Raw genomic sequence first — 72,089 nt, 5'->3', positions numbered from 1 at the left:
CAGATCTGAAGTACCAATTCAATTTCTCTGCCATTTCTTTGTTCCCCGTAATATATTCCCCTGTTTCTGTCTTCAAAGGCCCAATTTTAGTCTTTACAGGTTTTTTTTGCTTTTCACATACATAAAAAAGCTTTTACTTTCCTCTTTTATATTTTTGGCCAGTTTACCAATAGAAGAACAAGCAGCTGATGTTAAACTTGTACAAGTCATTTATTCGACCTCAACTGGAATATTGTACAGTGGGAGACCAAATTATCAGAAAAAAACTGTCAACACATTGGACAAAGAGTAGACGTGATTTACAATAATGGTTCCAAGAATGAGGTTCTTCAGTAGTGAGCGGAAATTTCTGACGTTAGGACTGCTTTAAGAAAGAGAATTGATATGGGTTTTTAATGGGGGTTTCAAAATCATGAGCAATGAGGTGCATAAAAATAACGATAGTCACCATTACTAGGGGGAATGGTGAGCTGACGATCTTTTCAGAGAAGCAGTGTGCATGGAAAAGCACCTTTGACAACAAATCCATCTCACAGTGATCAGCATAAAATGTCCTCGAGGTAATTCAGGAAATTATCATTCTGTCAGTTGGTTCCCTGAACAGACTGTCAAAGTTAGTTGGTAGAAAGTCATCACCATAACTACCAATTGGCACCAAGACAGATCTTGGCTCGTGGTGGAAAGTGTACTACACGTGAGATGCTTCATGCATGCCCAGTCTCTGTGAGCCTCCACTTTCGCCTGTCCTTGAAGTGACTTGGGCAGAGTGACTTGGGGGTGAAGAGTCTGTTGCATGCCATCTTCTAGTTTGCACCTTTCTCAATTTGGTCAGGAGAGAAATGCAATGGTTCATGCAAAGGTTTGGCCCGATCAATTCTGTAATAAAGGAGCCTTCATTCTACAAGCAGTTTCCCGAGATGCACATGAAGACAAATATCTCTGCCAGAATGATTTTAGTCTTTTCCTAATAAGTGTTGACTTTAACCGAAAGTTGCAGACCGGAACATTCTGAAATGCAAGGCATGGTCTTCACAATGCAAGAAAAGACAATTGATAAACTGTTACCTATTTCTGGTGGCGATAGTTTTCTGTGAATAGCAGTATTAGACAGGGATAGAATTATTCTGCTTTTCTGAATATTGATCCATTGTTATCTGAATGAAGTCATCCCAGCACGGGAACAACACAGCGCGAAATGTCAAGTAAATCTCCGCACTATCCTCATCTCACTCCGTCACGATGGTGCACTGCAAATTGCATCCAAAATAAATCTCCCTCTGACCTGACCAAATCAGACATTTCAGTTAAGCAGAGATTGATTGCTGTACTGTGTCGATCTCCCTCTTCAAACACTCCCCATAAATCACTCTTGCGCAATTACGTCACTGGATCAGACACTGAGTCAAGACACAATGTGCTCGGAGCAATATTTGTTGTCATTCTATATCATGACGCCACCAACTCTGTATTTGTGTCTTTGTCAGTTTTTTTTTCCCCACTGTGACTTCTTTAATCTCTCTCCCTTGTTGTGAGAATGTGGATGTTCCTAATCGATACACTGTGATAAAAAGAATGGAACATCCTAATGTGTCTGAGCGAAAATCATTAACACCTTGACCCCATTATACTGACAGAGATTATGTCAGAGTGCCAAAGGAGGAAGGTCGTTGAAATTTAATCTTAGTATGGTCTGATAAGTAATTTCGAATATGCATTTTTTAGCGACACGCCGGAGAGTTATTTAACTTTGGGAATCTTTAATTCTCGGTGTACCCCTCCTTAAGAGATGAATTCAGTCATTTAACGTAGTAGCACAAGTAAGCCATTCGTCTGAACGATGAGATTGTGGCTCATATAATAAACCGCATTTCCACTTGCCTGTCTTTTATCATAAACTTTTATTTCCTTCCTGATAAAAAAAAACTGTCGCTCTCACCTTACAACATAACAGACGTGATTGCAGGAGGTGTGATTAGTCAGCTAACAGATAACAGAAACATTCATGGCCTGGTAAGTAGTGAGGAAGAAAGCATTAACCTACAGGACCATAAAGGTAGGGTGCTCAGATGGGCCATATCAGGCCAAATAAAGTGAAGCAGTATTGTTTTGCGTCCCATATAGGCAGCTTGTACCATATAAAGCACATCAGTTTGGAGAACATGGAAGAGAATACCATGTTAACGCTACAGAGAAGTTGCAGAGAGAGCGATCAATATGAACATTTGAGAGGTCTGTGCAAAAGTCTGACAACATAGAGAAATAAAGTATTCTTGAATCTATTTTTATATGCAATCAATTGTAATATATATATTATATGTATGTATGGGAGTGTTTGTAAGATAATTTAACCGGGTTGGAGGAGTCGCTGATTATTTTCGTTACCTTTCCAAGGCTGCAGAAAATATAAATGGAGTCAATAGACTAGAGACTACTTTGCATGATGGACTGAACTCTGTTATTTTTGTTCAATCTGGGTATATAATTTGAATCCTTTTTTTTTAGGGTGTGAGCAGATTCACATTAGAGCAGTAATTCCTGGCAAACACTAATTCCCGGCACAGTTTCAGCAAAGCGTTCTGACCACGGAGTCAATGACTACATTCTCAACAATGTTTTATCACAGTTTTCAGATTATCTGCTGGATTTTGTTACTCAGCAATCACGTGAACAGTCGTAATAAATTCATGTTCCATGCCTTGGTTACAAACGCAGAATTTGATTCCACATGATGTTTGACAAAGGAGCCTGTCAGTGTCGGTGGGAGACGAGTCTTTAACAAGATTTGTGAAGGTTTGTAGCTCAGGTAGAGTTTTAGGGTGAAGGTTTGGTCGCTGAGCTGGAGGTTGATTTCCAGACGTTTCATTACCTGGCTAGATAACATCATCAGTGGTGACCTCCAAGTGAAGCGAAGCTGTTGTCCACTGCTTTCTATTTATATCTTTCTCCTGGATGGGGTTCCTGTGGTTTGTGGTGATGTCATTTCCTGTTCGTTTTTCTGAGGGGTTGATAGATGGCATCTAGATCTATGTGCTTGTTTATGGCGTTGTGGTTGGAGTGCCAGGCCTCGAGGAATTCTCTGGCATGTCTTTGCTTAGCCTGTCAGAGGATAAATGTGTTGTCCCAGTTTTTTTATGCGTGTGTAGGGCTATGAGGGAGAGGGGGTCGTGTCTTTTTGTGGCTAGCTCGTGTCGTGTATCCTGGTGGCAAACTTTCTTCCTGTTTGTCCTACATAGTGTTTGTGGCAGTCCTTGCATAAAATTTTACAGATGACGTTGGTTTTGTCCATCGGTTATTCTTGGTCTTTTAACTTTGTTAGTTTTTGTTTGAGAGTGTTGGTGGGTTTGTTTTCTACTGAGATTCCAAGGGGTCTCAGTAGTCTGTTCTCCACTGTTCTCCACTAGAAACTCTTTTCATCAATGTTGATTCCCTCTATCAATGGTTTGTGGCAGCACGCAGCACCATTTTCTCTTAAATCAGCTGCTGATCCCAACAATTGTAATTCCCGAGTTTCTCCTCTACCCTGGTCCCCTCGCAAAAGATTATTTGCTGCAGCCAAAAGTTTCGCTTAACACCGGAAAGTAGTGCTTCTACAACTTGTACACCTGGCTTCGGAGTATGTTCTCATTCTCACCTCGTTCCCTTCGCAGTGGTCTGTATACCTACGCCAGCAATGTTCAACTAACTACACATAGTGGTCCCACACCTGTGCGTTTCTCTCACACCAGCCTAAAGCCCCACCTCCACTTTGTACTCCGAGCGACAGCTTGTTCCCACAACTCAGACTGCATTCCTACTGCGTTTCTCCCAAAGGTGCCTTGTGTTCCCTCATTTCTCGTAGCAACTGTTACTTGTCCCACACACCTCTGTTCAGCTAGAAATATTCTGTTGCCCGTCAACCACTCTAATTCCCTAGCAGTGGCCTCCATCCCTGACCTGTCTATTCACGAGCCAACGAGCTGTGAACCCGAACCCACGCTTTAATCTTGGCCCGGCCCCTTCCTTTACTATCAGGACTTTAGACTGTGACTGTCTACATTCAGCTCAGACCTCCAAACAAAATACGAACAAAACAAAGTTGGTTCTGCTGTTTGTCACTTTTGAAAAGAACATGTTTTGTTCATTACAAGTTGAAGTTGTACATAGAGTGACTGGAATGGTGGTATTTCACTCTGGTCCCTGAGAAAAGAGAAGCATTGATATATGCCAACATTATACCTGTGATATGATTGATTAACCCAGTACTCAGTCTGTTACCATAGACATGGTATGGAAGTGCAGGCATTGGGCTGGGATGGACAAAATCAGAAATCACAAGACGCCAAATGTTAGTCCAAAAGGTTTATTTGAACTCACAAGCTTTTAGAGAACTGCTTCTTCATCAAGTGAACTGACTTCTCCTGACAAATGCACAACGCTTCAAAAGTTTGTGATTTTAAATAAGCCTGTTGAACAATAACATAGCGTCTTATGACTGCTGACTTTGTTACCTTGGCAACAGGTTGCTTTATTAGTAAAAAATTGAACTGAAATGTGAAACACCTGAATGGACTGTTTAACTTGTGAATTTTATTGATTGGTTAAATTTAGGACAGGGATAATTCAGCAGCTTGTTTAGTTGCTGTCTGAACTTAGATTGGGTGCCGGCATAAATTGCAGTGTTTGTACAGGAACTGAGGAGCTGCATCATGAAGCCCAATTCTTGCACAGAGCGATCGAGATGAAAAGAGAAATACCCAAATATAAACATCCGTCTCCATACAGAAAACACCATCAATGGTGACCAGAGCAGGATGAAATTGGCTGAGATTACAAATAGTAAAGTAATAGATTTTTTTCGATTTTGCATTTCTGTGTCACTCTGAATGTCCCCATTGTTTCGATCTAGTAGTCTCCTGCGGGCTCTGCTGGTCGCGAAAATATGTCTGACGGTGAAAACATTGAACAGCAGAATCAGGAGAAATGGGAGAGTCGGAGTTAGAATGTGATGGAGGAACTCGATTATGACCCAAACACGAGAGTCAAAAACATTGATTGTGGTAAAACAAAACCAGGGCTCGTTCTTCAGCCAATACTTACTTGAGAACATAAAAAACCAGAAAATGTTCTTTAAGCAGCTCAGCACAGTCACTGTTCCCAAAACCACTACAGCTGTTTTCTCACTGCAATATTTACTTTTCAGCTTCTGGCAGCAAATGGCAACAAATCGATCAAAGGTGAAAGTGACCGTAAACCAGACTGAACAATCAATGGCTGCATAAAGCAGGACGGCGTGGATGTTACACACGGGGATGGACTCCAGGAAAAAGAACAGTTCCTCATAAGCAATCGGAATGTGTCTTAATATCAGGTCGAGGATAACGACAAGCAGATCCGCCACTGCCATGGCCACCATATAACGTCTGACACATCGAGACAATCCACAGTCCTTATAAATCAGGATGTAGATCGTCATTACGTTAACTGCGAGGAAGGTAAAGAAACAATTTTACAATAGTCTGGAGGCAAAGTTACCAGTCTGAGAAAAGACCCAGTGAGATGATCAAATGTGTCAATGTATTCAGAGATTTACTGACATAATTAGATCGGAAATAACAAATGGGATCATTTTAATTAAATCAAGAAAATGCGTGGTATATCAGTAAAACTACCACCTGCTCAAGGGCACAGACACATATTCTGAATAACAAATGAAGATGTGCATGCAATCTGTCACGTAATAGCAGAAGCAGGTCAAATCTTTAAAATTTCTGCTCCGGATGGTGAAAGCGTTGCCACTCTAAAATAGACTCTCCCTTTCGTTGAAGACAAATGGAGACCGAAAATTTCCTTTATTTTGATTTTTATTGATCCTTTGTTGTAAAGAAAATCAACCCTTTAGCTGCCTGAGGGAAGTTCGAAACAATGCTTCCTTCTCCCTGGAACAGAATGTCGTTCATCGTGACGTGGTCATTTGTTTAACAATTTGGCGTCTGGCTGTTCAAAAGTAATATTACTGAGAAAATGTTGCAGAAAGTGGCTGTAATAGAATATTCAGGATAATTTCAACTATGAAATGTTGCAGGGAATGTAAGCCGTGGAAGGTTAAACATAATTTTCCCGATAATTCCCAGGATCAGAAAGAGGCCAGTATGCCCCAACTGGTGGCACACGAGGACGAGTAGAGTTGTTGTTTTCTACAAAAACGCAGGGACAAACGATTCAGATGAATCGTGATTCAGCCCTTCAAACCTGCTCTAGCATTCAACATTACCGATATTAACCTGTATGTGTCTGAGTTGTATGTTATTGGAACTTTCAATTATTCAGCCCCCTGGGTTCAATTCATTGCCAAACGATACTACTTCACTTTCTTCACCAGTTTTCAACAATCATGTGCTTTGGTGTTATTTGCATAAGTCAGGACTTTTCAAATTATATATTGCATCTGTTTCATAACTTAACGAAATTGTAAGAGATTCTTGCGCAGAGTTATCAAAAATATGGACTTTTTATGGTTATCAATATCTAGTTACAGTTAGTACTTCTGGCAATTTCGTTTGTCTCACCTTGTTGTACTCAATCAAAGTCAACTTAGATACACAGGTGTAGTTATAACATTCAGTTTTTGCCACAGCATTTGAGACCTCAGCCCATATCTGAAGCATTGTGCGAGTTGTGGCCTCCTCAATCATCTCAAGGTTTCTTTCCTCCTTTCTCTTGACTTTCTCTTTCATCAACTGTTTTATGTTCGCTCACTCAGTTGGCTGGACGGCAGGTTCGTCACGCAGAGTGAGGCCATCAAGGCGTGTTCAATTCCTGTAGTGACAGGTGTTGGCATGAAGGTCCTACTTTCTCAAACTCGCACTTCGCCTGAGTTGTGGTGACCTTTAGGTCAAACTGAAAAGTGAGGGGAACAGGTGCTAGAGATCAGAATCGACAATATCATGGTGGAAAAGGACAGTATGGTAGGGTGCATCCGACGAGCAGGGAAATCGACGTTTGAGGAAAAGCCCTTCATCAGCAAATCCTGATGAAGAATTATCGCCCGAAACATTGATTTTTCCGCTCCTCGGATGTTGCCTGACCTGCTGTGCTTTTCCAGCGAAACACTCTAGACTTTAGGTTAAACCGCCAGGAGTGTTCTCTTTCTCATGTGAAAGCATCCCCTGGGTCCTCTGCGACGATGAAAATTTATTTAATTTCTGTGAGCAGTGTCTGCTTTTTTTCTACATTAACAGTTCATTTTCCATTATACTTCTGCGTTTTCTGGTAATCTGCAGTATTATTTTGTACTGCTCTCAGCGATTCCTCCCACACTCCACGTTCCTGCCGAATCCCAGATGTCCCATTCTGTTGCCACTCATGTCTGTCTGACGTCTGTCTGCCTGATCTTCAAAATATTCAGTGATTCTGTTTCCATCGCCAAATGGGAAAGATAGTTTAAGATTCACAAATCTCTGAGAAATAATGCAAAAAAACCTGCTGTCGTGTATTTAATAAATTGAAGACGATTTTTAAAAGGGAAAAAAGAACAGTACCTTTGGGGTAATTTCAATTTCGGTATTGATTGGAAGAAAGCACCTTTGAAACTAAAAGGTGTTGCTATATCTGTACCCAGTCTTATTGAAACCAGAAGTGGAGACTCCATGTAAAGTTTTTGTCTACTTCCTGAGAAACGTTATAATTGAGATTGGCAACAGATCAGAGTCGATCCATTGTCTGATTGCTAGAATGAAGAGTTTATCCTCTGTGGAGAGGTGGAGCAATTTGGGATCGAAGAAGAGATCACTTAGAACAGATAAATTTGCTGTATATTATAGGCTCCTGCCTGCCTTTTATCCTGCATTAAGATCAAAATAACGACATATCCTTCATTTAATCATCATCCACATGCCTATCGAAGAGCCCCTAATGTACCTGACTCTACTAGCACTGCTGGAAATGCATTAAACATATACACCACTCTCGACATAAAGTCCCCAGTTCTGACCTTTCTCCTAAACATTCCTCCAATCACCTTTAAATTATGTCCTATGGTAATAGCCATTTCTCCCCTTCAACTATTTAATCTAACTATGTCTCTCATAAACTTGCCGGCCTCTATCAAGTCACTTTTTATTCTTCCTCACTCCAAAAGGGAGAGCCCTAGCTCGCTCAACCTTGCTTCATTGGACACACCCTCCTGTCCAAGCAAAGATTGGCAAATCTCATCTGCACCATCTCTAAAGCTTCCACGTCCTTCCTGTAATGAAGCGACCAGAACTGAATTCCAAGTGTGGTCTAAGTAGGTCTTTATTGATCTGCAGTATAATTTCCCAAATCTTAAACTCTATTCCTTTGCTAATGAAAGCAACCAGACGAATTGGACGTGCTCCTATTGAGACAGAACTGAGAAGAATTGACAGGGTTGATGTTGAGGCGAAGCTCCACAGACATGAGAATCAAGATGTATAGGCAACTTTTCCGAAAATGAGCTGTGATAATGACGTAGGAAGAAATGAATTTTCCAGAGAACAGTGAACGCTGACATTGATAGGTATTTGGTGGAAGAGAGTGTCCTGCACTTCTGCCCTCATTCCTTTCCATCCTTTTCAGATGATTGCAACCAAGATTGCGCCGGAGAATGGCGACGTTTCACTGTGCACTTGTTTCCCCTTCGTTGAGCACACGTAATTATACAATCGAAATCTCATCTAAGAAAAATGAGATCACTTTGTCCTCAGTTTCTGTGACACTAGACTCCACATTCGAAAAATCATCTGTTGTCGATCAAGCCAGATCCAGTCAAAATACTTCAACGTCTAAGCCCCGACTCTAACGTTTCTATTCGTTTCAGTCAGATCTACGTTTGCTATCCCAGGAGTGATGCAGCTGGTCAAAGCACTTTTCTTCAGGAGATAGGATTTATAATCATCTAGAAAGTATTAAGCTGATTAGGGAAAGTCAGCACGGTGTTGTGAAGGATAATATGTGCCTCAAAAACTTGACTGAGGTCGTTCAGCTGAGCAAACAAGTGATTGAGGATGAAGCGGTTGATGTGGTATAGATGGATTTCAGTAAGGTGTTTGATTACGTTCCCCACGATGGGTCATTGTACGAAGTATGGAGGCATGGGATTGAAGGTGATTTAGCGGTTTGAATTAGAAATTGGCAAGCTGAAAGAAAACAGAGTGTGGTAGTTGATGGGACATATTAAACCTGGAGTTAAATTACTAGTGGGGTACCGAAACGATCTGATTTGTCTCCACTGTTGTTTATCATTTTTTCTAAATGACGTGAATGAAGGCATAAAAGGATAGGTTAGTGATGTTTGCCGATGATACTAAGATTGGTAGTGTTGTGGAAAGTGACAACGGATATTATAGATTACAGACAGGCACTGATAAGCGACAGAGCGGAGCTTATATGTGGCAATGAAGTTTAATGTGGTAAAGTGTGACGTGATTCACTTTGGCATGAGTAAGAGAAATTCAGAGTGTTACACTAATGGTAAGATTATTGTTAGTGGAGATGAGCAGAGAAATCTCACTGGCCAGTCACTTACATCCTTGGAAGTTGCCAACCAGGTTGATAGGGTTGTAAAAAGGGCATACGGTGTGTTAGCGTTTATCGGTAGAGGTTTCAGAACCATGAGATCATGCTACAGCTGTACAAAACTCTGGTGTGGCCACATTTGGAGTATTGCGTACAGTTCTGGTCACTGCATTATAGGAAGGATGTGGAAGTTTAGAAAGGGTTTGGAGGAGATTTACTAGGATGTTGCCTGGAAGGTTTTACCACGAAAGACTGAGGGGCTTGGGGTTATTTTCATTAGAAAAAAGAAGCAGGAAAATTGGCTTTATTGAGACGTATAAAATAATCAGAGTTTTCGATAGGTTGGACATTGGTCCCTATATAGAAATGGCTGTGTTGTGAAAATCCATTCCAGAATAAAGTTCTGGCAACTGATGGGCCTGCCAATAATTAAGATTAAAACAAAATCGAAAAGCTATGGAAGTAATATTCGCCTTCAAGCGGATGTCTATTGCAAACACGATTCATTTTCACCAATGTCGTTTCAGGATGTAAATCTGCTGCCCTTTCCTGGTCTCACTGAAAGATATCTCCAGGCTCACAAAAATAGAAACATCTCGTAGATGTCCCCGAAAACCGTCGAGTACGATGCTCAATTGTATCAAACTGCTTAAAGATCTTAAATGATACAACTGGGGAGAAATCCGGACATCAATTTTTGTGTCAGAAAAGAAAATGAGAAACTCTGTTCTGTTGATTCTACAGATGCCTCCATTCCAAAATGTGAAAAGCTGCGACATCATTGAAGGAGCTTTGCAACAGATTGCACACAAACAGCGAGAATAGAGCAAGCCATTGAAACATTGAGCCTTCTCCATTCCAGTTCAAGATTTATCCTTTCAATGCCCTTTTGTCACACTATGCACAAGTGAATTGATCCAACTTACTATTGAAGAAGTATGAAGTTGGAACTGTCGTCGTCCAGTCATTGCATTGAATTACTCCCCAATGCAACACAATGATGGTTGAACCTCCAACTCTATATAATACCTCTGATCTCTCACTATCACGTTAGTGCCTAGAAATCATCATTAATATTCATTGGGTTGGCTTCCACAGCCTTGTGTGGCAGACTGTTCTGCAGGTTCACCAATGTATGAGTGAGGCCAATTCTTCCCATGTTAATGCAGAGTAGCCTGCCTATACTTCAAACTCTGACCACTTGTTTTAGATGTCCCAGCCTCTGCATACCGTCTATCCCACCCAACTCGCTGAGATGTCCACGCATTTTCCTATTACTCATGCAAGGAATGCCCAGTCGAAGCAAACTCTAATTGAGATGCCAAGACCATTTCCAGTTTTGGAACTTGACTTCTGAAATGACTGGCCTGCATGCTGCTCGGTGGACTGGGCAGAAGAAAACAAAAGACAACGTCAGAAGTTCCTTTAGAGATCAACATTTTTCGATCAATACCTGCTCAAATTTTAAGCTCACGGTGTATTTTTCTCCAAGAAAAGTGCACAATGCTACATGTGTACACATTACTCTTCATCATTCAGATATGGGGCCGCAAGGTGGATCAGTGACCAGCACTGCTGCCTCGCAGCACCAGGGTTCCAGGTTCGATTCCAGTCTCGAAAACTGTCTGTGTGCAGTTTGTACATTCTCCCCGTGTCTGCGTGGGTTTCTTCCGGCAGTTCCGGTTTCCTCCTAGTGTAAAAAGATGTGCAGGTTAGGTGAATTGGCCGTGCTACGTTGCCCATAGTGCTCGGTGCATAAGTCAGATTGAGATGGGTCTGGGTGGGTTTCACTTTGGAGGGGTGGTGTGGACTGTTTGGGCCGAAGGGCTTGTTTCCAAACTGTAGGGAATCTAATCGTGTCGCCATTTAGTCTTCTTTTCTCAATAAATGTTTAGGTTTTACCCCCTCGTCAATACTCTGTATCCCATATAGCCATAGAGTCACTGTGTCAGAGAGATGTACAGCATGGAAACCGACCCTTCGGTCCAACCCGTCCATGCATAAACACTGTCCCAGTTTAAATTAATAGTTATGGCTTATATTTTAAGTTTAATCAAGAGACATATCTCCAAAACAATATAATCAAGAAAAAAATCAACTCTGCTCACTACTGCAAACACAGTGCACTCATCTGCGTCTGTGCTGTGAACTTCACCCAACAGTTCCTGCAAGATAAATTCACTGCTTGTTCATTTTCCCATACGCATACCGATGTCCAGCGATACATGAATTCAAACAGCAAAGGCAGTCCCAGTTTCTTTCTCTCTCTCTCTCTCTCTTCCTGCACTGACCTCAACATTGGAACATTGCATGCAATTCTGGTCTCCTTTCTATCGAAAAGATGTTGTGAAACTTGAAAGCATTAAAAAAGATTTACAAGGATGTTGTAGTCTTGTAACGTTCACAGAATTGAAATTATTGCATGTGATTCACTGAGCCCAATTTTTGATATGTATTGCAAACAGTTGGATTCCAAGTACAGAGAGCTACCTCACCTTCGATTCCAAAACTAAACCGTTTATTCCTGTCCAGTATTGAATATCAGTTCTTCGATTGTACATACATGTCCCCATATTAGCCTCAACTTCCCAGCATTTGATTTTGCACACTAGATTGCATATTTAACCAAAATTCGTGAAAGTCTAAAGGAATTGTATCCATTAGTTCTCCATAATTTATCTATATTCCTATCCCCAAATATTAATGCCCATTTCAAAAGAAATGCAGCAATGATTCTGTCCCGGTCCATTACTTCCAATTCTATTAATTTCTCCAAAGCCATGTATTTAGTCGTTTCACTCTAAAATCGTTATCTCACCATAACTGTGTCCTTACTATTTGGGAGATGTTTTATTGTTTCGTTTTCGTCTGTAAAAATGGAACTGAAGTATTCATTTAGTAGTTCTGCAATTTCTCTGTTACTCATTCTGCATTCCGTTATAAAAGTATAAGATTGTAACATAACACCTTGTCCCTCACTAACAACTACCCACCCAATTTTAATGTTAAACAGAAAATTACGTCTCGCACTGCCTTACCCCCAGTCCACGTTTACATCTACATCATTTATGAATACCGCAAATAATACGGGACACACTGTTATGACACGAAGTAAACCCTCCTACTTAAGTTAAACGAGCAACACAGAAAAGATTTATCTTGCAATAATCTCTTAAAATTCCAGGTGCCAAGAATTATTTAAAATGTAACAGAGAAAACTTAACTAACGACTATTTTCAACTCCTTCCTCTAACCTGTCTTTTACCTTCCCTTCTATAAGAATAGTCCAATAAAACCCCGGATTAAGATTAAGTGAAAAATTCAAATTTCAAAACCAGCCAGCTACTGAATTCTCTCTTTGCAAATTTGTTCTCCAGGTCGTTGTCGATTTCTTTTTTGTCTGGCCAAATTCTTTCTCTCGACAGGTTCTTCTCAGAGAGTTCTGTCTAGCAGTCTACATCTGTTTTCGCAGTTTTTTCCAAGTGTTCATTTCTTTCCCAGTCTGATAAACCTGAAGGTACGGATTGTGTCATTGGCTTTTAATATTGTCAATATTCTAAATTCAAACATGATTGGAGTTTTTTTAAAATGTAATTCAAACAGATTGGCCTAATTTAAATTTGCTTTAGTATCCTGGAAACCAGCCACACTGGCTGCTGAACAAAATGTTCACAACATATCTTGTTCCGAACACTTGGTGTAGTCAGGTATTTCGGCTAGTTTTTAACATTCATAATCATATGTTACACCCACATCTTCATATCACTTATTTGTGTGACATTCTACCAGACACCGATCTTTGGTCACACAATTAATCTTCTACAAGTAGCTTCCTACTCATGCTGCTGAGGTGATTTTGGATGAAACTTTCAAAGTTCCTTTGATACTATGAATTTCGACATATTTTAAACAATTTTTGAACTGGAACTGTATCAATGGCCTTGCTGAGAAACAAAAAAAAAATAAACCACGTCATCCATAAAAAAATGATCAAACTTGTTCAGCTCGATTTTTCTATCATAAAGTCATGCCGACTACCATTAATCAAAACTTGCAGCTAGAAACAGAGATCTTTTTTATCCTTCCCTATTTTCACCAATTGTTTCCTTAACACCATATGAGACATACTGGTCTGTTGTTCCATGGTAAACCTCGACCAGCCTTACAATAGAGTCTAACCATATTAAATCGTCTCCGCTCCTCTGGCATTTCTCCAGGTGCGGTTTAAAGTTTTGGGTCAGGACTTTCCTCTCTCATTTGCCAAAACAGTATTTAATACAGGTGATCAGGATCTGTGAAATCGTCAAAATCTGAAACCACCAAAAACCTCAAACCTTATTGGCTTCACAGTATATCATTTTGAATTATGTAGTTGCATCCTATTTGACCCAAATAAACCAAGTTTTAAATTCTCATTTAACAATCTAGCAATGTTCTGAGGTTTCATGAAGGGACGACCACTTTGGTTTCTAAATGGCGCTAATTATTTCCTGGTAATTACTTTCTGCCTGACGCACTTGTAGAATGTCTTGGCATTATCCCTAATATTGCCTGCTGGTATTTTTGCATGCCCCCGTGTTAGCCAAACGCTTTAAGAATTTTTCATGTTTCAGTGTGATCACCAGAGATTATTTGAAGCTTTAATGAACAGAGGTCGATCTTCTTCATCCGGAAATTTGCCAACTGAGGAATTAATCTGGTAATGTCAGTTTTGCTTCCTCGATAGTCTATGTGTTCTTCCTTAGATCAGTGACCAAAGCTGCACACAATTCTCGATGTACTGTCTCAGCGAATCTCGGTGGAACTGCTGCAAGGTGTCTTAACTTGTTTTTTTCTGTGCCCTTTGAAATGAAGTTAAAAATCACACAACACCAGGTTAGTGCCCAATTGGTTTAATTTGAAGCACACTAGCTTTCGGAGCGCCGCTCTTTCATCAGATGGTTGTGGAGGACACAAATATAAGGCACAAAATTTATATCAAAAAATTAGAGTGTGATTAACTGAAATTTATCTTGAAAAATATCTTGATCGTTTAGTTTTATCACTGTGTAGTTTTATCAGTGACTATTCGCCATGGGTCCAGAGGAAGAAAATGTCGTCAATGCACCTGGTGTATATTGTTGGTTGGAGATCCTGCGTGGAGAAGAAGTCTTGATCGAAACTGTGCATTCAAATGTTGGCATAGTGGGGTGCCAATTTAGTCCCCATGGCTGTTCCATGTGTCTGGATGAAGAACTGGTTGTCAAAGGTGAAGATGTTGTGATCAAGGATAAAGCGGACGAGTTGTAGGATGGCATTTGGAGATTGGCAGTTGTTGGTGTTGAGTACTGAGATGCTCGGCACTCAGGACAACTCCATACAACCCTGTCACAGAAGGCGCTGCAAGACTTATCAGAGTGTGGACATGGATACCACCATTACACGTGGGGACACCTCCTACCTGATACGTGGCACGTACTCATGTGACAAAGCCAACGTTGTCTATCTCAGACGTTGAAGGCAAGGATGCCCTGAGGCACATTCCATTGGGGAAACCGCGCTTAGGGCTAAGACAACGGATGAATTGGCAACGCACAACAATCAACAGTCAGGTGTATTCCCTCCCAGGTGGGGAACACATCAGTGATCCAGGACATTCGACCTCGGATCTTCGGGGGACCATCCTCCATGGCGGATTTCAGGACTGGCAGCAGCGAAAAGTGGTGGAGCAGAGACTGATAGCTAAGTTCAGTACTCATGGGGAGGGCCTCAACCGGGACCTTGGATTCATGTCGCATTACAGGTGACCACCATTGCACTGTAAATGCACACAGACACTCCTACACGCACACACTCACATACACGCAGATACACACACACAGGCACTCCTATACACACACATACACACGGACACACATATACACAGACACGCTAACAGACACTCACACACACCCTTACAGAAACACACACTCCCACACTCACACAGGCATCCTCTCAGAGATTTGGACAACGACACTCATGCACATACAAAAATACTCTCTCTCACAGACACTCACAACCCCCCCCCCCCCACCCCAGACACGCGCACACACTCACAATCACACATGGACCCCCTCACAGACTTAAGACACTGTATGCTCACTACACATTCATAGACACTCTCTCTTACACTCACAACCCCCAACACAGACAGGCACACACAGACAGACACGAAGATCCACATGAACACATATATTTTGTTGGTTGAAATTTTACTTGCAGAATTACATTTTACTTTGCTCAAAAACTGCATGAATTCATGTAAAATTCTGTTATCTGTCTTTTTAGATTATAATCAATCTGAACACCATGGCATAGACAAAGAACACAGGGAGCCAACACCTTCAACATATTGTCAAGCTGACATCAATTTTTACAGCTAACCTGAGAATTCAACGTTTAAAAACGGTTTTGTGATTTACACATGAAAGAAGTGAAACTTCCATGGTAGTCTCAACAGACAACCAAAGTATTTTTCAATGTATAATTTCAGATACATCACAGTGTAAATGTTTGATGTAAATTCTGTGACTTACACAATCACCTGATGAAGGAGCGGCGCTCCAAAAGCTAGTGTGCTTCCAATTCAACCTGTTGGTTGATGACCTGGTGTTGTGTGACTATTAACTTTGTACAACCCAGTCCAACACCGGCATCTCCAAATCATGACTTTGAAATGAAGGCTATCTTACATTTTACCTTCCTATTTGCACCAGTTCCGCCCCCATAACAAACTACCGTTATGCTTTACTTACTAACTCACTGTGCGAGTTCATAAAAAGAAACATTCTCCTGAATTAGCAAATAACCCAGAAAGACTAGTTCTCCATTACGGTAAAAACAATGTGTGCAGATGCTGGAAACCAGATTCTGGATTAGTGGTGCTGGAAGAGCACAGCAGTTCAGGCAGCATCCAAGTAGCTTCGAAATCGACGTTTCGGGCAAAAGTGTTTCGGGAAAAAAGTTTTGTGATTTACACATGAAAGAAGTGAAACGATCATGAAATTCGAACTGATGAAAGACTCAACAAACAATCAAGTTATTTTTCAAAGTATAATTTCACTTCCAATTAAATCTCTTGGACTACAATGGGCCAACATCTGACCAATGAAATTTCACTTCGATAAGTGTGAGGTTATCAATTTTGGTCTGAGAAATATACCGGCAACTTATTATCTAAATGGAGAGAAACGTTAGAGCGCTTTGGTGCAGAGGGTACTTGCTCAAATCACAAAAATAGCTCGCATGCAGTGACAGCAGGTAATAGGGAAGGCAAATGATATTACGAAGTTTACTTCTAAAAGAATTGAGAACAAAAGTAAGGAAGTTTTGCGGTAAATAAACAAGGCATCATTGAGACTGCAATTGGGGCACTGTGTACAGTGTGGTGCGCTTTCTTTCGCAGGCGTGTAGAAACATCAGAAGCAGTTCAGACGAAGTTCAATAGATTTTTTCAGAGATGTGGAGTTTGCTTTTTGGAGAATGAATGATCGGTTCAGGTTTATGCTCTCTGCAATTTAGCAGAGAAAGAGAAAATTTCATTGAGGAATTTAAGATGGTAGAATGAATTAACGATGTAGGATAGGAGTTGATATGTCATCATGTATGGTAATGTAGAATAATTGATCTTAGTATTACGATAATGCAAAGCAAATTTAAAACATACGATGTGGAGAAGTTACTTCCCTCAAATGTTTCTGAATCAATGCAATTTGCAATCGCACAGTGGCGTGCTGCTGGAACATTAAGTGAATTAATGATATGGATGCCCCCAGGAAACTTGTGCTGTGTCCAAGATGAGACCAGCAATGACGATTGTGGAGCAAGCTGGAGGCTCCTAATTGCCGACTGATGCTTATTGTTCCTATTCAACATTCGGCCATTCAAATGTGGTCCCAAAGAAAGAGAGAAGACCGTTTCTCAAACCTAAAAGAGGCATTTAACATAAGCCTGGCTTATCAGATTTACAGCACGTAACTCGTAGCGTAACATATTAATCAGTGTTGGGTCCTCAACGATTTGCAAACTTCTTCAATGATTTTGAGGAGTGCAAATAAAACGTATTTAACTGACATTTTCATAAGACAAAGAAAATCATATTATCAAGAGAAGGGGACATTCTGCAAATGGATGAAGACAGGTTAAGTCAATGCATAGTAATTCCACAGGTGGAATATAATGTGAGTAATTGCGAATCGGTCATTTTCTTTTCCCGAGAAAAATGGAAGGCAGCATTTTACTGAAATGAAGAGAGATTATAGGACTTCATTGTGCAATGTGATGTGTACTGGATGATTGACTCCGACTGTTTGAAACATTGGAAGTCTGCTCCCTGATGTTTCCGTTGGCTCCATTGTTCTCAGTCGGAGGATATTTTGATTTGATTGTTTGCTGGTCGGAAAGATGAGGGAGAGAATGTTTTCTGCTTTGTATCAAGGGTCGGCCTTTTGTGAAATGTCATTCTTTCTATTGATTTGCTACTTGAAGAGGAAAAAAACTCAATGCTGCTTCTGAATGACGAGCGTATGGTTGCTGCCAGCTCAATAGGTATTCACCAGAATAATGGGCTGTTCACGATCACACTCCAATATTAATGGATTGAGAGTTCCATCAGTTACTCTACCTCTCTCTATTGTTTCGGGGAACCTGCACAAACAATGGATACATTCAGGAATCCCGCTATCCTGCGAAAACAAGGATATAACTCACAGCAACATGATGATTGGAGGAATATTTTATTCACCTCGCCCACCTTAGACGCCCTCCACCAGCGAATGGATTCACCTATGTCAATAAACATGATATATATGTCAACTGTTCCTGCCCGGATTGTTGCAGATAATAGATGATCAATGGAGCTGCGATCTAAACAGCCACTGCCAGCACTCTGCTCACCCTGTTGTCAAGCCACAAGTCATGTTTTATGAGGTGATATCGCACTGTGATTCGTTCCTTATTGAATCACGGTCATCTCACGGTACACTTCTGAATTATGTGTATTTTGTTCGTTGGTACTTTGGAAAAATCCGGACAGATACGGCATAAATCTTTCCCACATGCACTCGCTCCATGTTTCCTCACTCTGCAGGGTTCACTCCATGCGTTGGTCAGGTTGCAGAACCAGAAGCTCTGTAACGACAACCCCATGCTTCATCCATGTTGGGTTATCAAATCCTCATTTCTCCCTGAACATCTGAAGCGGAATTGGACGATTTATGTCCTCTCCTGGACTTCTTATTTCTTAATTGTTTGATCTAACTTTTAAAATAATCTTAATAATATGAACCGAGGTATCTGGTACCTGAGAGGTTGCGGTATGTGATGACTTGTATATCTTTGTGCTCATGAGAGTGCATGCGATACTGAAGGTAATTCAATGCAATCAATTGTCTTTGCGCTCCATAATGCCAACACTTGATACTCGAGGGAGCCGAAAATGTCAATGGCAAATACAGAGGGAGATAAATGCAGTATGAAATAGAAGTGGACAGTGAGTTAAGAAGTGACAAGCTGGAGAAATATGGAGAATAGAGGTGAATGACATTAACTGGAGAAGTGAGACAATGGAGTTACTCACAAGAATACGAACATTAAATAGAGGCATGCTCAGAACAGTTGAAATTCTAAGGTATGTTGGAAGATCTGACTGACACTGTGAATATACATATATGTAGATATATACATATATGTATATATATACCTGCCTGGCATGGGGGAAAAACAACTAATAATGTGAGTGACTGACAGTGGATCTGCCAACATTTTTCATCTCCAAGTCTTCATTAAACAAGTATATGGCATGTTGCAAGTAGCAGGGAATGTGGATGGGACAGTGTTGTAGATGTGAAAATCACTTTTACACGTAGAACAAAGTGGAGGTGGATCAGTTAAATCAAAACTAACCAGACAAAAATATCCTGTGTGCTGGATTGGAAAGTTAACTAGATTTGTTTTGTTATTTTCTGATAGTGTCTTTGGAAATTTAGAATAGTGGGAATGGAGGTTAGGCCAGATGAATATTTCTCTGGAAAAATGTAAGCTTAACCAACAGTGTCTCTGCTGTTCAAAGTCTTGGAGATGATTTGTATCTCGAGTGCTCGTTGTTGTGGTATTGTTTGCGGAGCTGGGAATTTGTGTTGCAGTCGTTTCGTCCCCTGTTTAGGTGACATCCTCAGTGTTTGGGAACCTCCTGTGAAGCGATTCTGTGATGTTTCCTCTGGCATTTATAATGATTTCTATCTGCCGCTTCCAGTTGTCAGTTCCAGCTGTCCGCTGCAGTGGCCGGTATATTGGGTCCAGGTCGATAAGCTTATTGATTGAATCTGTGGATGAATGCCATGTCTGGAGGAATTCCCTGGCTGTTCTCTGTGTGGCTTGTCCTATAACAGTAGTGTTATCCCAGACTAACTCATGTTGCTTATCATCTGCGTGTGTGGCTACTAAGGATAGCTGGTCATGTCGTTTCGTGGCTAGTTGGTGTTCATGGATGAGAATCGTTAGTTGTATTCCTCTTTGTCCTATGTAGTGTGTTGTGCAGTCCTTGCATGGGATTTTGTACACTACATTGGTTTTGCTCATTCTGGGTATCGCGTCCTTCGTACTGGTGTTTTGTTGTCTGAGAGTGGCTGCTGGTCTGTGTGCTGTTATGAGTCCTCGTGGTCGTAGTCGTCTGGCTGTCAGTTCAGAAATGTTTTTGACGTATGGTAGTGTGGCTAGTCCTTTGGGTTATGGCCTGTCCTCATTCTGTTGTCTTTCCCTTAGGGATCTGTCGATGAAATTGCGGGGGTATCCGTTTTTGGCGAATACATTGTATAGGTGTATATATGTCTCTGCTGAATTCATCTGCTGAAAATGCACACAAGCCCACTTCCTCGAAAACTGGGTTAAGGAACTGAAGTGTGAGCTAGATAAACTTCGGAATACTACGGGAACGGAGGGGGTTATTGCGAGGTTTTACCAAGAGGTAGTCACACCTGAGGTACAAGGAAAGAAGGATGGGTTGCAGCCAGGTTCCGGAAAGGGACTGGCAGACAGTGAAGAGTGAGAGATAGTCACAACTTAGGTACCAGGAAAAGGAGGATGGGGTGCAGTCAGGGGGCGGAAAGGGAAGAGGCAGTGTAGAGATCATGCCGTTTTGGATACTGCTATAGGGGTTGGGGTGGTGGAGAGACAACGACTTAACATGGATAAACCAGGGGTAGATATCTTTGTCACTGAGCCTGTCCCTGTGGCTCAGAAGGGAATCGGGGGAAAGAAGCGGAGGTTTCGTCATTGGTGGCTTCATTGTTATGGGCACAGATATGAGCATCTGCGGAAACGAGGAAGACTGACAGTTATGTGTTGCCTCCCAGGTGCCAGGGTCCAGCATGTCTTGGACGGGGTTTTCGGGCTCTTTGAGCGGGAGAGAGAGCAGCCCCAAGTCGTGGTCCATTTAGGTATTAACGGCATAGGGATGAAAGAGGGTGTGTATATAAGGGAGAAATTTAGGGATTTCGGGTGAAAGCTTGGCGCTGGAAGAAATTCAACTGTTTTCTTTGATTTGGTACCCGTGTCCCGTGCTAGCGAGTTGCGGAGTAGGGAGAGAGTCGAGTTGAACATATGGCAGCAGGAATGGTGCAAAAGGGAGCATTTCGGATGTCTGGATAAATGGGACTCATTGTGGGGTAGGTGGTACCTTCTGCAAACAGGATTATATTAACATGAATTAGAGGGGCACTAATAATGTGTGGGGCGAAATTAAATAATGCTTTTTGTGAGAGTGAAACTAATTCAGAAGAGGAGTAGGAAACTAAAATGTAGTTCCAGTGCCCAGAATGTTGAGACCAGTGAGGTCATAAATAAAGTATCAAGGTTGCAAGCGTGCACCGGCAAGGAAGAAAGTGGTTTGGAGTGTGTCTACGTCAATGCAGGTGCATCCAGAATAAGTTGAATCAACTTTCAGCTTGGTTTTTTAGCTGGGACTTCAATGTCGTCGAAGTTTTGGAGACATAAATGAGCAGCGACAGGAATGATTGTTGCAGGTTCCGGGATTTAGATGTTTTACTACGAACAGAGATAATAGAAAAAGAGGGAGAGGAGTACCATTGTTAGTCAAGAACAGTGTCACAGCGGCAGACTGGACCTTTCAGGGCTCAACTCCTGAGGTATGATGGGGTAAGGTTAGAAAGAGGAAGGAAGAGTTCACTCTGTTGGGCGTTTTCCATAAACCTTCGAATAGTTCAACAGATGTAGACGAAAGGAAAGGAAAGATGATTCTGGATAGGAGAGAGATTAACAGGGTAATCGTTGGGAAGACTTGAACTTTGCAAGCATTGACTGGAAATACTTTCACGTACTTTAGATGAGTCAGTTTTTGTCTAATACGTGTAGGAGTGTTTCCTGACACCTTATGAAGACAGGTCAACAAGGGGCGCTGCCACATTGAAATCACTGTTGGTTAATGAACCCTGCCAGTTGTTCGATTTGGACGTAGTTGAGCACTTGGTTGATAGAGACCACAATCCGCTTACGTTTATTTTAGCGATGGAAAGGGAATGGTATGTATCGCATGGCAAGAGTTAGAACTGGGTGAAAGGCAATTATGATACGTCTGGGAAATTTTAGGTTGCATAGGATGGTCAAGGAATCTGCAGGGGACGGACACAATCGAAATGTGGACATTATTCAAAAACAACTACTGTGTGTCCTTGATATGTATTTACCTGCGAGCAAGCCGTGGTTTACCCAGCACGTCGAATCTCTTATCAAGTGGAAGAAGCAGGCTTATGTAAAGGTGAAACGTGACGGTGCAGTTCGGGCACTTGAGAGTTACAGGATGGCCAAGAATGGCCTAAAGAGAAAGGTAAGAAGAGAAAGGAGGGTACATGAGATGTTGTTGGCAGATAGGATCACGGAGGAGCTAAGGCTTTGTATTGGTATGCAGGAAATAAAGGACTGGCAAGTGAAATATTATGGCCAATCAAATATAGTCGTGGAAAGTTGTCCGTGGAGTCTGAGGAAATAGGAAAAGTGAGGAATGAACATCTCTCGCCAGTATTCACACTGGAAAAATACAATGTTGCCGAGAATCGTGAGAATCAGGTCATTATGCCAAACTGATTGAGGTTAACAAACAGGATGCGTTAGCATTTCCGGAAAATATATGAAAAATAAGTCCACTGCGCCGAATGGAGTTTATCCTCAGATTAACTGGGAAGCTGGGGCTTAGATTGCAGAGTCTTTTTCTTTGATCTTTATATCGTCATTGTCTACAGGCATAATGGCGGATGGCTGGAGGATAGCAAATGTCGTCTCCTAGCTCAAGAAGAAGACTAGATGCATCCCTAGTAATTGCACACCAGTGAACCTTAATTCAGTTTTGGGAAACCAGTGGAAAATGTTAAAATAGGTAAGATTTATGATTAGATTCTTTACAGTGTGGAATCAGGGCCTTCGGCCCCTCAAGACCACACCGCCTTTCTGAAGAACAACCCACCCAGACCCATTCCCCTATATTTATCCCTTTGCGTAACACTACGGGAAATTTAGTCTGGCTAATTCACCTAACCTGCACGTTTTTGGACTGTGGGAGGAAATCGGAGCACCCGGTGGAAACCCACGCAGACATGGATAGAATGTGCAACTCCACACAGAAAGTTTCCTGAGGCGGGAATTGAACCCGGGTTTCTGGCGCAGCAGTGAGACAGGAGTGCTAACCACCTTGCCACTGTGCTGCCAATGTGCCCATAATCACCTAGAACGGGATAATTTGTTTTGTTGTAGTCAACACTGTTTTTTGAAGAGTATGTCTTGCCTCAAAAACCTTTTTGAGCTCGTTGAGCAGGTGACCAAACAGCTGGAACGGGGTAAATTTGTTGACATGATGTAAATGGATTTAAGTCAGGATTTCCCTCAGATAGGCTATTGCAAAAAAAAAATTCTAAGAGATGGAATTGATGGTGATTTAGAGGTTTTGATCAGAAATTCGCTTTGTGATAGAAGACAGAGGGTTCTCGATAATGGGAAACGTTCATCGTGGAGTTCAGTTACTTGTGGTGTGCCGAAGGGTGTGCTTTGCAACCTCTGTTGTCTCTCATTTTTTTCACCAATTACCTGGATGAGGGCGTAGAAGCATGGGTTCATAAGTTTGTCGGTGACACTAAGGTCGGTGGAATTGTGGAGAGTGCTGAATGATGTTGTAGGTTACAGAGGGACATAGCTAAAATGTAGAGCTGGGTTGAGAGGTGACAAAATAAGTTTAACGTGGAAATGTTTGAATTGATTCACTCTGTAAGGAGCAAAAGGAATAAAGAGGACTGGGCTAATGCTAGTGCACCATTGCACCATGGTGCCAAGATTCTTGGTAGTGCAGATGTGCGGAGAGATCTCGGTGTGCAAGTACATAAATCCCTGCAAGTTGTCAGCCAGGCTAAAAGGGTTGTTAAGAAGGCTTTTCTTGGTAGACGGGATGAGTTTGGGGACCTTGAGGCCATGCTGCAGCTGTACAAAACTATATTGTGCTGCACTCGCAGAATTGCAAGCAATTTTGAACGCTGTACTACAGGAAGAATGTGGAAGGTTTCGAAGGGTTCAGCGGAGATTGACTGGGATGTTGCAGAGGGAATGTCTTATGACTAAAGGCTGAGGGGCTAGAGATTGTTTTCGTTCGAGATAAGAAGGTTGAGAGGTGACTTAGATGAGTCATATTAGACAATGAGGTGTTGAAATAGGTTGGCAAGCGGTAATCTATTTTCCTCGGATGGTGATGGCTTGCTCGATGGGACCAAGCTTTAAATTGATGAATAGTAGATAGATGAAAGATGACAGAGGATTTTTTTTCTTACTCAGGGCGTAGTTGGGGTGTGGAACACATTGCCTGCAACAGTAGTCGACTCGTCAACGTTATGGACATTTAAATGATCATTGGATAAACATAGGTAAAAATAAAACGGAATAATGTAGGTTAAATGGGATTCAGATTGTTTCCACATTTCGGCGCAATATCGGGGACCGAAGTGCCTGTAATGCGCTGCAATATTTTATAAATTTACAGGTTTTGAGTAAAAGACAGACAGAGATCGAGGGATGACTCTTGGAAGAATATGACCATGCGTTTGAAAACTTGAAGTGAAGGCAATGCCAGAGCCAACAGCAATAGAGATCATTGATCATAGGAGTGACCGGTAGAATGAAGTTTAGTATGAGCTGATAAACTAGGCAGTGAGTTTTGATGGAAATTTTGCTCTGTAGTTTTGACCCTGGGACTATAGCCATTAGATTGCAGAGATTAATGAGTCTGCATTTCTTAGTTCTGCGTTTAAATGTAAGATGGGCTCATCAAATGCATAATATTCTGAAAATTAGTAAAGATCAGAAAAATCATTACATCTGAAGAGAAATCACCTCAGGGTCAAAAGGATCTCCACTGTTATGAGCACACTCTTCCAGCCTCACATGTTGGCCAGGATTGGCATGGATTATGAGGACGGGAATGCAAGTTATGATCAGAACAGGACCGAAATATTATAAATAGGGATTTACTGCAGAAACCAAACCGCTGAATTTTGAGACCGACGTAGGCACTATCAAAGCAAAGACAGTGAGAGAAAATGACAGCTTCACGATTATTAATGATTTATAAAATAGAGAACTGACTGTAGATTCTCAGCGGAACAATAGGATCGGTGGGGTGGTTAGTGGGATACAATAAATATGCAGACATACAATAAATATAAATATATTCAGTAATGGTAAAAGATCTTAGTGATCATGCTTTATAGAAGTAATTCTATAGTAAGACTTACCAGGGACACCAACAATAGCTAGGATGGGATAATAAAAATATTGAATTATACCAAGGGCATATTGTATCCGCACTGATGGTGGCATCCAATCATAATATGTAGAAAGAGTCCAAACAAGCTCAGATAAACCCCTAACCATTGTCGAAACATTCCAGTCTACTGTTCAGAGATTCTGGACCATTGTCGGAATATTTTACTCAATTTATCCCAGATTTTGAACTCTCCACTCTCCTCTTTCTGGTACTCTTGTCTTTTGTTGGTGTTGGAAATAATGCTCCCACTGATACTGTGGGATAACACTGAAAAATGAGACATTTTGTAAAGAGCGAAACCCTCTCTTGAGACAACCTGAATCCGCAGAGACTGACATTAATCACAGGCATTGAACAAACAGGTTCACTTGACCCCTGACAAAATAGCAATTTTCATACCACAATCAATGTGAATAATTACTCTATTTTGATGAGATGTTGGGGGTGGGGTTGGGGGGGGGATTGTTAAGGGAGGAACGGTGGAAATGACTGAGAAACTAACTCTTAATGTTAAATCCACGTTTGATCTGGGGATAGTTCTGGGGGACCATAGGATTGTATATATCCCGGCCCGCATATAGAAAGATGCAAGGATAAAATCATGAAATACATGTCAGTGCAGGACGAAACCTTCAGAAAGTATATATCGGCCAGAATCCAAGACAAAAATGTTTCTTGCTCGTTGGTTTTACATAGTAATTCTGAACGTTTCATTGTCGTTTTTCCAATCCTTTCATAACCATGGAACACCATTCAGCGTATTGAGACATATTCAGGAACAGGAAGACACCATTCTGTCCCCATGTGCTGGAGATCCGAGAGGAGAGATGTTCCAGAGAGACACGGACTGTTACTTCTGCTGTTCGTGGTGTATGTGAATGACTTGAAAGAAAATGCAGATTGGTGGTTAATAGATTTTCAAATGATACAAAGATCGGTAGTCTCGTGGATGGTGTCGAAGGTGATCAAAGGATATGTCAGGATGTAAGTCAGTTAGAGATAGAGCCAGGAAATGGCAGATAGAGTTTAATCAGGCTAAGTATGACATGCTGTCCTTTGTTAGATCAAATGTTAAGGAAATGTACGCATTTAGTGGCAGGATCCTAAACAGCATTAATGTAAAAACGGATCTTGGAGTTCAAGTCCATTCCTCCCTGCAAGTCACCACACACGTAGATTTGTTGGTAAATGAGTTGGCTGGCACGCTAGCCTTTATTGTTCGCGGTATGGAGTAAAAGACTCAGAGGTTCTTTTTTTACACAGTGTGGTAGGGCTATCTAACGCGCTGCCATGTTTGGTGGAAGCTTGGCAGAAACCATTGAGGCGTTTGAGGATCTTTTTGATCTGGACATGAATATGTTTGGAATCCAGAGATATGGACGAAGGACAGGCAGAAGGGATTAGTTTATGTTGTCGCAATGTTCGGCCCAAAATCGTGGGCCAGAGGGCCCGTTTTCTGCTCTACTATTTATGTTCTATGTTCTACTTTTCAAAGGAAAAGTTTTATCTGTGCAGAGAATTATCAGTGTAGTTTTACAGGGTATCACATACAACACGTCTGGTTTCGAATGTGTAACTTTGGTATCTATACTTGAGATGGAATCAGCCATCATTGAATAAAATTCAGTGAAGTCTCTTTTAAAAAATGGATAACAAAGTGTTTATATTATCAGAAAAGGTTGGACAGGATTCACCCAACAGACACAGTGCGCAAAAACTGGGCATGATCTTAATGAAACATACATGAAACCGACTGAAGTTTGACAGGGAGTACCCTTTTGACGATGCTTACAAGTTTGATGGAAAGGGTCATATAATTAGAGAAGTCTGTTCACAAATGAGTTCCTTACGATTTCGGGAAATATTGGGAAAGAATGTTGTCCCTCAGATATTATTCAGGATCTGGTGTTTCAGCTCCGGTTGATTTTATTCAATGACGACTTCAAGGATTCTGAGGAAGCTAGTAGAATGGAGTTGTGATCACACGCAAACCAAACATGACAGTTTTGATTATTAGAACAAGATCAATGGTGTTATTGCCCTATCCTTGCTCCAAATACATGACTGGTACTGTTATTTTGCAACAACCACCTACTCATCTATATAATGGCTTTAGTGAAATGGGAAGAAACCATTCAGTCCTTTGTGACTGTTAAAAAAGACTGTAACAGCTTTGGTTAGGTTCATGCTAAGTAGTCTAATGCTTTGTATTTGATGGCAAAGGTCCCTATTTGGTCTGTCAAAGCAGAATGAGGGAGCTTATCGATTGCTGGGAGCTTTTATAGTGTAAGAAAGGACATTCAGCAGTGAAAGCTATTGCAAACACAACACGGAATGTGGAACTGCCTCTATCAGACTGGGATAGACGATGTCGAAAATCACACAACATTAATTTATAATGCAACAGGTTTATTTGAAAAAAAAATTCCGTTGAAAACCTCGTTCTTCGCGACAGCAAGGCTCCGAAAGAACTTTTGAATAAGCTGTTGGACTATAACTTGGTGCGTTTTCATTTTTGACCTTGTACAACACAGGATGCCATTACACCACTGAAGTCCAACATGGAGAGACACAAGAGGCGCATTCAGCCCTTTAACTATCTTACCGTAATCAGCAGAACCTATTCATTCAGCTCCTTGGTCGTGAACACGGTGACTGTGACTGATGATATCACTGCCTCAGAAAAACTGGAAAAGTCCCTTTGTCCAGGCACGTGGCGGAAGTCTTGGAGCAGTGAAATGTATTTGACTGACGTGTTGGGACATTTTCAGAACGGATACCTGCCTTTGACAAGTTAGCAAGGGGCTGTTCTTCGCTCACATTAGCGGTTCCTCTTGGAGAGCAGTGGTAGTGTCCATAGCTAAGGTCTGGATATAAGGCTTAAAGAATTTTTTTTCTGGAGTGCTTGGGTACTTTTGATAGACCTTATATCGCCTTGATCAGGGTGGAATGGCGCCTTTCACGGGCTGGTTATGAGGTTTTCATCGATTGAACCCAATAGTGGCCTTAATAACAGCAGACAGGCGTATTAGGTATGATGCATTATGTGCAAATATGAACATTTGAAAGTCTGAATAGTGTGTTTGTTGCTGAAACGGGATATTTGATTTTGTTCTGAATAGGAGCCTTGGAGAGACTGGATAAGGATTTTGCATAATCATTTGAAGCATTTTTGAAGCACATAGGGTCATTTGATTGGTCACGTAGGCGTTTTTATGTGGCGGATAACTGCTTTGACAACTAGAATCGGCGTGATTAACTATCCAGACAGAAACATTTGGCAAACTGGATCGTAGCCTGTAACACAATGGACAAAGCTGATGGGAGCAAGTTCTTTCATTTGGATTGCTGACTGTGCCACCATGTCTTGATCATAACTACTTTTTCTTCACGACTTGGTGGTGCTAATGACAGTCTCTCCGAAAGCAGAGTACAATAGATAACTGGACAATTTTACTTATTTAGTTTGGCATTTTAGCCTGCGAGGATGAGAGTTCAGGGCCAACCAGTTCCAATTAGCGTGAAGGTCACAGTTGGCTGGAGTATGGAACAGTGAATGACTGGAGATACAAAAGTTGCCGCCTTGAAAATAGAAAGAAGAATCTTATGCAACAGATCGAACCTCCTAAAAACATGCTAAGAAGACAGACTGCACCGTAACTACTTTCAATGTTTTGACAGTAAGTGTATGTTGCTGTCTTATGAATACACTTCGATTGGAAAAAATTCGAGGAGTAAAAATAAAACAACATATATACACGATAATTGAGATAGAGAGAAAAATAATGACAAAGAATTACCTGCTTTAATATAGTAACATTCTATAACAGCCCTTTACAATGGCAAATTCACTAAAATAGTTGATCTCACATGTAATTGCAGCAGCAGAAGGAGAATGTCATCTTTTAACCGCAAGAGGAATAATAGTTACCACATCCTGCTGGAAGGCGCCACCAACTGATATCGAAAGCTGAGATGAAAAAAAAACAAACTCATTCTGTGGGAGTCTGCCTCCACGCCTTCAGGCTGCTTCTATTGCATCTGCTTTTTTAAAAAAATCGAAAAGACAGCTCTTCACTTCGTTATTTTTTGGAGAAAAAATCTTCATCATCGAAAAGAAAGGACAAAACAGGCCTTCGAAAGACATAATATCATCGCAGCCATAGGACTGGAGGAAGACCTAGAAGGTTAGGAAATCGGGGAACTCAATACTGACGCGTTGCAAAGACAACATACTACAGAATAGGAGTTATGGAGGCCTAAATGCGCATATAATAAGATAAATCGCCTCTACCCTACATGGACTTTAGCCAAGCTTTCAAAAATGTTTCCCATATTCAACTGGTTACTAAGCTTAGGTCGCATGGGATCCAGCTAGAGTTGGCAACTGGATACAATATTCGCTCTTGGCACCGAACAGAGACAGGCAGTACAGAACTGTCTTTCAGACTGGAGGAATGTCACCAGCAGTACGAAATAAGATTCAGTGCTACATCCGATGTTCATTGACATTTTTGCAAATGACTTGGATGAGAATATAGGAAGCATTGCTGACAAGTCTATGAATGCTACTAAAATTTGGTTTACTGCACTCAGTAAAGAATGTTGTCTAAAGTCAAACGATGTGAAGGCCAGGTGAATTTGTCAAATCAAATTACCCATATTGTTTGTTGCATTAGTCCAAGGGAAATGGGTCTGAGTGGGTTGCTCTTCAGAGGGTTAGTGTGGACCTGTTGGCCTGAAGGGGCTGTTTCCACACTTTAGGGAAGCTAATCTAAAAGTACATCAAAACCTTGATTAACTGGGTCAGTGGCCTGAAGAATGGCAGTTGCAAGTCAATTTACATAAATGCAATCTGTTCCATTTTGGTCAGAAAGACCAGAGCGGGATTGGCGCAGTTAGTATTAGGACCCCGTGGAGTATTTCCGAACATAGACATGCAGGGCTCCTCGAGAGTGGCGTCGCAAGTCGACAAGCCGGTGCCTAAGGAGTTTCATTCAAATGTCTTTATCAGTCAAAGCATTGAGTGCAACCATTGGAAAGCCATGTTACAGCTGTACACGACATTGGAAAGGCCACATTTGAACTACTGCGAACAATTCTTTTCAGCCTCCAAAAGAAGCTTTTGAAATGGTACAAAAATATTTACAAGGATGATAATGAGGCTGAAAGATTTAACTTAGGAGGAAAGGTTGAATAGGCTGGGACTTTTTTTCTCTGAAGCAGAGGAATTCGAAGACACACGTTTAAGAGTGCAATGAAATCATGGGAGCCATAAATTCAGTAAACAGCCAAATCTTTTCCACAAGAGCAGGATGGTCCAAAACGAGAAAGCATAGACTTAAGATAAGAGGGGAATGTCTAAAAGTTAAAAGAGGGGCAACTTTTTTTTCACACAGATTAAACGAGCTAGCAGATGAATTGATAGAATCGAGCACAAATACAACATTTAAACAGCATCTGTATGGGCACATGCATAGGAAACTGTCAGGGATATATCTGTCAAACGGAGGCAAATTTGATTAGTTCAGTTTCACCTCGTCGAAATGGGCAGATTGGGTCAAATGGCCTATTGCTGTGCTATATGACAAATACTGTCTGAATGGAGGTGGAGTGGTGCACATTCGTAGGATTAAATAGGAATGGCTAATAACGTGCTCTTATTTGCTCTGATTCTGTGTAATATTCCTTACGTCTATAACCTCGACATAGAAATTTGAGCAGAAAGTATTAAAACACAGGAACAGGCTTTGGGCTCATCAAGCCATGCCAACCACAATGTCAGAGTAAATCAATCAACTGAGTCTGCACATGGTCCGTTTCCCTGTATTTCCTGCTCTTCCTATGCCTGACTAAATGGCTCTGAAAGTTTTAACTACTATCCCTCTCCATGGAAATATCATAAACTTGTCAATGCTCCCTGTCGCTATTTGCAGCAGGGAATGGCGGGTGCTGGGTGGAAGTGAAGTCGGAGCGCCAGGCCGATCAGGAAGGTTAGTGATTGTTATTTGACTGGGTGTGTTCTAGACCCCAGGTCCTACAATGTAGGGCCTCCCTGCCTCCTCCTCTAACCTAAAATAAAAGTCCACAGACTTGCCCCAAAAAGAGGGTGCACGGAAGTTCCTGTCGAGTGAAGAGTGAGGCTGTAGCTCAGGAGTCTTTGACAAGGAGGTTGAGTGAAGTGATTACGCCATAGTTGAAGGGTGTGACGACATGATTGTCAAGCTGGTTCAGTGTGCTACGTGCTTGTTGAGGGAGGACAACGACTCTGGTGTGTCTGGCTCGTGTAAGTGTGGACAGAGTGTGCACGTTTAGCTACTGACAGAGCATATGGCAGCACTGACGAAAGAACTCGAAGACCTTAGGCTCATCTGAGAGAACGAGATCTTGCTGGACAAGACCTTCAACGAGGTTATTACATCGACCATACGAGAAGAGAGCAGAAGAGAGCAGACGATGAGGAAGGCAGAGAGGAGATAGGTGCAGGAGACCACGGGGAAATAGCTGTCAGGAACAAGTTGAATCTGTTGGAAACAGTAGAGACAGATGACAATGCCAGTCCGCGAGGCGGCCAGGTCTGTCAATCAAAAGTTGGCGTGGAGACAAAGCGGAAGAGTCGGACATTGCACAGAGCCGTGGTAATAAGGGACTGCATAGTGAATGGAACTGACCAATGTTTTTGCGGCAGCAGGCGGGACTTAAGTTGCCGTCCTGGTGCCAGGGTTAAAGACATCACAGACAGAGTGCAGGAAATCCTCAAGGACGAAGGCGAACAGCCAGAGGTGGTGGTACATGTCGGCACAAATGATGTCGGGAAGAAGAGGAGGAACATATTGCAGCGGGACTTCGGAGAACTAGGAAGAAGGCTGAAAAGCAGGACGTCCGGGGGTTATCTCCGGTTTGCTTCCATTTCCTCGGGCTGGTGAGGCCAGAAACAGGGTGATAATGGACTTGAACGTGTGGCTGGGGAACTGGTGCAGGAAGCAAGGGATTTAAATTCTTGGATCAATGGGGTATGATTTGTGGTAAGCATAAGAAATACAAGAGAGACGTTTTGCACCTTAATAGGTTATGGATCAGCATTCTGGCAGGCAGGTTTGCTACTGCAGCACAGCTACGTTTAAACGAAGTAACCGGGGTGTGGGGGGGGGTGGGGGAGGGGACAAACTGGATGTTTAAGAAGGAAATTGTAGGAAAGTTAGAACAAGGGAAGTTAAGAAAGACAACTGTATCAATGTAGCAGAAAACTAAAAAAGGGATCATGCTGTAAGGTTGAGTGAAATAGGAGTTGATGGGAAGGGTGAGGGCATAAACAAATTAAAAATACTATGTATGAATGCACTATAATTCAATTCGTGAATTATGTGCTATGAATGCACTATCATTTCTAAGATTTCACAAATAACTCGTGGGCAGCCATTTCTTCACACCGTAGTTTGTAATCTGTCTTTGTCAGTTTCCCTTGATCTTTGGATGGAATAACTTGTTCGAATTAGCTCCATCTACACTTCAGTTTAATTTATTTATCTTCTCTCTTTTTACTAATCTATTCTGCCCCCTCCTGGGCGAATGGTCTTTTTATTACTTCGTGTTTACTCTGTCAATGACGTTATCTTTTTCTATAATGCCTCTTTATTGCGTCTGAACATTTGTTCAGGGAATGCAACTAACCTTTCATAGAGAGTTGTTCTTTGCCTTTTCAATTTTAGAATGGGCTAAACAATTCAGAATATTGTCATAGCAAACCTTTCCGTTGGCATTGCACTAAATGACAAACTTGGGACTGCGGCCAAATTAGGACTTACAAAATGGCATTTATTCGTGTGTTTTTGCATTTAGAAATGTATTTTTACTAAAATCTGATTAACTTCCCTCATGTTTGTTCCTGCAGAGAATGTCATCTTACACTTGTGATGATGCTGCTCTTTTCAGAAAGCCATGTTGTGCTTGTTTTATTTTCAGAACGTTCGTAAACACGAGAGTTTTGGAGGTCGAGGTTTGAAGGGATTTAGGGCCACTTGATTATATACAATGGATAGTGCCTCAGACAAAATGCGTTTAAGTTTTACAAAAATGAACATTTGAAAATAAAGTGGAGTGGCCTGTTCTCCAAGCTCAGCGTTGATATCGTCAGGTTTGCTTTTAGCAGGCAGTTGAAATGATGCTGCTGGCCTGAAAGAACCGGGTCCAGGATGATCTTTCCTCTCTTTTGCATCTATCCTGCAAGAAACTGGATTTGATTTTACCTTTTGTTCCAAGCAGTGTTTCTGGGGATGCTTGCAAGTAATAGGAACACCATCATTAAGTTATGTTCGCAGAGGTTAAGATATTCTACACATTCTGTTCTCTTTTGTTTGTGTTACGTTCAGTAATCTTGTACAAAAAAAGTCTCCTTTGTTTAAACCGAAGTAGTTGGGCCAGCTGCATCACTCCTGGAATACCCACTACACACCTGCTTAAATCAACAAACAAAATTGGGGGTAGGTCTATTTAATTGAAAGGTTTGGTGGGGTCTGACCTGGTGCATAACACCCTGTATATCTAAATGAAGACCACAAGTCCAGCTTTGAACATATGCAGGATTGAACTGTTAAAACTTTTGATATGTTGTGTCAGCTTAAAAAGCCCGAAGCAACTATCTTGTCAACTTATTGATGGGCTGCGAAAACACGCCCTCCATCTACATGACATTTGACTTAAATACCTAGCAAACCTATAAAATCTGCAGGATATACACACTATCCTGCTGCCGTGGGTAATGGGTGAATCCTTCAGTTCTCTCATTTCCTCATGTCTTCGTTTATTTATATGTAGTATAATTGTAAGTACTGGTATTATTAACGCAATTAAAACAAAGAATTTGACAACTACTTGTGCATGAGATATGATCAAGATCCATGGGTGTATTTAGGTATTTAGTTCCCCAAACCCAAATCTGACGTATCCAGTTCGATTGTTATAACTCACTGCCAACTGTTTGAGTTTTAATCTCGTTTGTATGTTCAGACTATTGATGAATGACTACTTCAGCTCTTTTCCCAAACTTTCCCCTGTCTCTAGTCACACGCAGAATTGATGGCACTTCCATTGCCAAGTACTTTGACACTTCTAAGTGTAAGTCAGTTCGCTGGATAGTGAGATTCATCAATTCTTGTCGCATTGGTTTATAAAAGCTCTGCACAGTAATAATAATGCTCTGCCTCGGGATGCAATCTGCAATATTCTGTCCATTTAACTTGCACTGCTTTGAACTCTTCTGGGTATAGCTAGTTTATTTGAGTAAACAGCACATTGTTCTAATCAGGGGATAATGCAAGAATGACTGGTTGTTCATTGACGAATGGGTGACATACACTTGTCACATGTCACAAAACACAAACTAAAAGATTTTCACTGGTCATGTCATCAGAGCTTGATCAGTGATTATTTCCTTGGTGACAGTTTATTAAGTCAATTACCTTTTTCATTGCACTCAATAAACGTGTGAATTGGACGGTCATTTTGTAATATCCAAGTCCTTTCTTGGTATCTCCCAATATTGTGAACATTTCTTCGATGATAATTGTGGTAGTCCGCATGTTTGGAGATGCATAACACTACTCCTTTGAAAGACCCTCTTTATTAGCGTTCTTAATACTCAAAACTCTGGTCGCAACACATAAACACTTTATGTTTCCCTAGGGCATTTTTCTCCTACACGTGTTCACAATTGTTTTTTCTGCCACTCATTCGGGGAATGTCATGCATGTTCAGTTTCAGCAGATTGGTACTAATCATTGTCAATAGCCAGCTAACACAGATTCTGTATGTTTCTGTTCTATGTTCTCAATGAACAACCAGTCATTCTTGCAGTATCTCCTGATTAGAATAACGTGCTATTTACTCAACAAAGCTAGCCATACCTAGAAGGGTTCAAAGCAGTGCAACTTAAAAGGACAAAATATTGCAAATTGCATCCCTAGGCACAGCATTATTATTATTATGCAGAGCTTATATAAGTACGAGCCAATCAGTCAATTCATTAAGAAACCATATTTTGCAGAAGTTTCACAAATTTAATGGCATCTAATGCAACCTGGAAATTTGTCTGTCTACCCAATTTGTTTTAACTTAGTCTTGACAGCCCGGTTTACAATTCTACGCATCTCCTCCTGCAGACTCTGAAGCTTTTTCATCTCTTTTGTCTATTTCTAATATGTCTCATGCCAATCATCCCGAGGCGTAACTGGCTCCTGTCATTTCAAATAATCATGTCTTTTTTCTAGAGAGGTTTTGTTTTTCTGACCTGAACTCCTACATTTCCAACTTTAATCCGAATAGGTGAGCAATGAATTAATTTGTTGTTTTGGAACACCATTCTTGCACTTTTGTCCGGTCACAAAGTAATAGACATGCTCATACCCTAGCCGCAGAATTACGTTTTTTCCTACATTTTTCATTATGAAATAACTTTCCCTTTGTATCGGATGAGGGTTCATGATTAAACTCACTTAGCTCAGGGTCATGACCATCTTGTCGCTCAAATCGTGAATTTGGGAAGACATATCAATTCTGGAGAATCATTATATCGTTTTGCAAAGAGGACCACCATGCAGTCCACAATTTATTTATTAACAATGTCATATTTTCATCCCTTTCCTTCTACTACCTTTACTAAATCCATAATGACACGTAGTGATACAACTCGTGGGTAGAGTCCAATACTTGGAAAATGCCGAGAATATTGTGACTCCCTGTTCTGCATATATACATTCACTGATGTTTGCACTAAACACATAGGTTGTGCTTGTTTAATGTAATAATTCTTGAGGTCCGAGTTTATCGACAAGTTTTATTTCCCTTTTTCCTTTGTTGGCGTGGCTGGAAGGATAAGACATGCCAGAGATAGCATCATGAATTCCCTTTCTTAAACGCTTTTATACACATTTTCATCACTACTGCTCCCAGTGCTATGGCATACATGCGATCCATAAGTAACATTACCGTTACAATGTTATACATGCTTTCTGTCTTCCCTTTCTCTCCTTCTGTTACACTCGGAGGCCATTTTCCAATTCTAAATTAGATGGCAGTGGTGGCCACTAGACTATAAAGAACAAGGCTCCAACACAACTTCCTGAAGGGTTAATTTTCATAATCAAGCTTCATTTAGCCCAAATTTGACCCAGGGATTTCACTTTTCCACCTCATCCACTATTTATATTCACTAAAACGCATGTATCATCTTTGATAATAATCTCGTATGGTCCAACCCATTGTGTTCGCAGTTCTACATGCTCCAGAAATATACTTCATCCTTACTTTATCTTCTGAGTTAGCAATATCAACTCGGATGTTTTTGTGCTCACTTTCTCAATTGCTAATTCTCTGCCTATCAGCAAGTTCTCCTTTAAATTCATACAGTTGCTTTGCCAGTTCTCCCAAAGACTGTTTAACCCTATCCTTCCCATTGCACACCTCTGGTTCTCCGAATACCACGTCATCTGGTATGACATAGCCCATCCAGTCATTAATTCAAAGAGGACCAACATCATTCATTTTGCTGGCGTTGACCTTAATTTCATTAAGATAGCAGGACGTATGGTAAAATATCATTCAGTTTTTAGTGATGGGTCTACTCAGACTACTATATCTGAAATTTGTTCGTGGGATGGGAGAAGGATTTTCTGTTTTATACCTAACATGAGAGATCCTTGCTTAATTAATATTTGTGTCAAATTGGCCGTTGGTCGGAATCCATGTGGAAGTGTACACCTCACCCCCACGTGACTTCGGTGTAATATGCCAATATATTTCCAACTGTTCTTGTTGAGAAATGTCTGCAGTAGAATGCTTTCACCCACCGAGTAATTCTATCTTTTCTGACCAATCAGTGCTTCTTTCTCTGAGATTGGGATATGGGTCGCGTAATATCCATGTGTAATTGTTCCAGTACGTCCGTGGTTCTTGGCTGGTAGGTCAATCTTATTTTGATTGTTCCATCTGGCTCAGGCAGTGGGGACTGCGCATCTCTGATGGAATATTGCAATGTTTTTCTTCCTCTCTTCCAGGCCGTCAACGACAACGAGTCACCTAGTATTGCATTTTAGCCAACCCGACGTGGGCTAGGCAATGATATGTTTTAATAACGTATGTCATATAACGTGTGGTGAAACTACCTTATCCATCTTCACACACACTCTGTCTTGCCGTCCCATTGCCCCACGCTATTTCCCATTCATTTTCCTCTTCCTGTGTGGCTGTTTCTTGAAGATTTGTTTTAACTTACGTCTCTTGCTTTTGTGAAAATTGTGACGGCCAGTTTTACAAATGTCTGTTCGGTTTCTGTAAACATCTTAGCTGGCTTATTGGCAAACTGATTACCCCATTGTTGCAGTGTTTCGACCTTCCAATGAACTCTAATCCTAATTCCAGTAACTTTATTAAGCAATTTAGCTGCTTCCACCAACTCTTCAACCTGTTCGTCGAGCTGTCCATGAGACGAGGTGATGTACATTCTCTAATCTCAGGTCAACATATTATCATGCCCTATCTCAAACTCAGGCCCACCATCTCATTCTCTACCATGAAAGCTGCTGGATTTACTGAACTGAGTTTACAAATCATTCACTATTTGTATATGCTCGTCTGCAGGGACATTGGCCTTACTTTTCATGATTCTAATAGAATAACATAATTATGAGGCTTCATCACTTGCCTCGTCATAGTGTTGGGTTAGTAACCTAAAATTGCTCATGTGTCACAATCCAGACCTGAGCACACCGGTAAATTCTGGCTACATCGCTCCTCCATTATTTGAATAATATGCTTCCGACCTCATACTACCATCACTTGTTTGACTCACTGCTGTTTAGTTTCCGTTCTCATTATCACAAAAAAACAAATCTGACAAAGCCTTTCAGCAATCTGACAATCTTAACTCTAGGTCAAAGGCTTGCTGTCACCTAGCAAAGGTTATCTCCGTTGAGGGTCACACTCTGCTCTTTCCCTTACCAGGGCTTGTGAGTGATCTGTCAATTCTGATTAATTCTCCACAAAATTCCGAGAATAAGTAAACAATCCTAAATTTTGCCTTACATCGTTCACAGAGTGCGTATGCTATAATTTTTGTATTGCACTCTGCTGGGATTATTTTTGCCCCCTTATTAAATTGATGTCCCCGATACCTTTATGTTACTTCCTGTCTTCGCAATTATACTTTTCATGGAGTAATTTGAAGCCTCGCCTGTCTGACTTGACTGGTTACTGTACTGTCGTTTTCAGCAACTGTGTCTGTCAGGATGTCATCTGCATCCTGAAAGATTTTTAAAAAATCAGTGTCAGTCAGGTAAATTTGATTAACAATATCAACCATACATCGATCAAGTGGAGGCCGGGACGCTAAATGTCTTCAAGGCAGAGATTGATAGATTCTTGTTGTCTCGAGGAATTAAGGGCTACGGGGAGAATACGGGTAAGTGGAGTTGAAATGCCCATAAGCCATGATTGAATGGCGGAGTGGACTCGATGGACCGAATGGCCTTACTTCCACTCCTATGTCTTATGGTCTTATGGTCTTAAGTATGGCTCGACTATTGTGGAATTCCTGACATTACCAGGTCCCTGAATTGCTTTCCTCGAACAGCAAATGCCAGCTAATTGTGAGGTTCCTTTTCCACAGGTACCAACCAGAAATTGCTCACTTCTCGAGAACGGAGTATAAATTCCGTTGCAATGTTAATCAATTAAATATGGTGGCATAGTTCGCTGCCATAATATAGTCTTCAGTCGTATATTTTTTTCAGGAGGTATAAACAATACTGATGCGATGTGAACAGTCTGGCTCAATGACCGACCAAATATATTATCTAGCATGGGATTCTGTCAGTCTAACTGCTCCCTGCTTCTCTACACCAATCTGAATTTCTGCTTCGTTAGCCTACGTTGGGATACTGTTGAAACAGTGGGAGGCTTGGAGGCCGGTGAAGGAGTTGGAGAGAGGGCCCTCGATCTTTATAGGTTTGACAGATAACAACCCATTCCTGATCATGTTCTTGATCAAATTCTCATTAAAATCTAGTGCACCTCATAACAATGAGTCTTTGTGGCCCTGAGTGTTTTCTCTTTCAAAATTGAAAGGACTGCAGGTACTGTAAATTAGAAACAAAAACACAAGTTTCTGGATAAGCTCAGTAAGTCTGGCAGCATCTGTGAAGAGAATTCAGAACTAACATTTCGGGTCAGTAGGTTCTTAAGGCAGGCAGTGACTATAATATGACAAAATTTACTTTGCAATTTGAGAAGGACAATCAGGAATGAGATGTAGCAGTATTTTAGTTGAATAAAGGCATCGACAGAGGGAAGAGCTGACCATAATTGACTGGGAGAGAAGACTAACAGGAAAGACAGCGGAACAGCAATGGCAGTTTTTCTGGGAATAATTCAAAAATTCATTTCGAGAAAAACTAAGGGAAAGGAAGGACGAGGTAAGCATGACTGACAAGGAAAATTAGGCTTAAAATCAAAGGAGAATTCATATAAGGGAGCGAAAATCAGTGGGAAGCCAGAGGATTGTGAAGTCTAAAATGACCAACAGAGGACACCGAAAATTGAAAAAAGGAGGGAGAAGATTAAGCTCGCCAGTAATATAGAACAAATCAAGAATGTTCTTAAATGTATAAAGGACAAAAGTGAGGCAAGAGTAGCTAATGTGCTGTTGTAAAATGAAGCTTGAGAAGGAGTAATGGGAAAGAAGAAATGGTGGCGGACCGAAAGAATTACTTTGGATTGGTCTTCAGGGTGGAAGACCGAACGAAAATCTCAATAATCCAGGAGTTTCGAGAGGCAGAAGTGAATATGGCAGCCATATCCAAGGAAAAGATGCGAGAAAATCTGAAAATGGATAAATTACCTGGACCTGGTGGACGACGGAAGGAATTCTGATGGAGAGAGCCGAAAAGGGAGTCGAGACGTTTGGAATGATCTTTCAGGAATCACTAGAAAAAGCGAAGGTTCCAGAGGACTCCAAAATCCCAAATGTAACTTCTGTGTTTAAGAAGGGTGTGAGGCAAGAGATGAGAAATTACAGATTGAGTAGCCTGAAACCTTTAGCAACATTTTAGAGTCCGTTATGAAGAATGGCATTTCTTAACACTTGGAAGTGCATGGTAAAATCGGGCAAAATCAAGATGGTTTCATCAACGGCAGGTCATGCCTGACAAATCTGTTAAAATTCTTTGAAATGGTAACGAACAAGTATAACCACGGAGAGAAAATTAATGTTATCTAATTAGAATTCAATGAGGCTTCTGAAAAGGTGCCACACAGGAGGCTATTGAGTAAGATAAGAGACCCTGGTGTTAGAGGTTGGTTAATAGCATGTATAGAAGATTGGCTCTCTGGCGAAAAGCAGAGACAGGGGATAAAAGAAGAATGGGAGCTGTTGACCAGTGATGTTCTCCAAGTGCCAGTGTTGGGCCCACAGCTTTTCACTTTACACATTAATGATTTGGGTGAAGGGACTGGAGGCAATCTGGCTAATTTTGCAAATGATGCAAAGAGAGTTGGATGAGCATGCAGTCAGTATTTAGGCAGGTTAGAAAAATGAGCAAAGAACTGGCAGATGGCACACACGCAGAAAAGTGTGAGGTCACGCACTTTGGTTGGAAGAATAGAGGCACAGGCAATTTTCGAAATGGCGTGAAAATTTCGAAAATTGAAATTCAGAGGATCTTGGCAGACCCATTCCCAGATTCTGTTTAGGGAAACTTGCACGTTGGGTTTGCTGTGAGGAGGGAAAATGCAATGTTTGCATTTATTTCTAGAGAATGCAAATATAAGAGCAGCGCGTATATCTAAGGCTTTATAAGACTCCGGTCAGACCAAATTTAGAATATTGTGAGCAGTTATGGGCTCCTTATTTCAGGAAGGAAGTACTCGTCCTGGAGTGCGCCCTGGAGAATGAACCACGAATGTAACTTTGAACATATGAGGAACTCGTGGAAAATACTGGAGAAATTTATAACAATGAGTGGTCATCTAATTAAAATTTACAGAATACTGAACGGCCTGGACAGCGATGATGTGGGGAAGTCGTTTCCATTAACAGAAGAGACGTGTCCCCGAGGGTGGAGTCTTTATGTAAAGGCAAGAGCCTTCAGGACGGAGATGAGGAGAAACGTCTTCAGCCAGAGTTTGGTGAATCTATGGAATTCGTTGCTAGAAAATTCTGGAGGCCAGGTTATTGAGTAATTTTAGGGACAGATCTTCAGGTTTTTAATTATCAAGAGGATCGAAGGTTACAGGGAGAAAGTGGAGAATGTGGTTGAGAAACTTGTCAGCCATGGTTGCATAATGGAGCAGACTGGATAAGTCATTTCCTCAAATGCACAGTACCTCGCTCATCTGTTTTTGTTTTTTGCTTCAATGCCGCTCAGAGCAAACTTTAATCACCTTCTGCTTCTGCAAAAATGGACTGTTCACAACTGAACATTCTCCACTGAAAAATCACAGAAAGAGATAATCACCCCTTGCATTGGTTTCGAAATTATATTTTCAACTGCAAAATTAACTGGATAAAGGTGGGTTAATTGAGGTTAATTGATCAGGATGGATATGTAAGCCAGTGTATGTCGTGGAAAGTAAAATCGGACCCTCCACTGAGGCTTGCAGTATCAGCTCCACGGTCATTTCCGGCCCCGTGCCTTCCACTCATCACTGTCTTTTACTTTTCCACTCCCACTCTCCTGCTCTGAACTTCTTCCCAGTCAACTGCAGGTCTCTGATTAGAAACTGCAACTTTTACTAACTGATGCCTGGTAAATGGACGTCACCCACTCAGAAATGATTTATCCCCCATCCTTAATTGTTGCAGAGGTGAAGAGGTGCTTTCTTCAATCCTAGACCACCTTTGATGTCGGTATAGCCATGTTATGAGTAGGGAGGGAGTTGCATGATTTAGATCCAGTAACGCTGAAGGAACGGAGATGTAGTTCCAACTCAGAATGGCGCATGGCTTGCAGGGGTGTTTGTGGGTGGCAATTTTCCAAACTATCCACTGCCATTTTCCATCCAGACAGTACCAATGTCTTACTGAACTGAGTCTGGCAGATTAGCTTTTATTTGTTATCAGCATTTCGATTTCTTTTGGCGAATTCACACAAAAGAAATAACTCTAAATTTCCCGACTGGGAATTTTATCCAGAAATAGGGGATGCAAGCTCTGAATCGTAACCCCGGAAAAAGGAGTGATCCTGACAATAACTCAGCATCTTGACTTGTACACCCTCTTCTGCTATAGCTTATATCCCATATATCAATCATAAAGACTTTTATTTTCTTAATAAATGCTGAAACATATCGAATGTCTTCTTGAAGCTTGAGATCAGAAGACAGTAAAATTGGGAAATTAAATTCTATTAGATTCCCTACAGCGTGGAAACAGGACATTCGGCCCAACAAATCCACACCAACCTTCCGAAGAGTAATTTATTACATAAAAAGAATTAAATTAAAGAAAAATACAATCGATACTAGAAATCAAAGACAAACACAGAAACATCTCTAAAGAAGTAGAAGATCTGCCATCATCTGCAGAGAATGAAACAAAATTAATGTTTCGAGTTCAGATGTACTTTCAGTCAGAACAGTTCTGGAGGGAGTCAAATCACACTTAAAACGTTAATTTTGTGGGCCAAATGCGCCTATTCATAATTATGACTTGCACGGAAAAAAATCAAATCAAAGTCAACAGATTTGGAGTTGATTCATGAGTTTCTAAAATTCAGCAAATCAAATTTTCCAAGAGATTTTCATATAAATAGAGGAGCAAACTAGCAATCTGTCAGTTTCAGATGTAGGCATGAATTTAAAGTGCCACTTCTGTTGAACTCACACACACGCGAGAGAAAAGAAAAGCATCAAATCTAAATTAGTTTTGAAACAAAATAACAAAGATGTAAATAACACTTAATTCAGAGAAGGAGTTGAAATGAATATGAGTGATTATGATGCAATTGGGAACAAACTGCTGATGCTTGATTTGAATTAATTTATTATTATCATATCTACAAAAGTAATGCGAAAATTTGATTTTGCATGCAATGGAGGCAGATCACAACATACGACTATCATAGTGTGATTGAACATAACGAGGAATCATTGTTACAACTGCAAGGGTAAGGCAGAAAAAGAAAGATCTACATTTGATATTATTAATTGACAAACAGTTCCTGGATTTTTCAAAATAATGCTGATTGTAGAGCACGTAAACAGACATCAATAAATCTGAATGACTCATTTATGAGGCAAGTTGAAACGCTTGAACCAACATTTCGATGTCTTCTTCTTCATAATGTTCCAGATTTTCAAATAGATTGTAACCATTGTTCCAAAAACATTGAAGAATAAATGGATAAAGGAGGATATATAAATACTAATCCAATTAATTAACCGATTAACCAAAAAATGAACGAACAAATATATATTTATGTAATAGGTAGATAAATAAAGAGATAGATAAATAGATACATGCATACATACATACGTAGATAGGTTATAAAGCACTGCCTGACAATACTTGGAGTCCTCAAGTTGTGTTTAGAGACGCAAACTATGGATTATTATCACATCTAAAACCTCTACAACTTCAGAAGATTTCGATAGTTGGAATAGTAAACATCAGAGCTCAAGAATACTCCTTACAGGTAATGAGTATAAGAGCTTGCCCAGGATCCTATTTTATTCTCGTTTGAAAGAGACCATGGTGAACTGTGCCTCTGTGATGAAAGAGAAAAAAACATCGGTAAATGTTTCTATTTTGTTATCCATGGAAGGTTTCACCATGTAAAATTAGTGATGGTAGTGAAAGGACACATGAGCAGCTTTTTCATCTCTTCTCGAAATTTGGTCTGGGAAACCACATAAATGAAGACATTGTTGCAGGAACTAAGGATCTGTAGCATGTTGGTTGTTTCTTGAAGAATAATATCAGGCTTACTGGAATCCAAGCCGTTGAAGTAACCTTCACCTACCAATTGCACGTAAAGGTAACGCCCCACATAAGTGGCCCAAAGGAGGAGGAAACTGATCGAGATGGCAAAGAGCAAGACAATGGATCTTCTGCGATTGGTCATCTCTGGGTCTGCACGGTCACCTTCACCCCAAAGTCTTTTGCGGGCTCTGCTAGCTTTTAAGATGTGTATTACAGTTAATGTGTTGAGAAGCAGAATGAGAAGGAAAGGGAGAAGTGGTGTTAAAATCTGATCCAGCTTGTCGTAGACCTTCCAGAAGGACGAAGTGTAATAGATTGGATTAATGTCACAGAACCAGGGCACCCCGTCCACAATGTACAGCGGTTGAGAGACTAAGCAGAAAGGGACATTCTTGACACAGCTCAGAGAACAAATCATTCCTATTACCAGAGTTGCAGTTTTCTTGGTGCAGTATCTGATCTTCAGCTTCTGCCAGCTGATGGCCACAAAACGGTCAATGGTGAAAGCCACTGTCAGCCAGACAGAGCCATCTCGTGTAGCATAGACCATCACACTGGTGACTGTACACGCAGGGGTGGTGGACAAGACACTGTTTCTGAAGTAGATACCACCAATACGGTTGAGCACACAGCCAGCCATAATGACAAGGAAGTCTGCTATTGTGATTGCCACGAGGTAAAATGTGATGCAGAGAGAGAGCCCACATTTTCTTTGACACAGGACCACAATCGCCAACGAGTTTGCTATGAGGACAGTAGAGATAGATATATGACAGAATGAATCCCAAGCACCAGTTAATAACCCTACCTATTTCGTGACTGAAAACCTCAGCTCTCCATCTTCGTACATCCTTTTATTACATCATGATTCCTACTATTACAAAGTTGTTGGTTTTATTCAACATTCAGTCATGAATTAAACATGTGTACATACGTTCGTCAGTCCAGTCGGACCGAGTGCAAATTCAGTTCTGTTTCCAATGAGTCAAATCATTGCGAAACTCACCAGTTTAATAAAACACAAAATCATTTTGACTTATCCAATTCTTTATTAATACTATCATCCATCTTTTCAAGGCAATATATTTGTTTCCTGTCTGGCAATGCCGGATTTTAATAATCCAAGCTTTGAATTTTCAGTTACAGCCAGAGGTAGGATCACTCCTCACACCGCAAAAGGTCTCGATTTATCTGCAATTCTGCAATATGGCGTTTTACACATATCAATCAATCTATCAGTGGTTATATGTTTATCTACAGACGGACTAATCTCTGGAAACCTTCTTCAATGTCGCCCCTCATTGTTTACCTTTCTCTTTTCTTCTTTAGGTTGTTCATTATAATCTAACTTATTGTTCACAGCTACACCAGCATGTGTACCTTATTCCTTATTGCTCTCCAAATCATGGCTTGCTCGGCTATTTCAAACATCAGTTTATCATCAACCAGATTTCTGCCTGTCTGCTGCCACATATGGGCAAGAGTCGGTAACAACAGTAACTTTTGTTCTTTTAAAGTGCATGAGTGAAGATGGTATTTGGTACCCACCACACTAAGCACATCGTCATCATTAGATTTTCTATTTTTTAATGCCATATTCCTTTACGAAATGCAAATATGGTCAAATATCTCCTAATGACAACAACAGATTCCATAACAAATTAAAATCTCTTCCAAACAATCATAACTTGCAAACAAATCCCGAAACACTTTCTGACATAATATTGATGACACTACAAATTGGAAACTTATTAGTTTGTAATCATTATGTCCGACCTGCAATAAAAATTACTGTGATCGTTAAATGCAGATTTAATTTGCGCTCGTCTACTACAACAATTTCGTTCTAATAATACATTTTGATTCGTGGTTTACGAACCTAAGATAGCAATTTCTCAACAAAACATGAAAAGCACTTCGTATATTACCACATTGGAATTTTACTTGACTTTTAAACACTTTACATTTTAATATTCATGCAAAACATGTATTATAATGTAGATTTCAATTACATAGCAAATGGAATTTCTAGAAATTGCTTATGAAACATTAGTTAATATCATGCATTGTTGCACAATGAAATTACAATTTCTATGCATACTTAGCATAAAACTTTGTAACATATAATGCACCTGTGCATACTATAGGCAGGTGCTGGCTCCAAACATTCAAAGAGCGCTGAAAGTTACACAATAATGTAGCCCACCACAAAAGGTAAGATAGAACACATTTGGTGATTTACAGACATAAATAAAACTTATCGGTGATTGAAAGCTTACCAAGGGCACCAATTACAGCGAGAAGGGGATAACAAATGGCAAAGAATGGGGCAATGACTGGCTCATGCATCGTCTTTCAGAAGTTAAGGAAGTTCCCGAATCTATAGTTGCAGTTTCTGCGAATTTCAAATCTTGCCTCATTTATTTTGAGCAAGAGTCTCCAAAGGTACGATTCGTGAACAACAAGCACTTTAGCTACATTTCAATGAACAACCTAATTAACTGAAATTTCCATGTCTTCCATTTGCACATCGAAAATGTTGATATCCTCATTTCACTTTTTGACAAACGACTGAATTGAACTCTGCCATTCCGCGTTGCCATTTACAATTATTTTGAAAGTTCCACTAATTTGAATATGCTAAGTCGTGATTGAATCAATATTGGGAAATTGTGTCTTCCCTCATTGCCATTTCTCAAATATGATGTGAATTTGCTTGCCATAATAGTTTACATATTATTTTGACTGTGAAATGTTTAAATGTTTCATGCTGTAATAGAACCAACTCCGCACCAAATTCCATAAACAAGACTGCCACTGTTGGCCCATTGTACCAACTTGTTCCTGCCCCACTGAACTACCTTGACTCCATCCTCTCTCACATGTTTGGACGCTGACTACCTGCATCCATGATTCATTTGATGCCCTTGGCCATTTTGTCACGTCCTATTTGCCAGTCATAGCTGCCTTTTGTTCACCCTGTTCTTTCCCTCTACACTTCCACTTCCCCACCAGGATGGACTGAGAGCTTCCAGCTTCTTAGTGCTCGAGAGGAATAAACAATCCCCATCCACCAGCCCTCCCCTTCGATTGGCAGAGCGTGCTCTCTTAATGACATGGCTTTCTTCTTTCATAACAGTGGTTCCCAGGCTACTGTGTTTAACAGGGCCTTCAAAGGCACACCACTTGTTCTTAATTTTCATTCAATAAGTGTCTGCATTCAATGAATTGTTGTCCGTGATTTCAGACAACTGCATCAGAACACCCAAAAAACTCATCTTTCGTTCAATTCCCCCGTCTGCATTTCGCAGCGACACCCGAGGCCACTCCTTGACCAATAACACCAACCCCACATCCCATGTAACAGCAAAAATTACTACAACTACCCCCCTCACCTCCTCCCTGCTCCGCATGCAAAGATTGAAGATTGAAGCATGATTTCAACTGTAATTCCTACAATCTTGTGTATTGTATTCACCTTATGAAGTATAGCCTCCCCTACATTGGACAAAGTAAATAAAGATTTGGGCTGAAGTAAAACGATTGCCAGACTGGGAAAGAGCAGATAATTCTTCGCCTAAAGGACATTACTAAACTAGATGTGTCTTTATTATTATTTAATGAACAAAAAGCAGCACTTATTTGGCTTTCATTGGACTAAACTTTGTTTATCCCCGAATTCAATTTTTTGCCATTTGCCATTTTAACCCACCCTGCTGAAATGTTACTAATCCAGTGGCATATCACTACATCAGCATCCTTTGCTAAATTGCACGATATTTTGTGGTGCAATTCAAGAACGGCACTAAGTATATCAACATGCCTCATTGAATACATAAAGGCGCAACATTTGCACTGTTCTACAGTCATTTCACTTCCTGGCACTTCAGTCAAACCTGAAAGTGTCATTTTTAGTCAGGGGTATCATAGAACCTCTATAGTGTGAAAAGAGTTAACTTGGCCCAACAAATCCATAGCGACACTGCGAAGAGTAACCCACCCAGACACATTCCCCTACTCTGTATTTCCCCTGACTAGTGCACCTAATCTGCACAACACTGAACATCTTTGAATTGTGGGAGTAGACCGGAGCACCTGGACGAAACCCACACAGACACGGGGAGAACGTAAATACTCCACACAGGCAGTAGCTCGATGTTATAATCAAACCCGGGTGAAGCAGCAGTGAAACCATGTTACTCACCACTTAGGCAATGAGTCGCTGTACTGTGGTTACACTTTTTCTAACTACCCACATGTTTCTTGTGATCTTGTGAAACAATAACTGCATGAATAGTTTGCTGTGAAACTGGTAAGCAATATATTTATCATTACAAAACACGATCACAGAATTTTCATTTAAACGATTATAAATGACTTTCAGAAAATATTGCCTCCACTAGTCCAGCCTCCAGTAAGGCAGCAGATTTGATGCGAACATTGATTTCTTTAAGAGCAAAGGACTTCTCCTTCTCATCCACATTCTATTTCGTTCAAAGAGTAGTCAACCGACTTCTGCAGTGACAATTGTGGAATATTATCGGTCCACATCATGCAAACCACCTTATGTTGCTCATTTAAGACATTCCCTCGAATTGATCCTAAAGTCAATATGGACCTCAGTCTCGTTTGAAGCGATTATAATTCCAACAACGTCATATCCGTGCTGCATTGGCTATCATCATTGTGTTGTTGGGTAAGGGGTTGAAATATTGATTTTATATATTTAAAGTGAGATTTGACACTTTCACATTATAATTCACGTGAATAAAATGAATTTCAGGTGAGCCACCCGGATCGAGAACAAACAGCATAAAGAAGGAGAGAACAATTAAGTTTGGTTGACGGTATTTGAAAATGTTATTTATTTCTCAGAGTTTCATGGAAGGAATGACGGTGACATTAAAACAGAATAGCAGTTTTCTCGACTCCGCTCTGAACCTTTTCTTGATTACCAATTAGACACTATTGCAGGAGCTGTGTACTGGGAAGATATTCATCTTGTCTTAAAGGATTTACTGCGGTCATTGAAATCCAGACCACTTATGTGGAGTTCATCTAGAATATGTACGTAAAGATCATATCCAACATAACTGGTCTATTGAGTGAGGAAGCTTAGAGAGACAGCGAAGTACAGAATAATTGATAACTTGTGGTTGGACAGCTCCAGATCTTTATGGTTATCATTTAGAAACACCTCCTTCGGGCTTGGCTGACTGCAAAGATATGTTTGACGATCACAGCATTGGAGGGCAGAATGAGGAGGAATGCCAAAAATGGTGTAGAGATGTTGTGCAGTTGTGGTAGCCCTGCCAATCACGTGACGTGTAAAAACTAGACCTGATACTAGAGAATCAGACATGCTATTCAAGATGTTCAAGAGTCTGTAATTGAGTTGGAAATTGACTTTCTTGACGCTGCTCAGTCGACAAACTATTCATTTGGCTAGCAGTGCAGTTTTCACCTTGCAGTATCCGGTCTTCAGTTTCTGTCAGCAGATGTCCACATATCGTTCAACAGTGAAGGCCACCATCAGCCAAATTGAACAATCCCGAATTGCGATTACAAGAACATTATTGACCATATACGAGGGAATGGTGAAAAGGAAACTTGCAAGAACGTAGATGCCTTTAATCCTGTTGATCATGACGACAGTGGTGTTGACATGGAAATAAGTTACACCATCCCCCATCAGATACCAGTTGATGCACCAGCAGCATTAACATCGTCCCACAGATGAATTTGCAATCATTACCAAGTTGGCTTGGAGAGAAAAGGGACATTACTGAGCTGTCATCAAACAGTACATATTACCTCATCGAAATCTGATTGAAACCCTCCTGAAATTTTACTTTCAAACGTCCCAATTCTGATCATTCCAAGGCTAACATCTTTTGCCAGCATTCAATTGTGGATTAAACAATTGTGAATGAGTCACTTCAATCAGTGAATGGCAAAAGAAAACTCTGCTCGTTGCCACTGAGTGTATTCCACTGTTCCAACTGTTGTGTGAAACCCAAACATAGACAAATTGTGGTCCATGCTATTTTCATCAAGGTCCATTCAGCAAAGAACAATTTGTTAAGTGAACTGCATATACTTGTCAAGTGAGAATCTCTCAGTTTCAATAACCGCTTCCGTCGAATTTCCAAGTACCACGATAGTTGTGACTTCCCTGACCTTATTCATTTTTCAATGATCACAAAGGTTGACCATTCTACAATGGTAGAATTTTGACTTACACTGAAAATAAATGTTCCACCTGTGTCCTTAGGTACCAAGATCTTGATCTGTGGAATTTCGTTCTTCGAGTGGTCAGAAATGTCTTCTTTCTTTAAGATATTCTGATAATTCTAATTGGTTGACCAAACTTTATGTCAAATGTGCCCTGACATTTGATCTCGTTTGTTATCAGATATCTTGGTAATGCTGCTGGAAAGCATCTCCACAATTTGAATTCAGTGATCGAAGAAGGAGGCTGAACTTTACTTTCACGATGGAATGTAGAAATAAGCAATACACCGCGACTTTCTTGGAGACATCCGGAATTATGAATTAGATACAGATTCGGTCGTTGAATCCTAATCGATGATTTTAGAAGAACAAAGCTGATCTGTTTGTCTTTCAGATTCCTCATGTCTGTCGTTCTGCAAGAGCACTCGATTCCCTTGTCTGGCAAGAATGGTTTTGTCTCTGCCTTAAAATAATACTCAATTACCCGCATTCACGTACTTACGTGGCAGATTTCCGAATTCGCATAACCATCTGAGAGAAAAGTAAACTCCTCTCGTGTATTCTACAAGAAGATGTCGATTTTGGAAAAAAAAGTAACCACTCGTTCTGGGTTCGGACCCACGACTAACTGTTGTTAATGCATCCAACTTGTCAAGAAAATTTGGGATCTTATACATTTCAATCATATGATTTCTGGCTCTTCTGAACACTAGTCACTAACGTATGAGAAATACGATTACCCAATTGTTACAAAACCGATGAGCCAAAAAAGAAAATGCAATACAGATTAAATGCTGCATATACTCATTTGAATCTTTCAAACTTTTCTGCAATTATTTGCTACGATCATATGAATAATGCGTACAATTCACTGGAGACTGACTATACTGCACTTAGCAAAACGGACATTCCTGCAATGAATGAATTTTTCTTTGATTTTATAAAATAATTACGATTAAATATGAACCGTATGAATTAGTTCTTCAGCATTATCATAAAAACAGTGCAAGAAATTAGCCTTAGTAAATTATGATAAACTATAATTCAACACAACACTCAGTGAAGCAGATTGTGTCTTGCTACATTATAAGAGAATTGAGATTCGAACAACGTAAGAATAACATTCTTGCAACACCATGTATTATAATTCCTACTTCATAGAATGAGAGAGTTGGAGAGTCATAGAGTCATAAAGCAAGGAAACAGACCCTTTGACCAGTCTATGCCGAACATAATCTCAAAATAGCCTACTCTCACGTGCCTGTTCCTTGTCATGATCTCATCAAGCATTTCCTATTCATGCAATAATCCAAAAGACATCCAAACGTTGTATTTGTACCTACATCGAAAACTTCATTTGGAAGTTCACCCCACGCATGAGTCCCCCTCTGTGTGAATGATTTGTCTCTTATCTATTTTTAAACTGTTCTCCTTTCACCTTAAAAATAGGCCCTCTCATCTTCAAATCGCCCATCCGAGGGAAAAGACAACTACCATTTACTGTATCTATTTATTTCATGTTTTAAAAAATAAACTTCTATCTGATCGCCTTTCAAGCTCCTATGCACCACTGTAAAATATCCCAACCTATCCAGCCTTTCTTTATAATTCAAACCTTCTGTACCCGGCAACAACATCATGGCAAATATCTTCTGAACCCTCTCCAGCTTGACAGTATTCTACATATAACTGGGGTAAGATCTAACTGTACAGGGTCACAAGCCGAAGATTATCTTATAACGCTTCAGAAAAATGATATCCAACGCAAAGATCTGTAATTTATCATTGCAAATCTTTCCATTTTGGAACAGTCACATGATGATTTGAGTTAGCTTTGCCATATACACAGACAGGTTCAATATACCTAAAATGACCAAATATCTGTGAGGTGACCAAGTGTATGTATTAGGGCAGTACAGTTGATTGATTTCAGCCAAGTATTTGAAGGCTCCACTCGTGTGACTGATATAGAAGGTAAAGGCATATATGATCCTGGGTTGCAAGGTAAGTTGGAGGAAATACTGGTTTAAAGGTAGAAGACTGGTAGCAAAATGCTGTTTGTGTGACTCGACGCCAGTGTTCAGAGGCAAAAATCAGAGCCAGGATCTGCTGTTGTTTGTAATATATATGCAAACCCACTTGAAGAAAGTTTGTAGGGGCATGCGTCGGGGAGGTCGATGGATGATGATAAATCTGACCCTTTTAAAAATCCATTCGATGAGAAGTGGAAAATCATAACATTCAAAGCTTTGAGTCGAATGTTGGAAAGTGGGACTCTAGCAGGTTTCGTGCAGTTTTTGTGTTAGACTTCATGCGCCAACAGACATATTCCATAGTCCAATAATATTTGATCTTTTCCTCGGATCTGATACGAATATGCATTAAGAAATGATGGCAATGAAAATCGAATAACTGATGTCGACCAAAGGGGTCAGTTTAACTACAAGTTGTATTCGATGATCCGTCATCCAAATAGCTTACCCTGCATTAATAGGGATCAGTTCCTGATCCTAAAAGGGATCAGGCACACCCCACATCGATTCACTGACAACAATCTCAGAAAAACATTACTATCAGAAATCGTCATCCCTTATGAAACTCAAGACTTTAACAGCGACATCTCAGTTTTATACACAATAGACAATAGCGATTAGGTGGAGGAGTAGGCCATTCTGCCCTTCAAGCCAGCACCGCCATTCATTATGATCATGGCTGATAATCCACAATCAGTTTCCTGTTCCTGCCTTATTCCCATAACCCTTGGTTCCACTCTCCTTAAGAGTTCTATCCAACTATTTCTTGAATGTATCCAGAGACTTGACCTCCACAACCTTCTGGGGCAAAGCATTTCACACACCCACCACTCTCTGGGTTAAAAAGTCTCTCCTCAACTCTGTTCTAAATGGCCTACCCTTTTTTTTAACTATATCATCTGGTTCGGGACTCACCGATCAGCGGAAACATGCTTCCTGCCTCCGGAGTTTCCAATCCTTTAATAAGCTTTTTCGTCTCAATCAGATCCCCTCTCAGCCTTCTAAACTCAAGGGTATAAAAGCCCAGACGCTCCAATCTTTCAACGCAAGATAGTCCTGCCATTCCGTGAATTGACCTCGTGACCTCCTAAATGGGACTGTCGAGGTTGCAGTGAGAAGGAGAAGTTTGACTTGTTTAGGGCGTGGACTCAGGATGTTCACTGCTTTCTGTGATGTTTTGCAGAAGCAGTTTTGGTATTGCGAAGGCCGACCTGCATCACTGTTTGCTCTATTAAAATAATAGGTGGCGGTATCATCAACTGTGTCTTTAATTTCCAGCAAAAACGTTATTTCTGCTTCAAATCTCCCTCTTGCGCAGATCCACTCCCTATTTGTTGCCGTTGTGCCTTGTAAAAATCCTCCTTTTGGAAAGAAAAAATCCATGACCTACCAGAGAAAACTTTGCTGATGGGAGAGTGGTACTAATTTCTGTTCACCACTTCCGGAATCTGTACTTCTCACTGACAGAAAGATGCTAGAAATTAAGTAGAGAGATTTTAATGGGGTTTAATGCCGAGGCAAACAGTGGAGCGAAAGCCCAGACAGGTTTTTTGTTTGTTTCAAGTGACCCGGAGAGTTTTTTGGTAAAAGATAACAATGTCAGGTTGTTTAATCGGTACTCACGCGGTAACCAGCTACAGAGAGAGATAGAGAGAGAGAGAGAAGAAACATTTATCTCATCATGCTACTTCCAGCTTCTGGTCGATGGTTTGTACAGACCAGAAGCTCGAGGCTGCTGTGGGAGACTGGCACTGTCCTTGAGTTAATATGAAAACCCCTTCCCACATTAATCTGACGTACAAAGGGTGGCGTTTTGAAGTTATCGTATGAATGCAGACGGCCGCTGTACATGTCCACAGAGGATAATCTAGGAGGTCAGCTGTGTGGTTTCATTGATGATATTCTGTGAGTACGAAATGCTGGTCCAGAGTACTGGACCGTCCACATCTTGGAAAGTCTTCGTTGTTCTTCTTCCAGGACTGCCCCTGAGATATTTACATGCCCCTGAACTGAGAACATGATTCCCGTTTAACCTCTAACCGGAGAAATTGTTGCAATTGGAGAAAGAGTAGAGAATTGGTAGACAAGATGGCAGCAGCACAAGTTTTCACATTTTCCGAGGAGACAACTAATAGAATACAGAACAGAATGATAGTGCAGCTGGTGTATTTGTATTTTAAGAAAACTCAAGATATAAAGACACCTAAGCTATCCGTATTCAGGATTAAATTGTAAGATCGGTGATAATATACTGGCAAGGTTTGAGAATTTGTTGCAGAGAAGAAACAACTTGCACTTGGAATGGAAGGCTGTGATAAGTCAGTTGTCACAAGGGTCAGCACCTGAGCGCGATTACTCTTCAATCTGAAAAGAACACACTGATCTGGACTGATTAAATACTTTTTAGAAGTTCTCCCACTTTCTAAATGTAGACTTACCTCCATGTAGCTGATTCCAGTCTATGTTTGTCATAGACTTGCAGGACCTCACACTTATCTATGTCCACTTGCCATGTCTCTGCCAAGTTGTCCAGCTGATCAAGGTTGTGCTGCAATTTCTGATACACTTGTTCACTACCTACGATAGCTCCTCATTTAGTGCCCTCTGTAAACTGACTAATAATCCCATATGCATCTTCATCCAAATCATTGATACAGATAACAAACAGCAAGGGATCCAGTGCTGACCTCTGAGGCATTCAACTTGTCACGGGTCTCCAATCCAACTAGCATCCTTCCAACATTACGCTAAGCTTCCTACAATCAAGCCAATTGTGTAGACTATTTTGTAGCTCCCTCTACATTCCATGCATAGGAAGCTTCCACAACAGCCTACGATGTGGAACATTATCAGAGGCTTTACTGCCACGCAAAAAAAACCATGCTGACTATTCATAATCAATCCTTGTCTTTCTAAATGCAGTATTATCTTACTTCTCAGAATCTTACAAAGCACAGAAGGTACAACAAAATTCAATTTGTCGGCTCACAATATGTTGCATGATATTCGGCTTCAAACAATGACAACATGCTTAACACATTTATCTCCACGTGATGATAATCAAACCAGGCTGTCTTTGATTCCAGTCATTTCACATTTGCACAGCTGCTCTGCACTGTGCATATGGAATTGTTGTTTTATTGGTCGGCTGCATCAGTGAGAGCACTTCCGGGCTCAAAATTCATGGTGCTTTCTGTTCAACAGCTTCAAGATACCTAAAGCAATCAGTTTCATACCTTTGGGAAAGTTAAAAGAGATTCTGACCTGCAATTCCAGATACTTGTAATCATCCTCCGTTTATCTTCAGGAAATATCTCAGAATTTTCCGGGGATACTGGATGTCTCAGTCTCGGATTCTGTCGGTGTATGTTGTCAGGTGACAGCGGTATAATTAAATATACTCAGCGTTCCTGACAATTGATTCAGATGGATCTTGTGGCAGTGAATCATTGCCACGCGTTACTGTGTCACAAAAACAAAATGTTTCATTTTTTAAGGAATAAAAGCACACTCCTGAATGCACACATACGATTAAAAAATAAACAACTCATCAGTCTGAAAGTCCAATATTATTAGCGAGGAATGCAGATTTAGTATTAAGTTTATGTTTGGAAATGAAATGTCAAGATTTTGAAATGTGTTGGCCTCCTAGTCTACATTAAAGTGTAACCAGGATCAGGCTTCACTTATACAGACGCTGAAGGCAATTCCTAAATACAGAACTCATTGCTCTGTCAGCAGATAACACCTTCACAGTAAGCAGTGAAATCTGTAGATATTAACTTCCTCTGATTATTTTTGTTTTTTCTCTGTATTAGTAGTGTCCCATTGCTTCTGATTCTTTGCACCAACTTCTGCTTCAACACGATGAAACTACGCCTTATTGAAACAGAAACTCTCTCTGCCATAAAATACATGGTAACAAATACTGAAAAAATAATGCAATAGTATTATGCCCTTTAGAGAAGGAAACTGCTCTCCTCACCTGGTCAGGATGAAATATAGTTCCCGACTCACAGCAACGTGTTTGATTCTGAACTGCTGTCCTGGCTTTTAGGGACAGATAAGAAATGCTGGCATTGCCAGTGACGCCCACATCCCTTCTGTGAATAAAAAAAAATCTTAGGAATGACTGTAGAGTTTAATGGAGTGGACAAATGCAATCATAATCTCAAATTGACCAAAAAGTAGCGTGAATGCAATTGCGGAATTTTCACTTTGATTCCAGGCTGGAAGTGAAACAAAAATGTATTTATTTGGGTATATTGAATGAAACCAGAAGTCAGATTCAGTCAATCCACAATGACGCATGGTATTGCAGTGAACCATTGACTCATAACATGTCTGCATGAAGTCCTCAATCAGAGAGAGAGAGGAAAAATGTGTTAGGGTGGGGTGGGGGGTGCGGAGAGTGAAAGAGACGAAGACGGGACGAGAAAAAAAGAAACAGGTAGAGAGAGAGACAGCTATCGAATGACAGAGAGAGATCGTGAGTGACAGAAAGTCTGTTTATGTGAGAAGGGGGACAGAGAGATGGAAACAGTTAATGCTTAATCCCATTGTGGCTTAACCAGGCAAAGACAGATAATCCCTGAGTGCGACATTATACGAAGTCTGGTGTCAAAATCTCATAATAATCCGTTTGTGAGAATGCCCCGCATTGGCCTCTTGCCATGCCGGAGGAAAATAAAATTATCTACAATAACATTTCTGAGAGTCCTTTGCACGGACACCGAGTCATGGTCTGAAAACCAGAGCCTGATGTGTCTGCCTCCTGTCCCTCTTCATTGGCATGAATAGGAAGGTCCACAAAGCTCTTATACACTTCAAGCTCTGATGTTCTTGGCAAAGAGTCTGTTTCGTTTGTTAATCAGACGCCTTTTTTTTACTATCACTCAATATCGAGTTGTGTTTCAGTTTTATTGCTTTTGTTACAGCGGTTCAGTTTGAGAACCAGAGCTCACAGGTTGACGATGTTCTTTCTCTGGAAGGGGAATCTGTGGAACTCAACAGGAGGTTCTGCACTGGTGCTGATGAAAACGTAGACTGGTTTAAAAAAAACAAACACGGACAGTGTTTCTGAAATTTAACGGATGCATACATCAGGGGAATGTGAGTATCGTTTGATATAGCAGAGGAGTTCAAAACCATTTTTAGAAGGGACAAAATGGTCGATATGCTGCAGTGTATTACTGTGCCACAGTGAGAGAAGCAATGGATCTGGCCATACAGTTTGTTACATTGTGTTATCTGTCTGCTTTCTGTTAAATGCTCCCCGTTGCAAGACTTTTAGAAAAACAAAAGTGATTTTAGAAGTCATAAATTTCAATGATTAATCGTCGCAGAACTTTACTTCACAAAATCGTAGGACGATGACAAATTGTAGACAGTCACATTAAATTTGTGCGTGTGCAATACTAAAAAGGATGTTGATGGGCAGAACAAGATAGATAGATAGATAGATCGATCGATAATACTTTTCCAGCCGTGTGCAGAAACATTTTATTTGTGCCTTTTTATAATTATCTTTCTTGATTATTGACTTTCTTGATATTTGATCCTTTTTTGAGCTCTTTCCTCTCATGCAGACACACTTCTGATATCAATTCAATGTGTAAGTTTTGGACAGGCACTTTTCCTTCAAGACAAGGCTGCCTCTGCTTTGATTGACTTTGCATTCTGCTGCAGATTTTTTTTTAACTTAATACCCAAATGCTTTTGTTCCACATTCAATGTACAAACTTGATCTGTAATGATATTGCCCGTCTGCACATCGCTTCCAGTGCTTTGAAATATGAACTATGGAGGCAGCCTTGGGCTCCAACTGTAACAGCGTGTAGAAGTGTCAGAATCACATGTTTTCCAGTTGTAGATCAGTGTGACATTTTTACATCATCATTTTATTGATGTTTCGCTGGGTCATGTTGACTCCATTCTAACACATGGAAAGTAGTTTTTAAAATGACAATCGACATGATCGCCAGCATTTCTGCTATTCAATTAAAAATGAAATTTTTATTCAAATAGCCAGCTTTATCTCAGAAGATATTTACTGAGAATGGGTGAAATGACGTGGAATGGTATGAGTCATTTCCCCATCTTGATTTCTCACTTGGTAATCTGCAGTGCAGGAAATTCTTTGGGTGACCAGAAATACAGATCCCTGCCCCACTGCTTTGCTGATCCAATAAATGATAAGAATGGCACGGCGGCAGCAATTTCTCCAATAACACTGAAAGAACTGTGGATGCTGGAAATCCGAGACAAAGTCTTAATTTACTGGAAAAGCTCAGCAAGTCTGACAGCATCGTTGGAGCAAATTCAGAGTGAACACTCGGGTTTCAGGAAGGATCGCTCCCAAATCATTAACTCTACATTCTTCCCATAAAGGATGGCAGACCTGCTAAGCCTCCCAAGCAATTTCCGTTTTCTTCTCCAAGAACACTTGCAGCTGCAATCGGAACTGGCAGAGTGTGAAAAATGACAATACCGTCTCCGGCCTGTGACTTCCTCTTAAAACACGAAAGCCATGACTTATCATGTTTCAATACGATACATCTCCATTTGGAGCTCCAGAGTGGACATATTTTATCCAGATTCAAGTTTAAGCGGGGACACAAGATTTCCAAATACCTGCTCCACTTCTACCATCCTGGTTTGGAGAATGGTTAATGGTTCGGCTGGGGAAGAGAATCAGCGAAATAATATTCTGTAGATCTGCTGCTTAACACATGGATATTAGCACTATTTCGTCTTCTAATTCGACGAAACGTTAAGGCATTCCTGTTAGTTTAAATAAGATCTGAAAAATTTTGTTCGATATCTTTCATATCCGAAACAAAAATAATGGAAAAAGTTTTCGCAGATCAACATGTAACGATATAGATTGAAATGGCGGATGGTGGTGTCGTGGTAATTTTCTTGCACCAGCAAAGCCAGAATCTTAGGATAACTTTCTGTCAACAGACCGGCTTGGGGAATTTAAATTCAGTTGGCAAATTTTCAGGGCACTCAGTTCGAGGGTAATTACGAAAGAACAACAAATGCTCCCTTCCCCGGTCAAACCCACGCCTCATGAAGGAATTCAGTAAAGTAAATCGCACACATTGAAGGTTTACATATCCCATTAATGATCACCAAACATTTTTTTGAATGTAACTGATACAATTTTAAATTTCTGTTTGAGCTGCAGACTGTATTATAAAGTAAGTTAATTTCACTGTTAATGGCACTATGTTCCAACAGATATCTGTGGCAAATGTTGAAAGACATACTTGGAAAGGCAAGGTCTGATTAGCGATAGTTAACATGGCTTAGTGCATGGAAAATCATGTCTCACAAACTTGATTGAGTTTTTGAAAAGCAGCAAAGATGATTGATGAAGGCAAAACCGTGGACGTGATCTATATGGACTTCAGTAAGGCATTCGACAAGGCACTCCATGGAAGACTGAATAGCAAAGTTAGATCTCATGGAATATAGGGAGAACTAGCCATTTGGATACAGAACTGACTCAAAGGTAGAAGACAGAGGGTGGTGGGTGGAGCGTTGTTTTTCAGACTGGAGGCCTGTAACCAGTGGAGAGCTGGCTCCACTACTTTTCATCATTTATATAAAGGATTTAGGATGTGAGCAGAAGAAGTATAATTAGTAAGTTTGCAGATGACACCAAAATTGGGAGTGTAGTGGACAGCGAAGAAGTATATCTCAAATTGCAATGGGAATCTTAATCAGATAGGCCAATTGGCTGAGTAGTGGCAGATGGAGTTTAATTCAGATAAATGTGAGGTGCTGCATTTTGTGAAAGGAAATCTTAACAGGACTTATACACTTAATGGTAAGGTCCTAGGGGGTGTTGCTGAACCAAGAGACCTTGGAATGCAGATTCATATCTCCTTAAAAGTGGATTCACAGGTAGATAGGATCGGGATGAATGCATTCGGTATGGTTTTCTCTATTAGTCAGAGTATTGAGTACAGGAGTTGGGATGTCATGTTGCGGCTGTACAGGACATTGGTTAGGCCACTGTTGGAATATTGTGCAATTCTGGTCTCCTTCCTCTCTGAAAGATGTTGTGAAACTTGAACGGGTTCAGAAAAGATTTAGAAGAATGATGCAGGGATGGAGGATTTGAGCTACAGGGAGAGGTTGAATAGGTTAGGAATGTTTTACCTGGAGCGTTGGAGGCTGAGGAATGACCTTTTTGAGGTTTACAAATTCATGAGGTGCATGGATAGGATAAATAGACAAAGTCTTTTCCCTGGGATGGGGGAGTTCAGAACTAGAGTGCAGAGATTAGGGTGAGAGGGGAAAGATACAAGAGACAAAAGGGGGACTTTTTCACACAGAGGGTGGTACCTGTATGGAATGAGCTGCCAGAGGAAGAGGTGGAGGCTGGTACAATTGCAACATTTAAAAGGCATTTGGGTGGATATACAAATCGGAGGGGTTTGGAAGGATATGGTCCAGGTGCTGGCAGGTGGGACTAGATTGGGTTGGGATATCTAGTCGGCATGGACGAGTTGGATTGAAGTGTCTGAATCCGTGCTGTGCAGCTCTATTACTATGACTCTCTACATTTCACTGAAAGAAGAAATTCTTCCTTATCTCTCTCTTAAATTTGCAACCCTTTATTCTTAGACTATGCGCACTTGTCTTAAGTCTGTAATGAGTGGAACTTTCTGTCAGCATTTACCTGATCAACTCCATGGCCGGAGTACTAATCCCTGTTTAACCCCACTTGGCATTGCTTCGTAGATTGAAGAAAAGGAACTTCGTTTCCCCTCTAGTTGCTTCGTGCCCATGAAACAGTTATGTATTTATGAAAATGTGGTATTGCCAAAAATGTTGGTTCTTATATTCTGACTTAGACTTTTATGAAGTACCATGAGATACATGTTCTGGAAATCCAAAACGACGAGTCTACTGATTCCCCTCTATCGACTTCAGTTTGCCTTCCTTAAAAAAAATTAAAAGAGTCATTCATTTAATTTCCCTTTCAAGAAGCCATGCTGAATCTGTTGTATTAGATTGTAATTTTCCAAATGAGCCGCTGTTTCTTACCAATCGATTCAAATACTTGCTCAAAGTCGATGTGAGGCTAATTGCCCTGTAAATAGAGGTTTTGATTTTTGTCTCCCTCGCTTTTTGAGTGAGGATGTCATATTGATCGTTTTCTAATTCTCTGGGATATGCCTCGAGACAGCCTTGGGTGTCTTTTGGAAGACTCTACCTCATTACCCTGGTTACATCAACAACATGGCACTCAAAGGATCGCTTTGAAACGTAAACAAAGGATCTTTAGCCTAAGATATAAAAATCGATTTGAAATCACAATCTCGTATCTATTGAACGGGTACTTTAACCAAATAAGCCACAACTTCTCCAGGCAGCCTGGCCCCATCTATGCATGCATAAATTTCCTTAGAGTCTCGATCACCGTCACTCTGCTTTTCTATTTCAAAGTTTCTCAGTGAGAATTTCAATCCCTTCCCGTTGTTGCAAAAGTGAACAGTTCACAGCAAAAGAGTTTCTATTAAAAACGCAGAGGAAACTACAATCTCCTGTAATCGTCTTTAAAAGTGAAAGTTTTATCTGTTAAACAAACGCGAAAATGGTGAAGTATTCGGCTTGATGCTGTCTGCTTTTGGGTAAACACATAAATGTGCCTTCGAATAGAAGTCACAGTTGCCTCTGTCCATAAATTCAGTCCCAATTAAGACAATTATTTCGCAATGTAAATTGAAGACCTGCAATGCTGATGATCTGAAACCAAAATAGCAAGTTCTGGATAAACTCTGCACGTCTGGAAATATCTGAGGAAGAAGAGTTAACGTTTGGGCTCAAGAGGTCTTTCGTCATGGCAAAACACCAAACTTGAAACGTTAACTCTACTTTTCTTCAACAATATTAGTGACAGCTCTTGATTATAAACGAGGTTAATGCCGTTAATGTAATTGCAACTTTCACTGGTTCCATTTTGGCTGAGGATATTTAATAAGAAATTGCTCGCCTTCAAGCAGACATATTCTGCTTTGTCGCAGTCACTTATCGAGAGTCTGCACTCTCTGAATCACAGAAGATGCTTCCACAAGATGCAGCATCAATTGAAGTAAGGTGAAATGCTTCTTGTGATATATAATAAACGGTATAATGAATAATCGCGCTATAACGAACGCCAACATGTTATTTTAGAGTCATAAAGACGTAGAGATGTACAAATGTACAGACCCTTCAGTCCAATCCGTCCATGCCGACCAGATATCCCAACACAATCTAGTCCCAGCTGCCAGCATCTGGACAATATCCCTCCAAATCCTTCCTATTCATATACCCATCCAAATGCCTCTTAAATGTTGCAATTGTACCAGCCTCCACCACATCCTCTGGCAGCTCATTCCATACATGTACCACCCTCTGCGTGAAAACGTTGCCCCTTAGGTCTCTTTTATGTCTTTCCCGTCTCACCCTAAACCTATGCTCTCTAGTTCTGGATTCACGGATGCCAGGGAAAATACTTTGCCTATTTACCGTATCCATGCCCCTCATAATTTTGTAAACCTCTATAAGGTCATCCCTCAGCTTCCAACGCTCCAGAGAAAACAGCCCCAGCCTGTTCAGCCTCTCCCTATAGCTCAAATCCTCCAACCCTGGCAACATATTTGTAAATCTTTTCTGAACCCTTTCAAGTTTCACAACATCTTTCTGATAGGAAGGAGACCAGAATTTCACGCAATATTCCAGCAGTGGCCTAACCAATGTCCTGGGTCGCTGGATACAAAGTCTAGAATGCGAACCATTACACCACGGAATCGGCTGCGCTTATGCCCAAGTAACAGCTTTGACAGTTTCTCATTTCAAATGTGTTCGTCATAATCCGCCATTCTTACCTGAGATAGCAGTTATTCCCCGCTTAATTTCATACAAAATGATGCACTTAGCGTATTGTGTGCATCACTGGTTTTGAAAAAAAAAATGTGCCTCCTCAACTTCGCTGTGGGGAGCTCAAATGTCACTGCAAAGATTATTTTTGATGAACATTCCAAACTGAAACCAGAACAAAACGAATTATTTCTTGTTATGCCACGGAGATCCTAGACTGAAATAACTGAAGGTGAGGCATTCAGTCTCATTCCTGACCTGGTCTCCGCTCCATTGAATGCTGTCCCTCTGATGTCAGGATCTGGAGAATAAATGAGCAGGGATCTCTTGGATACACCTGGTGACTGGGCCAGCAATCAGCTAGCAGAAACTCTGGATACTGCTTAATATTAAATGAATTTTTGAATTGAACAATTTCAAGGTCAATTTGTTTTGTACAAATTCGTATTCACAGCGGACAAAAATGACTTTTACTTTAAATTCATTATTTACAAAAAACATCTCTCATAACTGGTAATACATGCTAAAATGTACACACTGTTCCACGTAAAGACATCGCTAACATTGTTTTAGATATGCATTCTCTCAATTTCACAACTGTTCCGTTGTCAGGTGATAATAGGTGCCGTTCCATAATAATGATATTACTAAATTTCTGGAGGTCGTGGCCCGGCAGTCTCGGTCTCTCAGGAATCGGTTTCAGCAATGACGTTTCAAGACTATGAGATGGTCATTAGTTACAGTCATTCGACCACTGCTGTTACTACATAAACGTGACAAAACACTCGTCAGGTTCGATATAAAGCACCGACATTCTTGGACTGCTCTGTTATCAGACCAGAGGTTTTTGGAGGAAGGCTCGAATTTCTGCTCATATTGACCATATGTAAAATCAGAGAAATTTCACGAGCCATTATTTAGAACACAGAACATAGAACATAGAACAATACAGCACAGAACAGGCCCTTCGGCCCACGATGTTGTGTCGAATTTCTAACCTAGATGAAGCGCCCATCCATGTACCTATCCAAATGCCACTTAAAGGTCGCCAATGAATCTGACTCTACCACTCCCACGGGCAGCGCATTCCATGCCCCCACCACTCTCTGGGTAAAGAACCCACCCCTGACATCTCCCCTATACCTTCCACCCTTCACCTTAAATTTATGTCCCCTTGTAACACTCTGTTGTACCCGGGGAAAAAGTTTCTGACTGTCTACTCTATCTATTCCTCTGATCATCTTATAAACCTCTATCAAGTCACCCCTCATCCTTCACCGTTCCAACGAGAAAAGGCCGAGAACTCTCAACCTATCCTCGTACGACCTACTCTCCATTCCAGGCAACATCCTGGTAAATCTTCTCTGCACCCTCTCCAAAGCTTCCACGTCTTTCCTAAAGTGAGGCGACCAGAACTGCACACAGTACTCCAAATGTGGCCTAACCAAAGTCCTGTACAACTGCAACATCACTTCACGACTCTTGAATTCAATCCCTCTGCGAATGAACGATAATACACCTTAGGCCTTCTTACAAACTCTATCCACCTGATGGCAACATTCAAAGATCTATGTACACAGACCCCAAAATCCCTCTGTTCCTCCACCTGACTAAGAACCCTACCATTAACCCTGTATTCCGCATTCTTATTTGTTCTTCCAAAATGGACAACCTCACACTTGGCAGGGTTGACCTACATCTGCCACTCCTCAGCCCAGCTATGCATCATATCTAAGTCACTCTGCAGCCGACAACAGCCCTCCTCACTGTCCACAACTCCACCTATCTTCGTATCATCTGCAAATTTACTGACCCACCCTTTGACTCCCTCATCTAAGTCATTAATAAAAATCACAAACAGCAGAGGACCCAGAACTGATCCCTGCGGAACTCCACTTGTAACTGGGCTCCAAGCTGAATATTTACCATCTACCACCACTCTCTGCCTTCGACCGGTTAGCCAGTTTTCTATCCAATTGGCCAAATTTCCCTCTATCCCATGCCTCCTGACGTTATGCATAAGCCTACCATTGGGAACCTTATCAAATGCCTTACTAAAATCCATGTACACTACATCCACTGCTCTACCCTCATCCACATGCTTGGTCACCTCCTCGAAGAAATCAATAAGACTTGTAAGGCAAGACCTACCCTTCACAAATCCGTGCTGGCTGTCACTAATCAAGCAGTGTCTTTCCAGATACTCGTAAATCCTATCCCTCAGTACCCTTTCCATTACTTTGCCTACCACAGAAGTAAGACTAATTGGCCTGTAATTCCCGGGGTTATCCCTATTCCCTTTTTTGAAAAGGGGCACAACATTCGCTACTCTCCAGTCCCCTGGTACCACCCCCGTTGCCAGTGAAGACGAGAAGATCATTGCCAACGGTACTGCAATTTCCTCTCTTGCTTCCCACATAATCGTGGGATATATCCCGTCAGGCCCGGGGGACTTGTCTATCCTCAAGTTGTTCAAAATGTCCAACACATCTTCCTTCCTAACAGGTATCTCTTCCAGCTTAACAGTCCATTTCACACTCTCCTCTTAAAAAATACGGTCCCTCTCGTTCGTAAATACTGAAGAGAAGTACTTGTTCAAGACCTCTCCAATCTCTTCCGACTCAATACACAGTGTTCTGTCCTTGATCGGACCTACCCTCGTTCTCGTCATTCTCAGGTTTCTCACATACGCATAAAATGCCTTGGGGTTATCCTTGATCCTATCCGCCAAGGATTTTTCATGCCCTCTCTTAGCTCTCCTAATCTCTTTCTTCAGGTCCCTTCTGGCTATCCTGTATCCCTCCACTGCTCTGTCTGAACCCTGTTTCCTCAACCTTATGTAAGCCTCCTTCTTTCTGTTTACTAGACATTCAACCTCCCTCGTCAACCAAGGCTCCCTCACACGACCATTTCTTTCCTGCCTGATAGGTACATACATATCATGGACACGTCGTATCTGCTCTTTGAAAAAGTTCCACATTTCCACCACATCCTTCCCTGACAGCCTATGCTCCCAACGTATGTTCCTCAAATCCTGTTTTACAGCATCGTAATTTCCCTTCCCCCAATTGTAAAATCTACCTTGTTGTGCGCACCTATCTCTCTCCATAACCAAGGTGAAAGTCACAGAATTGTGGTCACCATCACCAAAATGTTCACCCACTAACAAGCCCACCACTTGTCCCGGTTCATTACCGAGTACCAAATCCAATATGGCCTCCCCTCTGGTTGGACAATCTACTAACTGCGTTAGAAAAGCTTCCTGGACACACTGCACAAACACCGCCCCATCCAATCTACTTGATCTAAAGAGCTTCCAATCAATATTTGGGAAGTTGAAGTCGCCCATGACTACGACCCTGTGGCTTCTGCACCTTTCCAAAATCTGTTTCCCAATCTGTTTCTCCACATCTCTGCTGCTATTGGGGGGCCTATAGTAAACACCCAACAAGGTGACTGCACCTTTCCTATTTCTGACTTCAGCCCATACTACCTCCAGAGGCAGATCCCCCACAAACTTCCTTTCTGCAGCTGTTGTACCATTTCTAATTAGCAATGCCACCCCCCCTCCTTTTTTACCACCCTCCCTAATCTTACTGACTGAAATTTGTGGCTGACTGAAACCGTGATGTATTAATGAAAGACACAGGGTTGGAACAGAGTAAGCTGAATAGCTAAAAAGACTGTGGAAAGATGTACATCGATTGCCAGCACTTTACAAAGTAATTTCAAGCGTACCATGTCTGTACGTGACTGCTCCCATCAGCTCAGAATTAACGAGTGAGCTTTGAGATGCAAATTAACTCTATACTGAGGAATTGGCCGGAGAAATTGGGTTCAGTTACTCATGCTTCCTTAAAATAAACGCGAGATGTCCGGTTTTTCCTGATAATTCGTATCTTTTCCCATCTCAATTTGCATTCTTTTAACATAGTATGATACTTGAAAATTTTTGCCTGTTGCAGAACTGACTTGTGATGGTGCATAAAAAATGAACCTCAATCTAATTTCAACAACTGCATTATTTCACTGAAACTACTTATTACAGATCATTAAACAGGAAAGCTGTCCGTCAACTCAGTTTGACCTTAACCTGAATCTCAACCCAGTTACAAATCAAGTTAGCTCTACATTCAGTGAGTTTTCAAATTGTCTCTTTGGTCAGTTAGTGACAAGCAACCTGTGTTTACTATTCATTTTCTACATATCAGAGCGCATCATTGATGTTTTCTCTTCTTTAACATAAACATTGATGCCGTCAGAACCAGTTGATCCTATCACATTATACAAAGGAGTTGAAATCAAACAAAATGCAGCCAATGATGTCAGCTTTCGTTGTCCGATGTTGTGGCGGTTTCAGAGGCACCGAAGCATTTCTCACATTCTGGAGCAGCGGTGATGTGGCCCTCCATTATCTGTCTGCTCTTGGTGTCTTCCATCGTTGTGAAGAATTAAATTTTGAAATAAAGATTTTAATTTCTCTAGGACTACATTTGACAAATACAGGACTTGCTTTCAGCAATTATTGGAGCTTCGTTGGAGCAGATTTGAGTTTTTGAATGCACTTTTTGTATCTATCTGACATGGGGAACGAAGACACACAAAACACAATGGAGAAGGCCGTTATGGGGATGATGCGACAATTGAGAGATTACAACTGTTATAAAAGAACGTGCACAGTCGTGCTCCTTCGTCTACTATGGAGAAAACTAACAGGTTACTGCACTGGTATATTTACAATGGAGCAAAGACCTGAGGATTCGGACATAGACAGGATTAGTCCAAGGTTCGTGAAGGTTTGTAGCTCAGGTTGAGGTATAGGTTTGCTCGCTGAGCTGCAGGTTTGATATCCAGACGTTTCATTTCCTGGATCGGTAACATCATCAGTGGCGACCTCCAAGTGAAGCGAAGCTGTTGGCTCCTGCTTTCTATTTATATTTTTGTCCTGGAAGGGGTTTCTGGGGTTTGTGGTGATGTCATTTCCTGTTCGTTTTCTGAGGGGTTGATAGGTGGCATCTCGATCTATGTGTTTGTTTATGGCGTTGTGGTTCGATTGCCAGGCCTCTAGGAATTGTCCGTCATATCTTTGCTTAGCCTGTCCCAGGATAGATGTATTGTCCCAGTCGAAATGGTCGTTTTTATCCTTCGTGCATAGGGCTACGAGGGAGAGAAGGTCGTGTCTTTTTGTGGCCTGCTTGTGTTCGTGTATCCTGGTGGCTAACTTTCTTCCTGTTTGTCCTACTTAGTGTTTGTGGCAGTTCTTGCATGGAATTTTGTAGACGACGTTGGTTTTGTCCATGGGTTGTACTGGGTCTTTTAAGTTTGTTAGTTTTTGTTTGAGAGTGTTGGGAGGTTTGTATGCTACTACGATTCTGAGGGGACTTAGTAGTCTGGCTGTCATTTCTGAACCTTCTTTGATGTATGGTAAGGTGGTTAAGGTTTCCGGCTGTGTTTGGTCTGCTTGTCGTGGTTTGTTCTTGAGGAATCTGCGGACTGTATTTTTTGAGTATCCGTTCTGCTTGAATACGTTGCACAGGTGGTTCTCCTCCGCTTTCCGACGTTCGTCTGTGTTGCAGTGTGAGGTGGCGAACTTCGGATAACAGAGGAGAACCACCTATATAATGTATTCAAGCAGAACGGATAATCAAAAAATACAGTCCGCAGATTCCTCAAGGACAAACTACGACAAGCAGACCAAACACAGCCGGAAACCTTAACCACCTTAATATACATCAAAGAAGTTTCAGAAATGACAACCAGATTACTAAGAACCCTCAGAATCCTAGGAGCACACAAACCTACCAACACTCTCAAACAAAAACTAACAAACTTAAAAGATCCCGTACAACCCATGGACAAAACCAACGTCGTCTACAAAATTCCATGCAAGGACTGCCACAAACACTACGTAGGACAAACAGGAAGACAGTTAGCCACCAGGAAACACGAATACAAGCTAGCCACAAACAAGACCCGACATTCTCTCCCTCGTAGCCCTACACACGGAGGAAAAAAACGACCATTTCAACTGGGAAAACCCATCTATCCTGGGACAGGCTAAGCAAAGATATGACGGAGAATTCTTAGAGGCCTGGCACTCCAACCACAACGCCATAGACAATCACATAAATCTAGATACCATCTATCAACCCCTCAGAAAATGAACAGGAAATGACATCACCACAAACCTCAGGAACCCCATCCAGGACAAACATATAAATAAAAAGCAGGAGCCAACAGCTTCGCTTCACTTGGAGGTCGCCACTGATGATGTTACCTATCCAGGTAATGAAACGTCTGGATATCAAACCTACAGCTCAGCGAGCAAACCAACACCCTAAAGGAATATTCCACATGAAAACGATTACAGATCAATAATTTTAAATGAACAAACGTAAGTGACACAGACCAGTCCAATTATGATTTGAAGAGATGTGTTTAGCCAGTGAACAAGTTGAAATGTGCTTGTCTTCCCGACAAGAAGTACTTTGAGGAAGTAGTTGGGATCTATTTGAAAGGAAATCAGATGAAGTGCAGATGAGACGGATAAAATGGTTGCTGATAGCACGAGGGGAAGGTATAAGAAAGATGGCAGTGTTTAAACATGGACATGAGCCTGACGAGAGAATGAGTGTTTTTTTTTTTGCTCTTGGTTCTATTTTAAGGAAGTGCTGCGAATTTGGTTTAGTTCACTCGTACATTTAATAATCGATTTCTGCTTTCTCTTAGCTTTTGTTCCAGATTTGAACAAAGCAGATTCTGTAAGCCAGCGGCAGATCTCGCTCACACAGACAGAGGGATAAGAAATCTCTTTAAACTGCACCTACGAGTAATGATTATTACTTGTTCTGGTACCCGGGCAGACGGCTGAAGTTCACAATCCAGAGGCACACGAGCGGTGTTGCTGAAAAGGTGACGGTTTTCGCTCGGAACTGCTTTTCTGATACAGTCCAGCAGACAGAGAAGTACCGATTCACCATCTCAAAGCTGGTGCTGTCTGACACCGCGGTTTATTACTGTGCAACGAGCCTCACACTGTTGGAAACGAGTGAGTCTTATGCAATGTCTACTGCATTCTCTGGCGAACAGCTGTTAACTGTTGAGGGCTGTTTATCACAGCGGTTACATCGTGACACTTAGTTACATTCTTCTGAGGTAATGCTTGGCGACAATCTGTTGAAAAACACACCAATATCGCTCATACGGAATAATAATTTTGATTATTGAACTGAATATGAGACGGTCCGAATTGGCTCCTGTGTATTTGGGGAGCTGTGGATTTCACTGCTCATTTTCACTGAGAATACAATCTCTGAGACTGGCTTGTCACTAGCTGTATTCATTCAATCTCCAATGGAGAAAGACTGGAACGTAATCTATCACATTTATGAAATACCATGATGTAATATGGACAGCAGCCGGCCAGGTGAGGAGACTCTGAGTTATCGGGCGAACCTGATCGAGCATATCTCAACATTGAAGTACACATTTTAAAGATTTAAAACTCACAATAATATGCATTAGAAAGTGAAGATTTTCGGGATACGATGTGAAGGTAAGTAGCGAAAGTATCAGCAGAAAAGGTTTACAAGTATATCCCGAGTACTAATGAATGTGAGGTACAAGGAGAGGCTGGATAGGCTGATACACTTTTCCCCTGGAAGGTAGATGGCGGAAAGGCGAACATTTAGAGGTTTGTAAAATCATGAGGGACGTGTATAAGCTGAAAAGCAAACTTCTTTTCCCCTGGGTAGACGAGTTCAACCTGCAGTACATACTTTTAAGCTGAGGGAGGAACGATTTGAGGGGACCTGAGGGGCAGCGTTTTCATACAAAGCGTGATGTGCACATGGAAATAATAGTCAAAAAAGTGGTAGATGCAGGTGCACTCACAAAATCTCAAAGACATTTAGGCAGCCACATGAATAGGAAAGATTTCGAAGGGTATGGAACAATCTCTGATGAACGTGAAGACATCAGTTTCAGATGGTTATGGACGACTTGGACCGAATGAGTTGTATCTTAGCCGCATAATTTCATGACTGATCAATAAGAACAGGCATTCTCTGTTCTTGCAATACTTGGTTAGAAAATCGAATCAATCAAAGCATCTAATTGAAAAAATATGAAAGTATTCATGTTATCGAATATCAGTAGAGGTTTTAGAAATTTGAACTCATTGGTTCAGGCGTCTTATGAGAAAAATGTATTTTTTTTAATCCATCCCACGGTGCAATCCTGCTGCTTTGAAATATTCATTGCTGATTGAAAAACAAAATCAGGTCAGATATTTTGGGAAACTTTCTTGTCGCAAAGGTTTTAATCGATATAACCAGAAAGGAGACATTCCCGAATCACCTCCATGGATTGTCAGAATGTATTCGATATAAGAGGCAGAGGAAACCTGCCCCAATGGTGGACTGTTTACTCTTAGATTATGAAATATTTGGATATGTTTTAATTTTGTGGTTTTGTTAGAATAATATTTTGGAAGTAAATGTTTCTCTGCAACCTTATGCCGGACGCCCCTTTCCTTCTCTCTGCTCACCCACCATTCAGTGCGGCTTCGTTGCATTGTGGCAGAGTTTTTGTACGAGGCTCCCTCTGGGTCCTGTCACTGTGTCTT

The 72,089-nt window shown here is 40.9% G+C and overlaps 1 protein-coding gene across 1 annotated transcript; it reads right to left on the bottom strand.

The window, feature by feature from the left end:
- Nucleotides 1-44,160: 44,160 nt before the first annotated feature.
- LOC140459964 (probable G-protein coupled receptor 139) lies at nucleotides 44,161-67,902 on the bottom strand. The gene is made up of 2 exons (XM_072554388.1): nucleotides 67,845-67,902; nucleotides 44,161-45,059 (listed from the first exon to the last, which is right to left on the bottom strand). The coding sequence occupies exons 1-2, from the start codon at nucleotides 67,900-67,902 to the stop codon at nucleotides 44,161-44,163; spliced, it is 957 nt and encodes a 318-aa protein (XP_072410489.1).
- Nucleotides 67,903-72,089: the final 4,187 nt, after the last annotated feature.

The sequence above is a fragment of the Chiloscyllium punctatum genome, chromosome 36 (genome assembly GCF_047496795.1).
Source record: "Chiloscyllium punctatum isolate Juve2018m chromosome 36, sChiPun1.3, whole genome shotgun sequence".
In the NCBI taxonomy this organism is placed as follows: domain Eukaryota; kingdom Metazoa; phylum Chordata; class Chondrichthyes; order Orectolobiformes; family Hemiscylliidae; genus Chiloscyllium; species Chiloscyllium punctatum.
The sequence above is the reverse complement of the archived record's forward strand: the minus strand, read 5'-3'. Positions and strand labels throughout refer to the sequence as shown.

Bases quoted from the DNA above. Each gene is read 5' to 3' on its own strand.
- LOC140459964 (XM_072554388.1), bottom strand. From the start codon at position 67,902: ATGGAAGACACCAAGAGCAGACAGATAATGGAGGGCCACATCACCGCT. The intron at 45,060-67,844 runs GTGAGAAATGCT...CTGTCCTCATAG, and splicing joins CATCACCGCTGCTCCAGAAT to CAAACTCGTTGGCGATTGTG.